The sequence below is a fragment of the Rattus norvegicus genome, chromosome 6 (assembly GCF_021556685.1).
Source record: "Rattus norvegicus strain SHRSP/BbbUtx chromosome 6, alternate assembly SHRSP_T2T, whole genome shotgun sequence".
NCBI lineage: Eukaryota > Metazoa > Chordata > Mammalia > Rodentia > Muridae > Rattus > Rattus norvegicus.
Genome location: NC_141539.1, coordinates 13,698,129 through 13,769,330, shown reverse-complemented (window position 1 = coordinate 13,769,330; position 71,202 = coordinate 13,698,129). Strand labels below are relative to the sequence as shown.

The following is a 71,202-nucleotide window of genomic DNA, read 5'->3' as shown; positions in this document are numbered from 1 at the left end:
TCTCAGCCCCTGTACTTACCAACCTAATTGTAAATAAATAATAAATATGTATTTCAAGAATTTGGGTTTGAAGCAATACCTTATCAGCCTAAGAAGACAGATGTCTTGGTCCAGTCTTGTTTATCTGTGTCTGTTTGCCTATTAAAACAAAACAAAACAAAAATAAAACAAAACAAAAAGCCACTCCCTGGACAGTAGCACAAAGCACAGTAGGACCCGGAAGTCTCAACCCAGTCTCATATCCCACATATTAACGTCACATTGCATCTTGTGTGCCGTGCATCTCGTGTGTTTATTTATTGATGACAGTTGTTTGCATTCCTTAAATACCTTCCTCATCCAAACTTAAGTATCAGGAGGTTAGCGTCAACATTTGCAAGATGGTGTTTCTCCAAAGTGTAGAAAGGATCCAATAAACCAAACGAAGCCCCAAGCCTTCTCGTCAGCTGCTGTGGTTGGTGCAACCATGCGAAATCTTAAATTGTTCCTTTAGCAGACCACTGTGACAAAGGAAGAAGCACCAGGCAGGAGGAAACATTGGCTTTACCAAGTGAAGACAGGCTGGCCAGCTCCAATCTCCCTAACCACTCCCTGGGAATACTTTGGCCTACAGCACTGATTCTGTTTGCCTCTGATACTTGTTGGTATGATGTATTTATAACTCCAAAGCACGGAGCATAACTTAAGGATAAAGTAGAAGGTCTTTGTATGTTCGAAAATCACTTCTTTCAAAGTCCAAGGACTCTTTGGTTTTCACATTGGACAACGTGAAAACCATTCCTGACGGCACAATACGTACGTGTCACCTTTTCACAGAACGTGACTGTTCAGTCTCCCTTCTATGATACCTCATCTTCCATCCCCACATAATTTCTGAGGCTCTTCTGGATCCTTTCTGGGTTTTTATGAACTCCTCGCTACGTTTTGTTGCTAGAAAAGTAGGTAAGTGTGCATGCTGTAGACTGTCGTGATCCTGGTCTTCACATCACTGCTGACATAAATCTCTACCTTCTCTCATCGATCTGAGTCTTAACCCAAATACTCCTGTGTCGCGGGATGCTTCTTATTTCAAAACCAAAACGTAATACTGAACAAACATCCAGCTGGCTCTGTCCTTCGAAAAGCCTCATCTACTGCGTCCTTCTCCTCCTGCATCTGGCCTTCTGTGTATGATACACTTGCAACAAAAACAAATGAGCAAAACAAAACATACCGTTCCTTTCTTGATGTAAAGAGTAAACAACAAAGTCTCCTGATAGCCCTGACGTCGATGTCCCTCTAACCTAGTTCAGCTGCTTCGCTCCATCCTCACTCTTCTACAGCCTGTTAAAGTGTCTCCACCCCTCTACATCATCCACATACGTTTAAATTCGAGAAACACCAACCCCTCCCCAGGTAAAGTGTAACTGCAAGGAGGGATGCCAGGGAGGGATGGATAGGTCTCTTAAGCGATATAAATTTTAGCAATTAACAGTGTCTTCATGGGAAGAACTTAAATACACAATTTTGACATTTCGTACTTCACAAATACCAGTTGTAAGATTTGCATTTAGCAGGAATTAATTACTCTGAAAGCAGGCCCTACATGACTTACCATGGTACCTTGTGCATTGGAAGCACATAATACAGTCCTAGTGGTCTCTACTCTGATAACTACATGAAAAACGTCCCTCTGTCTAGCAGGTTGTACTTTAGTAGATGACTGATGGGGGAAGCTTGGATAATGTTATGGATGTTTTTAACGAATGAATGGAAATCATGCGGTGGACTTAGAGGGAATAAGACAGAGCATATATTCCTAGGTCTTTGGGGACTAGTAGTGATCTAGATGGTCTGTGGACTGGTGTTCTGTAAAAGTCATTTAAACTTACACTGGAATAGACTTAATTACGTTTTTGAATTCTAGAAATAACTACTTTTATGTTCTTTAATGGATCTCTGTAAATACAGAATTTTCATTAAGAAAAAACTTAAGGCTGGGCAGTGGTGGCTCATGCCTTTAATGCCAACACTCAGGAAGTAGAGACAGGCAGATCTCTATGGGTCTGAGGCCAACCTGGTCTACAGTGTGAGTTCCAGGACATCTACATGGTAAAACTCTGTCTCAAAAAGGCATCCCCGCCCCACCACAAAAAAAGAAAGAAAAAATTTAAACAGAAAAGAAAATTGGCAGCAGCAGGTGTGCAGCAGCAGGTGTGCAGCAGCAGGTGTGCAGAAGCAGGTGTGCAGTAGCAGGTGTGCAGCAGCAGGTGTGCAGCAGCAGGTGTGCAGCAGCAGGTGTGCAGCAGCAGGTGTGCAGCAGCAGGTGTGCAGAAGCAGGTGTGCAGCAGCAGGTGTGCAGCAGCAGGTGTGCAGCAGCAGGTGTGCAGCAGCAGGTGTGCAGCAGCAGGTGTGCAGAAGCAGGTGTGCAGCAGCAGGTGTGCAGCAGCAGGTGTGCAGCAGGGTCTTGGAGCTCAGGAGAAAGTGACCAGTTGTACACAACTTTAGTGTAGTCTGCAGCATCATCATTGGTCCAAAACTCATAAAGACAAATTCCCCCTGAGCTTTGTCTTCAGACTCCTAGCGATAGGTACAATGTAAGTAGTGTTGTACGGAGATTCTCAGCTAAGGATCGGGCCTCACACTACACTAAGAGGAAGTTCAGAAGAACAGACATTGACACAAGCATCCGAGGTCTGTTGATTCTAGTATTCTAAAATATGTAACTGGTCACTGACTAGACAAGATTCGCAACCCACTTTGGAAGAATAAGTCAAATATACTGTTCTGTTTTTCTACCTTAAATGTCTGTGCTGGGTGACAAGCTTCTGTATTAATGGCTAATTTCAGAGGCCTTAGGACATATGACCTACACATGAGTAAGCGGGAAGTCCAACATGTCAAAGGCCCCTTACTGCTAACGAGAAACCCATTGAAATGGAGGAATAAATAAAAACAACTGTCCTTCCCACATGATTTGATTTCTTAAGGAATTTGAAGAAACACAGACATGTGACCTGTGGTTTGAGAAATGTGCGAATAAACTCCTCCAACACATTTGGATTCAAACTTGGCCTACAGCAGTGTGCAGTTTCTGTTTCAAGGATGGCTTGTGGAAGGACTCATATGCATCTGTCTCCTGCTGTGCCTCCAAGAGTCAGCCTACTCCCCTGTTCAGCCGCACTGTCTCAGGGCCGCCTGCAGGGAGCCCACTGCCCTCAGTCCCAAGCTCGTGGATGTCTGCTCCCAGACTTTGGTTTAGGACAATTCATACCTTATACAAATTCCTCCAGGGATGCTCAGAGATTTCCCTTTGCTGTTTAGAAACAGGAAGACTTTATTAATTTAAATAAAATGCATACACATCGCATATTGTTTAAACTGAGAAGGCCCCAGTAAGGCTCATGTATTTGAATATTTAGTTCCCAGTTGGTGAAGTGTTTAGGAAGGATGAGGAGGTGTGGCCTAGTTAGAAGAGGTGTATCTCTGAGGGTGGGCTATGAGGTTTCGAAGCCCATGCCAGTCCTCCCCCTCTCTCCCCCTGACTTCCCACCTCTCTCCTTGTGAATGATGTAAGCTCTCAGCTCCTCCTCCGCTACTATGGCTGCTGGCTTGCTGCCGTGTTCTTTGCCATGATGATGATGGACTAACCCTCTGCACTGTAAGCCAGCCCCCGGTTAAATGTTTTCTTCAATAAGTCACCTTGGTCATAATGTGTCTTCACACCAGTGGCACAGTGACTAAGACACATAGTGTCCTCCAAGAGATTTAGAGACATCCATCAACTTTTTAAAGCCAAAGAAGGTTCTGGAAAGACAGCCGAGAAAGAAGCAGAGTTTGACATTCTATTAGCACCCTTCACAAAAAGAGTAATCCGATAAGAAAGCTAACATACTTGGCAATGTTTGTGATAAGGATACAGCTCATAGGACTAGAGAGAGCGCTTAGCAGTCAAGAGAGCTTGCATCTCTTGTAGAGGACCAGTGTCAGTTCCCAGTACTCATATGGGGTTGGGGGATAACCGTCACCTGGAACTCCAGCTCTAGGGGATCTGATGCATTCTGACCTCCATGAGCACCCACGCGTATGTACACACACAGAGATACCCATGAATGCATAATAAAACAAGTCATATATAGTCATGAACACTAGCATAAACTTTAAAATATTAGCAGAAGGGGGGATCAGGGACTTGCATGCTGTCGGTCCTGTGCAGGAAGAAGCAGAGTGGAGCAGGATGAGTCTACTGGCGCTAGACACAGGAAAGGCCCCAAGTAGCCCAGACAGTCACTGGGGAACACAGCAACCAACATGATAGCAGCTCCCAGTCTGGTGAGAATATGAAGCCCACCGTGAGGATGGAGCGGTAAAGCAGTCTATTCCCTGAGAACTCTTGAGACTGAAGGGCCAGTGCTCCTCACTAGGGAAGCGGAAGTAAAGTCAAGCTGGACTGTGTCAGCAGAGGTGAAGGAAGAGAATCCAGGCTGCAGAACTGAGCCAGGAAACCTCGGATGCAGGAACCCAGTGAGGCCAGCTTTTCTGACTGCTGAGCTATGCCTTTCAACTAAAGCACGTCTTCTGAAAAGAGTTCAAGAAAACAAGGTTTACGTAGAAAGAACAGCAGAAGAAAGATCAAGGTCGCGTTGTATAAAAAGCTAATTCATAAAAAGAGAACAAGGGGCTAAAATAAGGCTACGCCCCAACCACGATCTAAACTGTAACCTGCACTGGAGAAGGGAAGCGAAAGGCGCTGGGAATATTACACACACATGAAAAGGAGAGTATAAATCACAACTTTAAAACTTACAAAGGGGGTTGGGGATTTAGCTCAGTGGTAGAGCAAAGGCCCTGGGTTCGGTCCCCAGCTCCGAAAAAAAAAGAAAAAAAAAAAGCAGGCTGGAAAGATAACTTAAGGTTTAAGGGCACTTGCTGTTCTCCTAAAGGACCCAGCCCCAATACCCATGTCGGACAGCTCACAACCACCTGTAACTTCAGCTTTAAGGGACTGGACACCCTCATCTTGCCTCTGCCCACATGTGGAATAACCCCATGCAGACACTCACACATATACACGAATAATAATTAAGTTAGAGGAAGTGTGTCACTGTGGGGGTGGGCTTGGAGACTCTTCTAGCTGCCAAGAAGCTAGTCTTCTGTCTGCCTTTGGATGAAGATGTAGAACTCTCAGCTCATTCAGCCCCATGCCTGCCTGGACGCTGTCATGTTCCCAACTGGATGATACTGGACTGAACCTCTGAACCTGTAAGCCAGCCCCAATTAACTGTTGTTCTTATAAGAGCTGCCTTGGTCATGGTGTCTGTTCACAGAACTAAAAATCGAACTAAGCCAGAAGTTGGTACCAGGAGTGGGGAGTGCTCCCACCAGGGGCCACAACAAACATTCCATTGTACTGGAAGATCAGACTTCCCCCTGGTCCTTTTGGGCTTCTAATGCCCTTAAACTAAGAAAGTAGTAACAGGGGCTGGAGAGATGGTGCAGGGGTTAAGAGCAATGACTGCTCTCCCAGAGGTCCTGAGTTCAATTCCCAGCAACCACATGGTGGCTCACAACCATCTGTAATGGGATCTGATGTCCTCTTCTGGTGTGTCTTAAGACAATGACTGTGTATTTACATAAAAAAACAAAACAAATAAATATTTCTTTAAAAAAAAAAGAAAGGAGTAACAGTGTTAGGAGGGGTGATAGATCCAGATTACTATGGGGAAATTGGATTGCCTTTCCACAATGGAGGTAAGAAGAGTTATGTCGACACAAAGTCTGAGGGCTGAGGGCTAGTGGACGTTTCGACAGCCGCCGACCCGCAGCTTGAGAGCCCTGCACCGACTTTCGTGGAAGTCTGAACCGGCTGTGCAGCTTTCCTTCCTCCTTGTTCCTGCAGCAACCATGTCCACCAATGAGAATGCTAACTCAACAGCTGCCCGGCTTAACAGATTCAAGAACAAGGGGAAAGACAGTACAGAAATGCGGCGCCGCCGAATAGAGGTTAATGTGGAACTTAGGAAAGCTAAAAAAGATGACCAGATGCTGAAAAGGAGGAACGTCAGCTCATTCCCTGATGACGCTACTTCTCCACTACAGGAAAACCGAAACAACCAGGGTACTGTAAATTGGTCTGTTGAGGACATTGTTAAAGGCATAAACAGTAACAATTTGGAAAGCCAGCTCCAAGCTACTCAAGCTGCTCGGAAACTGCTTTCAAGAGAGAAGCAGCCTCCTATAGACAACATCATCCGGGCTGGTTTGATCCCAAAATTTGTGTCCTTCTTGGGCAAAACGGATTGTAGTCCCATTCAGTTTGAATCTGCTTGGGCGCTCACCAACATTGCTTCTGGAACATCCGAACAGACCAAAGCTGTGGTGGATGGAGGTGCTATCCCAGCATTTATTTCTCTCTTGGCGTCGCCCCATGCTCACATCAGCGAGCAAGCTGTGTGGGCTCTTGGAAACATTGCAGGTGATGGCTCAGTTTTCCGAGACTTGGTTATCAAACATGGTGCAATTGACCCACTGTTGGCACTTCTCGCAGTTCCTGATCTGTCATCCTTGGCATGTGGTTACTTGCGGAATCTTACCTGGACACTTTCAAACCTCTGTCGGAACAAGAATCCTGCACCCCCCTTAGATGCTGTTGAGCAGATCCTTCCTACTCTAGTTCGACTCCTACACCACAACGATCCAGAAGTATTAGCAGACTCCTGCTGGGCCATTTCCTATCTGACTGATGGGCCGAATGAGCGCATCGAGATGGTTGTGAAGAAGGGAGTTGTTCCCCAACTTGTGAAGCTTCTAGGAGCTACTGAACTGCCCATTGTGACGCCGGCACTGAGAGCCATAGGGAATATTGTCACCGGAACAGATGAACAGACTCAGAAAGTGATCGATGCAGGGGCACTTGCAGTCTTTCCCAGCCTGCTGACAAACCCCAAAACTAATATTCAGAAGGAGGCCACATGGACAATGTCGAACATTACCGCCGGGCGCCAGGACCAGATACAGCAAGTGGTGAATCACGGCCTCGTCCCATTTCTCATTGGTGTCCTCTCTAAGGCAGACTTTAAGACACAGAAGGAAGCCGCATGGGCTATAACCAACTACACCAGCGGCGGGACTGTTGAACAGATTGTGTATCTGGTTCATTGTGGAATAATAGAACCCTTGATGAACCTCTTGAGTGCAAAAGATACCAAAATTATTCAGGTTATTCTTGATGCTATTTCAAATATCTTTCAGGCTGCAGAGAAACTAGGTGAGACAGAAAAACTCAGTATAATGATTGAAGAGTGTGGAGGCTTGGATAAAATTGAAGCCCTACAGAGCCATGAGAACGAGTCTGTGTACAAGGCCTCGTTGAACCTAATTGAGAAGTACTTCTCAGTGGAGGAAGAGGAAGATCAAAATGTGGTGCCAGAAACTACCTCTGAAGGCTTCGCCTTCCAAGTTCAGGATGGAGCTCCCGGGACCTTTAACTTCTAATGTCCAGCCAAAGCACAAAGTTGTTAGCTATGTGCTGTGCTGTGCTGTGTTCTCATAAATTTGTCTTACTGTTTCTCTACTAAGAACTCTTTTTAAATGTGGTTTGTTATTGTAGCACTTTTTACAAAAGAAACTATACTTGAACAGTTATAAACTGTACATACTCTATGAAGCTGTCCTCTGAGTTTATTTCTATGTGGAATTTCGTACCCTGTCGTGTCCTGTAAATAAAGATTTAAGTTCCATTCTTCTTTAAAAAAAAAAAAAAAAAGAAGAGTTATGTCTGGAGTGCAGGAGATTCCTTAGGGCGTCTCTTAGTACTACCATGTCCTGTGATTAATGTCAATGGGAAACTACAACAGCCTAATCCAGGCAGGATGACAAAGGGCTTAGACCCATCAGGAATGAACGTATGGGTCACTCCTCCAGGAAAAGAACGAAAACGTGCTGAGGTGCTTAAGGCCACATGACCAGTTGTAGAAACGAGGATTATAAAGTGGTATGAATGCCTCTGTTTTGTTTTGTTAAGAACACATTTGTATAGATATTTGTGTTTCTTTCAATTTCAACTTGAGATTCTAAAAGGATGTTCCTAAGGGACATTGACCTATTCTAAATTTATGATGCATTTGCTATTCTACACGGGACAACTATATCACGTTAGGTGTATTTATTACCTGGTTAATGTTTCATTTGGACATAAGATATGATTTGTGTCAAGTTGACAAGGGGTGGATTGTGATGGCTAATCTTGGTTGTCAACCTGACGACATCTGGCATGAACTATAGTCCAGAAATGGAGGGCACTCCTGTGATCTAGATCTTGAGGCTGGAAGACACAGGTTTTTGATCCAGATCTTGAGGAAGGGTGGCTATAAAAAGTTATCCTAGTAATAATGGGCCCAGACATGGTAGTAAATACCTTTAATCCCAGGAGACAAGGGCAAGCAGGTCTCTGAGTTCAAGGCCAGCCTAAGACAGAGCAAGTTTAGGTGAAGAAAAAGCTTAACCACCTTTAATCCCAGCATTCAGGAGACAGAGCCATACAGATCTCTGAGTTCAAGGTCAATCTATAGAGCAAGTTCCAAGACAGCCTCACTTAGGCAGTGAGGGAGTTAGAAAACAGAAAAAGAAAGCTGGTGATGGTGTAATAGAACAAGAGGGCCATATTCCAGCCCCAGCAAGCAGCAGAACTCAGTAGCTTCCACCACATGGCTATGGCTTTAGAGTCCAGAATAGAAGAGGTTACTGGGACAGTTGGTGCTGGTTACCTGGAGCTAAGAAATTAGTGCTGATTAAGAAGAGACAAGCATCACTGAATTGAAATCTGGGAAGTATTTTCTGAGAGGACAAAGAAGCTGTGTCCCAGAGATAGCCAAGGTTGTACCTCGTGCTGCAGCTGTACTTGGTAACCTGTAAGAGTCACCCAGGTGGTACTGGTTTTGAAGGCATGAAGGGGTCATGAAGAGTAGCTGAGGTTGGGCACTGTGAGAGGCCATGGAAGGCCATTGGTGAAGGTGCAGCCTCAGTTGCAATTGATGGCCCAGGACTGAAGGGGTCACGCAAAGGAGTTGAGGCCTGGCACCATGAACATAGCCTGTGAGAGGCTACTGGTGAAGCCTAGATGCAACGGAAGATCCTAGTGGATTGGAGACGCCAGTACCATGGGATGATCACCAAGATTTGCCAGAGCAGTGGGATACCTACCCAAGAAGGCTGCTAACAGGGAGTGGAAACAGCCCAGGAGAAAAAAGCTTGTCACAGTCAACAAAGCTGAAAGGCGCTGGAGATCTGGAGAGCGCTTTGACATCGACATGGAGATGCAGAGTTTGGAGTTTGGCCAGCGGGTTTCGGGTCTTGTTTGTTTCTGTATTTCCTCACTATGACATTTTGGAATGATAATCTATATCCTGTTATGTCTAAGGTATGTGATCTGCTTTTTGATTTTGACTTTATAAGTAATTACAGTTAAGTGATTGGATGAATATCAGAAAAGACTTTGAATTTAGGACTTTTAACATTGTAGAGACTCTTACAGACTATGGAACTTTTGAAGTTGGACTAAATGTATTTTTCATTATGCTTTGGCTATGGCCCCATAGACCCATGTATTGAAACAATCCTATGGGGGTCAGGGAGTAGAATGTGGTGGTTTGAATATGCTTGGCCCAGGGAGTGGCACTATTAGGAGGTGTGAACCTTGTTAGAGGGAGTGAGTCACTGTGGGGGTAGGCTTGGAGACTCTCCTAGCTGCCAGGAAGCCAGTCTTCTCCTAACAGCCTTTGGATAAAGATGTAGAACTCTCAGCTCCCCCAGTCCCACATTTGCCTGGACACTGTCATGTTCCCACCTTGATGATAATGGACTGAACCTCTGAACCTGTAAGGCAGACCCAATGAAATGTTGTACCTTATAAGAGTTGCCTTGGTCATGGTGTCTGTTCACAGCGGTAAAACCCTAACTAAGACAGAAGTCTATTTTAAAAGATATAAAGAAAGTAGCAACTGTTGATGGAAGGAGAAAATCTGACATATATATATGGGGGTCCTTAAAGACTAAAACCTCAGGAAGAGTACAGTACACCCCCTTCTTTCCCTCTCTTTCACCGCTCTTCCTTTCTCATTCTCATGCTTGCCTGATTTCTTTGAGCCATGGTCTCACACTCCAGCCTGGAGTTCACTATGTAGCCCAGGGTGCAACATTCCTGCCTCAGCCTCAAGCATTCCATGATCAGAAATGTGACCCTTCATGCCTGGGTTCAGAATATTACTTTAAAAATATTTAAGAACATTTACTGAACCAAAAATTATTTGGGAGAGGGCTAGAGAAATGGCTCAGTGGTTAAAAGCACTGGCCGTTGTTCCAGAGGGTATCAGATCAACTCCCAGTACCTATGTGGCACTTCACAACTGTCTGTAGCTCCGGGCTTATGGTGTGGCACCATCTTCTGGAGTCCCCGGGTACCAGGCACACACAGGGTGCACAGAGCACACAGACAAAATACCCATACACATAAAATTTAAAAATGAAGACATATATATTTAGGGCCTGGGGATGTAGCCCAGTGGTCATACTGACTTAGCATGTACAAGCCCATGCCCAATCGTTGGCATCAAATTAAATAGGAAATGGGATACCCATATTTAGGAAGAACACTGATAATGTTTCTAGGACACATATTGACTTAGAGTGATGAGGTAAGACATGCTCACATGCCTGGGAACTCTTACAGGATTGATCCTCAGAGCCAAGGAAGGAATATTACCTTAGCTTCAAGTGTTTCAAGATGTCCGAGATAAATGGAGAAACACATTTCAGGGTCTTAAGAAAATACAAGCTGAGAGTTTTATAGGAAGAAAACCTACCAGGCAGAAAGGACAGTGACTCTTATCAACATGTAAGATTCGGGGAGTTGAGTCCCCGTGAGTCTCCCTGTGGGCTTGTCAGAAACAGCACCATAATAGCGAGACAGCAACTGGGAGGCTAGCAGAGGAGATTTAATATAGAACCCGGTGCAGAATAGAGTGCCAGATGATAGGGGAAGGCTTTGTAGACACTGGCCATATACTCTGACAGTGCAGATAGAGTAGGACTTACTTTTGAAAAATAAAGGAAAATACAGATGCAAGTGAAAAGTGTGACACCTTCCCCTCCAACTGATTGCCACCAATCCAAATGGTGGCATTACTCTTCTGAGCCTTCTGTGAAAGCCTAGTAGTAGCCTTAATTTGAACTGAAATATCAGAATGAACTAACAAGTTATTTTATCTTTTCTTGTTGGTTTGTTTGTTTTTTGAGACAGGGTTTCTCTGTAGACCAGGCTGTCTGCGAACTCACAGAGATCCACCTGGCTCTCCCTCTCAATTGCCTGACAGAAAGTGTGTGGTATGACTCCTGGCTGAGTGATTCGATCTTTAAAAATAGATATGATACACCCTTTGTGTTTTGAACTTAGGGTTTGAAGTGCCATTTTCCATATGAGAAGTGGGGCTCATTGAAGGACTGAGTCCAGGTCTGTGGTGCGAGATGTGGAAGGCGATCCAGAAACCAGGTCCTATCAGAGAGCCAGGATGCTGTCGGGCACGCTGGGCCATCTCAAAATGATTCACGTGCCAACCGAAGAGACTCTCAGAGGCTAACCATGAAGCACACCAAACTGCAAAAAGCTAGAAACCCATAAAATATATCAAATACATGTGTGCTGAACACATGCATGTGTGTAAGCCCAAAATAAGTAAACCAAGCTACCTCTGAGTGTTGAAAGAAAACTGTTAGTTTGTAAGTACAGGAAAAAACCGGGCACTTGCTTTGCCTTCCCTGATTAAACAAACAATAGGGGAGGAAAAGCATTTTTAAGCAGAATTCTTTTAGCAAGTAGAGTAAGAGGTAACAGATTAGGACAGCCTATAGAGTCAGACACAACCAGTCATCAGAGGCTTCTTGGCGTTCCACCATTGTAATGCCACGGGACCAAACCTGAGGCTCACCAAACTTTCAATCTAGCTGCCAGGTTGCAGGAGCTGCAGAGATGCATGTGAAGCCACCCCAGGAACAAGTGAGCAGGCCGAGTCAGACGGCAGAAACTGTAGCTCGGACTCTGGTTTCTGAGGCCTTGCGCAGATCAACTGTTTGGAAAAGTTTGTAGGGAAAACTGTGGGCACAGAAAGATTCGGAAGAAATAAGAAATACTCAAGTTAATAAAGAAAAAAAATATTCAGAAGACATACAAGCTTTTTAAAATTGGCAAAACAAAACTCTCCTTTTTAGAAATGTTAATTGGGTAAAATCCACAGAAGGAAGAGATTTCCAACGCCAGTCGGTAGTGACTTTGGGGCCCGAGGGAGACAGCTATGGCCACCACAGACCACAAAGAACACTTGGGATGCAGTTGAGCAGAAGTTGTTTCTTGAGCTGGGAATGCTCCAGAACAATCTATTAACACTGTGTTTATTTTGTTTTTAAACATTTGTATTTCATTTCATTCGCAAAGAGACTTTAAAATATACACGTCTTAGCTGGGAGGTGGTGGCATAAGCCTTTAATCTCAGCACTCAGGAGGCAGAGGCAGGTGGATTTCTCTGAGTTTGAGGCCATCCTGGTCTACAGAGCGAGCTCCAGGACAGCTAGGGCTACACAGAGAAATCCTGTTTTGACAAAAAGAACACACACACACACACACACACACACACACACACACACACACACACCCTTTAGCCTAGCAATTTTGTGACTAAGGATGTCTATAATCTCAGGAGCTGAGGAGATGGTTAAGATACTGGCTGCTCTTCCAGAGGACCAGGGTTTGTTTCCCAGCACCCACGTGGAGACTCGCAACTACAACTCCACGTCTTATGTCCCCTTCTGGACTCCATGGGCATCAGTGACACACATGGTGCACACACATAAAATAGTAAATCAAAAAGTAAGACAAACCTATTCAAATGTGCGGAGGTGAGCGTGTCCGTTACAGCACTTGGGAAGGAGCTGAGAGGGAGTCAGGCAAATGCCTACTATATAAGGACTCCCAATAACTCACGGTGATCCATACAATGGAATATTATGGCACCATGGAAATTGAAACTAAACTATGGTCTATGTGGCTTCCCAAACATAGAGTGTGTGTGTGTGTGTGTGTGTGTGTGTTAACAGAGTGTGAACCGTGGGCTTCACGTGCACTAGGTGAGTGCTCTAACCTTCCCACCCCTCCAAACATAAAGAAACTCATGCTAAAGATGAGAGGAGCGAGTGTCTATGATTACTTTTACCAAATGTGAGAAGAAAAAGGACATATTCACCGGACAGTATTTGAAAGGCTAAGTAAGAAACGGCCAACCTCATTACCTCTGAAGGTGGAGAAGGACTGGGGAGGGGCTCAAAGGCTGTGGATTTTCTCAGCTTTTATATTTTAATGGTGCACCTATGTTCTGATGGTATGTTTTTAAAAGCCAACCGTTCTTTTGTTTCCTTTCGTTTTGTTTTGTTTCTTCACACTTGTGGTCCTGTATCAGCATCCCAGTGAGTGGGTGATAGGTCACAGGAAGTGATATTTATTAAAGGAGAAAAGATAACCCTGCCTGTATGAGAAAGTGGAGTGTGGCAGAATAGAGCTGGCAGGATGAGTATGTGAGGCTGGCTGTCTCCGCTGATCTTCAGTAGACAGCAGGATTCCGGGCACGCGGGATCTGATGCCGGTGAAGGAGTGGATCTGCCAGCAGAAGTACAAGCAAGCTTCCTTCTTCCATGCCATCTGTCTAAGCTGCCGGAGGAAAGGTGGGTCTTCCCAGCTCAAAAGACGCAGATACTAAACGCCAACCTTCCCACTTCAAGTGCTTTAAGAAAAACCCTGCCAGATGTACGTAGCTGCCTTGATTTCGGTTGATTCCTGATAGCCAAGTTGACAAGCGAGAACAGCCATTACATGAGTTGACCCCTGTATTCCTAGCAACCTGGGTTGTTATAGAGCTGGCAACCTCAAGTCTGGGGCTGCGTGTGAAAACTCCAAGTTCTAACAACGTTTTCCTTTTGCTCTTGATACAGAAGCTCATATCTGTGCTGCTCACTTTGTAAAGAAGTGTAGTGAGGAACACAGACAGCACTTGCTGTAGATCTACAGCAAGCATTCTTGAAGTCACTCTCTCGCCAGCTTTCTGCTGAGTGTCTGGTTTGCATCAGAGCCAAGGTAGACACTGGGGTACAACAAAGAACATGACAGATAAGCCCTGTCCTCAGAGACCTGACCACATAACTGAATACGTCCCTTACTGAGTATAGTTTGCTTGCGGGCCAGATGATTTGGACTTCTCAGTAGCATATGGATCATATAAAGTAAAAACGGAACTTGCTGGTGGATATGAAAAATACGAACCACATAAATTTTAAGTCTTAAAATAGCAGCTTATTATGTCTTTCATAAAGTTAAGGTTGGTGTGGTAGGAGTCCTACAGATGGTCCTCAAGGATTCTACTTCCTGGCATCTACACCCTTGGAAGACTCTGTCCTTTGGAGTGTGAGCTGGTCCTAGGGGCTTGATTCTGATAGATAAAACACTGCAAAGGTGATGATGGGGCATCATTCCCAGAGTAGGTTAAAACGAGTGTGACCTCCCGTCTTCTTTTCATGCTGTCTTGGCCTTCTCTCCCACACTTGTTTGGAGAGAGGCCTTCACGGCACACGGTGTGAGTCTGAGGCTATCTTTGGGTCCCATGCTCTATGCATACGTGCATTGGACACAGATCCCTCAGAGCCACCTGAGAATGCCTGTAATTGTAGCAGTCTAGCAAATGCCAGAACTTCGATTTCGAAGAGCCCTCAGTGCATGTGAAGCAAAAGCCTGCCAAGCTGCACCAGGGGAAAGGGATGGTGTTTTAAGCTTTCAGTCTGGGGATGCTTGTTACCAAGCAACAGGCAACCAATATGGTTGACTAGCCCCTTTGGAAGTAGATCACATAGGGCAAGGCAAGGCCTTTGGGAGCATTATTTCTCACATGGGCAAACATGGCACAGCCATGACAGAGTGTATTGTGTCCCTTGTCTTTCTTTCATCTTTCCAATGACCTAATTTTGCTTCAGAAAGCCTAGTTGAAAAGAGACTCGAAAAAAATCTAAAAAAAAAAAAATTCTTGTAACTTTTTCTGGCAATGATTTTTTTCAAATTAAATGGTCTTGAAAAACTTTAATTTGAAAGTAATTCCATTAAGAATCATTCTAGACATAGATGGTATTTTATATAAATTATTCTTCTGTAGTCGCCTGCCTGTCTCTGCTATCTGCATTCCTTTACTTTATGTTGAATTTCTCTCCATCACTCAGCTTTTGGTTGCAGGGTAAGTAAGACCTCTACTCAAGGAAGACTCCACAGCCTTCCATCTTCAACATCTTCAACCCACCCCTCCGGCCTGCATGTGCATGTTCGTGTGTGTGTGTGTGTGTGTGTGTGTGTGTGTGTGTCTGTGTGTGTGTCTGTGTGTGTGTATCAGTGTGTGTGTGTGTCTGTGTGTGTGTCCGTGTGTGTGTATCAGTGTGTGTGTGTGTTTGTGTGTGTGTCTGTGTGTGTGTCTGTGTCTGTGTGTGTCTGTGTATCAGTGTGTGTGTGTCTGTGTGTGTGTGTCTGTGTGTGTGTCCGTGTGTGTGTATCAGTGTGTGTGTGTTTGTGTGTGTGTATCAGTGTGTGTGTATCAGTGTGTATGTGTCTGTGTGTGTGTGCGTGTATCAGTGTGTGTGTGTCTGTGTGTGTGTCCGTGTGTGTGTATCAGTGTGTGTGTGTTTGTGTGTGTGTGGCTAGAAATAAGTGTTACCATATTCAAGTTATTACTCAGAAAGCCTCACATGGCATCCTTGCTTTTCTCACTGAAGGAGGAGAAAAAGGAATGTACTCTGTTTTAGGACATAAATCGTGGAACTATTTTTAGTAGTTTCTATTTGGAAAAGATTTTTTTTTGCATTAATTTTTGTAGACATTTCAGATTATCGGCTCATTGAAAACTATAGACAGTCCATATTTGGAGGCTTAGAGGGGACACCCCAAAATAGTGTGATACAGTGCGAAAGATGACACCTTGAAAAGGAAAGATTTTGTGCACTCGTTTACTTTGCTCTCAAGGTTGGCTTTTCCTAGTTTGAATGAATTAAGAAATGACCCTCAGATTACTTTCCAAAGTACGAAGGAGGGAAGACAACACAGCAAACCTCACATTCCATTTCCTCCTAAAATATTTAAGGAGACAAGCAAGCTGCAGCAGGAAAATGGCCTCAGAAGAACATGGTAATTATTTATGTCATCTCCAAATTAAAAAGGAGCTGATGTCAAATGAACACTCTGGGATGAAGAAGCCAGCCAGGCCTGTGCTAGCCTTTGGATTTGACACGCATTTGTCCCTTCCCATCTGCAGCTTGCATTCTACACAGTACCTCTCCGACAGCAGCGACAACAACAGAATAATCACATGTGTTTACATTTATGTTTTGTTTTATCATCAACCTTAAAAAGATACAAACCTCCAGAGTACAGGAGGACCTAAGACTCTGGCCTCTTATCATGTGGCATGACCTCAATGCTTCTCTGACATCAGATAGGGCTCTGGGAAGGACTAAGTCTCCAGTGGGTGAACTATGGGGTGGGGGAGGTGCTGGACTCATGGTTTGTGCATGTTAGGCAAGCGTTAGTCAACAAGCTACATCCCCAGTCCTGGGAATAGGCATCTCAAGAAGCCCTAGAACCATTTGGTGAGCCATTGCACGGGCAAGTCCCATGTAGATAGTCCCTTTGGGTTCTAGAGAAGAGGGCTTCTGGCAAAGACCCACACTCCTTGAGGCATGCACATGAAGGGAGTACTGCCAAGAGGTCAGGGGAGGTCCATGCTGCATTTGCAATGACAGATTTTTCTACTTTGGGTAAAAAATTCCAACAGACCTTCCCCATAGACATTCAGAACTAAAGCCTGGAAGTCTAGCCATAGGCCTCTCCTGAGGCAAAGACACACAGAGGTAGCCAGAGTGGAGAGGGAAGACAGCACAGAGACAGCACCTGTCTTGGAAGTTTTTTTCAGAGTTGTTTCTGAAATGGAACTGCTTGCATTGTCATTCTCCTATTAGAGTTGATGCAACTGACACAGGCATCAGAACCAAAGACCCCAGCTAGTTACCTCAGAGCTGGCCGTCCCCTCAGCTAGTTACCTCAGAGCTGGCCGTCCCCTCAGCTAGTTACCTCGGAGCTGGCCGTCCCTATTGTATCATAATCCCCCTCCTTTGCAATTCCCAATCTCTGTTCCAGTGTCAATCTGCCTTGCTAATTGAATCATATGCTTCAGAGAGACCCCACACAGAGTCCTGGACACATTTGGAAGGTTTTTATTTTTATTTATATACTGAGATCTTGACTCAAAAAGGAAAATCAATCATTACATTTTTATTCAGAGTGTGTCATAGGTGCCTCTGTGTGTGTGTGTGTGTGTGTGTGTGTGTGTGTGTGTGTGTGTGCAGGCACAAGTGTGTATGTATACACATGTGTGTGTGCCTGAGCACTTTCTTGAGCCTTGGCATGCATGTGGAGATTTAAAGAGCAACGTTCAGGAGTCAGTTCTCCCCTTCCACCATATGGCCCTGGAGAGCTACCTCATACTGCTCGGGTTGGCACCTGTTACACCATCCTGCCAGCCAGGAAGTCTCATTTAAATGCTGTGGATCAATACAGGGCTGACTGATTTGTAGTGGTCAAAAACACCTCATTCCATGGCACTGTACAGCAGGCATTCCAGGGACTCGGGATAAATGATACTGTTCTGTTCTTCCTGCCCTCCATATTCTCACACAGGAGAAGGCAGATTTCTGATGGTCCCCAGGACCTAAAAGGTCACCCTTAGGTGCAAGGTGAAAAATCTCAGAGACACAAGTACCCTCCCCAGACACCACCAAGGAGGGCCTTTGGGGGACCCAGTTCTTCTTATGGACTGTCTGTTTAGGGAGAGGCCAGTGAGTGAACTACTGGGTGTGGGTGAACCTTTGGTCTTTCCAAGCATCATCCAGCCGCCAAGGCGGTGTCTCCCTCCCATAGCCTCCAAAGCAATTGCTCAGTTACACCTAAGCAAGGGGAGGAAGACAGAGAGTACTGAGCATCAGTACCGCATCGGTGTGTGGAGCACAGGTCCCGGGCCAGCCTGGGGGTGCCCTTCTTACATAGCTTGTTTGTATGTTGTAGTCATGGACTCATATGTATTCATTCTCAATCACATAACACTGACTTGTGAGAGAACAGGGTGTACCAGTGTGCTTTACCGTTCAGACAGACAAACAGCAATGCAGATGTGGGCTAACTTGCTGTGACACAATAACCTTACCCCTGAGGCGGGCAGAAAAGAGGTGGACTCTTATTGGAGCCCCAGGAGGCCTTCCAACATGTTGTCATCCATTGTATTAGCAGCAGCAGACTGGCCAAGAGGCCTTGTCACACACAGAGACCTGAGGTCACGAGTGGGAACACGTTCCCAGCATCCCAATTCTGATTGATTCGTACTGAAGTCACTGCTAACTAGTGATTGCCACTGCCCAAAGCTACAGGGCTCAGTGGATGAACAACACCTAAATTAAGCAAACTTGAGCCTGTGGACACACATTGTTCTAGTTGCAATGGGGAGAAAATGGAACCAAAACCAAACATAAATGCAAACCACGAGCTAAGATCAGGCTGAAGGGGCAGAGACTGCCAGAGAGAGGGTCCTGGCAGAACCTGGGTCGCTCTCCTCATCCTGTAGTTGCTTCTGCCCAGTCTCCCTAGAGTCCATCCATGTTGTCCGTTGCTGGTACAGCCTCGGTGTAGCCTCCTGTAGTCCCTTCCTCACAAACTCCACTGCCTTCATCCAGTGAGTGCAACCGCCTTTCTCCAGGCATTCCTGGTCCAGCTCTGCAGCCTCTCTCATCCCCTACCATGTACCTGTTAAAGTCCACACCAGTCTCCCTTCCGTTCTCCACACACGTTCCTTCTTGTAGTTCCTGGGGCCAGGTATGGAGAAAGCATGTTGTTTAGGCTAGGCAACTATTTCAAGGATGTTTAGTTTCTTTCTGCAAATCTCTGACAGAGGCCGGGTAGCCTCTTGGAGTCTCAAGAATATCTGGACGGCATCAGAATTAAATGGTGCTTTTTCTGTTTGTGACTCCTTGAGGACATTCGAGCAGCTAATGGGAAACTTCTCTTTACGCTTTACGTAAGCCCGAGCGGCTCTGCTGTCAATAATATCGAATGGTGCCTCTTGCCAACTTTCCACTTGGTGGAGGATCTTTCCTAAAGATGCACATTGAGAAGCAGCCGCAGAACCAGCAGTGGCTGGGCCAAATCCTGATTAAAATTCTTGCTAGTGACTCCTTTGCCAATGCTGTCCTGTATTTCCACCTGTTGGAAATATAACTGCTTGTCATGCTGGGGAACGTGTCAGCACCTTCCAGATGTCACATACGCACTGTCCCCCTTTTACAATGTCAGCAGTCAAACATGTTAAAACCTCAAACCTCCAAAAATGGAAGTGACTGGATGGATCTGTCTACGTTTTAATGTAGAAGCAGTTACATGTGGTAAGGAGAAAGTTCTAGAAAGTAAAACTGGTAATAAAACTCTTCATGCTTCAAACACAAGGGTCCTTCTAACTCTGCCTATGATCCAACCTCAAGCTGTATTTCTTTTTTTTTTTATTTCAATCTTTTATTATTTTTTTTATTAACTTGAGTATTTCTTATATACATTTCGAGTGTTATTCCCTTTCCCGGTTTCCGGGCAAACATCCCCCTCCCCCCTCCCCTTCCTTATGGGTGTTCCCCTCCCAACCCTCCCCCCATTGCTGCCCTCCCCCCATAGACTAGTTCACTGGGGGTTCAGTCTTAGCAGGACCCAGGGCTTCCCCTTCCACTGGTGCTCTTACTAGGATATTCATTGCTACCTATGAGGTCAGAGTCCAGGGTCAGTCCATGTATAGTCTTTAGGTAGTGGCTTAGTCCCTGGAAGCTCTGGTTCCTTAGCATTGTTGTACATATGGGGTCTCGAGCCCCTTCAAGCTCTTCCAGTTCTTTCTCTGATTCCTTCAACGGGGGTCCTATTCTCAGTTCAGTGGTTTGCTGCTGGAATTCGCCTCTGTATTTGCTGTATTCTGGCTGTGTCTCTCAGGAGCGATCTACATCCGGCTCCTGTCGGTCTGCACTTCTTTGCTTCATCCATCTTGTCTAATTGGGTGACTGTATATGTATGGGCCACATGTGGGGCAGGCTCTGAATGGGTGTTCCTTCTGTGTCTGTTTTAATCTTTGCCTCTCTCTTCCCTGCCAAGGGTATTCTTGTTCCCCTTTTAAAGAAGGAGTGAAGCATTCACATTTTGATCATCCGTCTTGAGTTTCATTTGTTCTAGGCATCTAGGGTAATTCAAGCATTTGGGCTAATAGCCACTTATCAATGAGTGCATACCATGTATGTCTTTCTGTGATTGGGTTAGCTCACTCAGGATGATGTTTTCCAGTTCCAACCATTTGCCTACGAATTTCATAAAGTCGTTGTTTTTGATAGCTGAGTAATATTCCATTGTGTAGATGTACCACATTTTCTGTATCCATTCCTCTGTTGAAGGGCATCTGGGTTCTTTCCAGCTTCTGGCTATTATAAATAAGGCTGCAATGAACATAGTGGAGCACGTGTCTTTTTTATATGTTGGGGCAAGCTGTATTTCTAATAGGCATCTGCAAAAGTCTACAGATGTTTAAATGGAAAGAAAATGTTTCACACCTCAGTAGACACAGGTCATACTTACCATGAGCAGGGAAGAGTCACCATTTTAACAGTTTCTACAAAAAAGTTTTGTATTTCCTAGACATGACTACCACAGATGTTAGAGGGACCATTCCACAAGGAAGGCAGGAGTTTTGGTGAAAACTTCTGTTTTGAAGCTAAACAGAAAAGAGAGGAGAGACTAGACCAATGTCTATGGCATTGACTTACTAGTTTTAATTGATCAGATGTATCTAACGTTTGAAACGCAAACATGCTTGTTATTTGGTTTCTGGCGATGAGTTTTCCTCTTCGATTTTTCTGGTGGTTATTTGTGGAGTCTGTTCTTGTCAGAATGCTGTCTTAACATGGCTGTCAGTAACCTGACCCTGGTAAAGCAGTAGAGAAAGCACTTCAGAGGAAGTGGCCTTGGATTTGTTCTGGCACTACTCCTTCACCGACTGGTGACACTGGCCATGCCTCTCTGGCACTGTGGACTTCGTTATCTCATTTAATCAGTGGACATTAAAGAAAACCCTGATCTCTTGCCTCCTAACATTGTTGTGACGATTAACTAAGGTCCTACTTGTTAAACCATTCTTCAGCTCTGAAGTGCTATAGAATATACGATATTCTGCCCATCATTACCTCAGAATTCCTCTCCCATTGCACAGCCTCGAATGCATTATTTAGGAAAAGTGTGGACTTGAATGCCATATGGAGTCCTGTTGACACTGCAGATGTTGGCTAATTTTAGATTCTAAAAGAACAAAAGAACAGAAGTACTACCAGGCAAATCGGCCCCTCTTCAGCTTTTTCTTCGAAGTCTCCTATTATCCGAACACTGAACTAAAAATGGCAGGCTAAATATTATAGAAAATTACATCATTTGAGGCATTGAAATTCTGTATAGCCAAGCCCTTTTGCAGAACACATGTTTATTCCCTGCAAAGCACATGGCCAATGAATTTAATGTTATAAAATTAATTACAGTTAGGGTGTTTTGCAGACCTAAGTAAAAGAATTTCAGCCTTTAACTTTGAATGCCAGTTGGGAAAAACAGGACGAACTCAGAAGAACCCATAAAACTTTGCAAGGCATCTGGGCGGCTATCCACTCTCTTGAACTTAGGGAGGACTGAACTGAGTTCAATGAATTTCTTCGCAGATGTCTGATCTTATGGCCCACTCATTTTGACAGCTCTGTCCTGCTCAGGTGTTCTGCCTGTATAAGATATGCCTTTTCCAGATCCATCAGACTCTGGTTGCACATGTCCAAGCAACAGGTGTTTTAGTAAAACACAGGTGGCATCTGTCGCTCTCTCTTTTGTTTGCATGCCACTATTCACAGAAATGTAACCTAGAGCATGGTAAGCATTTTGCATGCTGATATTTTTAAATGGAGACAATGAAGCAAAGGCTAGTTCATACCAGAGCCTATCCAGTCAACTAGTCAGTAGGTTTGAAATGATCCAATTGATGTTCTGAGCCTACAATTTAAAGATCATTTTCTAAGTACTAATTTTGTCCTAACTCTAGTCATTTATATCATAATGCCTAAAGACACTGACAGAAAAGCACTGTAGATAGAAATAAACTCTTTCCTTTCTTGCTTTTTCTTTCTTCCTTTCTTCCCTCCTCTCCTTTTTTTATTCATTCTTCATTCATTTACTTGAGGCAGAGTCTTGATATGTAGCTCTGGTGCCTTGGAATTCACTCTGCAGTTCTGGCTGTCCTGGAACTCACAGAGATCTGCCTGCCTCTGCCTCTCAAGTGCTGGGATTAAAAGTCTGCACCACTATGCCTGGCGAATTTTTAAATAGAGGCTTTAAGTGTTTTATCTCTGAAAAACTAGCAGAGGCAAAATCCCAGGCTTGGTGGCGCTCACCTATATTCTTAGCACTAGGAAGGCCATGACAAAGCCAGCTAGGCTATGACAGAGTTCTGAGTCAGCTTGAGAAGTATATTGAAATATTGCCTCAAAAATTGCAGAAGAGAGGATGTGGAGATGGCCCAGTGATCAAGAGAACTTGTTGCTCTTGTGGAGAACCCCAGTTGGACTCCCAGCACCCACATGGGTGTTTCTCGTCCACCCATAACTCTAATTCCAGGAGATCTGGTACCTTCTTCTGACTTCCACAGACACCAGACATGCACATGATACACATATATACACGCATACTCATATACATAGAATTCAGTAAATCTAAATAATTTTTAATCGTAGAAGATATATCAACTTGTGTTTTACAAACTCTGTAATTTCGAACCACACTGCCTTCTGGATTGAGAATATTGAGACTAAGTTCAAAAAGTAAGCTTTTGGCACTACCTAATTTAGACTAACTTTTTCATATTAAGATTATTGTGGGCCTGGAGAGATGGCTTAGTGATTAAGAGCACTTGTTGCCCTCGCAGAGGTCCTGAGTTTGGTTCCCAGCACCCGTGTCAGGTGGTTCACACTGCCTGTAACCCTGGTTCTGAGGATACAACGTCCTCTTCTGTCATCCGTGGATACCTACACTCATGTGCACATACATACATAAATGCAGATACACACTGACCAAAAAGAATAATGTCAACCAGCCCTCCCTCTGCCCAGTGCAGACGATGGCTTTTCTAGTACAAATGGCCTAGTAAGACAGACTCGACTTGATTCTATGTTACACAGTTCTCTACAACTGAAACAGAACTGTAACCCTCCTAGTGTCCTTCCCATGTGAACGTTGAACCAGTCCTAATGATTATAGGCTTGAGCCAGAAATGGAGCCAAACAGTTTCATTCACTACTGAAGGTGAATTAGAACTGATCCCTCAACAGGGTAACTCGCTCAGGTCATTGTTTGTTTCCTTCATTTATTAGCTTTCCCGGTGAGTTGGATCTATACCTAGGCTTCTGGGGGGAAAAGAAAGAGAACTCTGGTTTGGTGTCAGTCCCTGGGTATATGGCCCAATGGTAGCATTACTCTTACCAAGAGTAGAGGACTCTGGGAATTCATTGGGGGAATTATTGGCAACAACAGGAGTCTAATTCACCTAATTCTGTTTGAAATATTGTATTTACTAAACAATATTTGATTATCAAAGAGAAAAGTGTGTTAGACAAACGAGCCAGGTCAAGAAGGTAGATTTAGGGCTCAGGAGATGACTCAGTGAGTGAAGCACCTGCTCCATAAATGCAAGGCTGAATTTGGGTCCCCAGTGTCTACACAAAAGCTAGGCGTAGGGGGACACATCCATTATGCTAGTCCTGGGAAGGCAGAGATGAGCAGACTCCTGAGCCTGCTGTCCAGTTAGTCTAGCCAATCAGTGAGCTGAGAGGTTGGTGAGAGACGCTGTTTAAAAAAAAAAAATCAGGTGGAGAGCTGTCAAGGAAGGGTAGACATCTGCCTTCCACATACATATTCACACATATGTACACTACACTACACACACACACGCACGCACGCACGCATGCTCACACGCATGCACTGAAGTAAATTAAAAGAGTAATTTGTTGGCCACTGTGTGTGTCACTGCAGGGGTAGGGATGGAGGGAACTTTAAGATTAAAGCTTCACTTGGTTTTTGCTCTCTGCTTCATGCTTGCAGTTAGCTCTCAGCATCCCGCTCCTGCTGCCATGCCTGCCTCTGGCTGTCATGATATCCCACCATGGTGGACTCCAATCCTCTGAAACCATAATCCCAAATAAACTCTTCCTTCTACAAACTGCCTGGGTCATGGTGTTTTAGAACAGCAACAGAAGAGTAACTAACAGAGCCGACATGAGCTCTCTAGAGCACCTAGTCCAAATGAAGCTCAATCCAGTGCTGATAAACTGTACCCAGGACCTACCCAACCCTCTTTATGCACTCTGAAATTCAACATCTTTAGTATTGCTCTTACTTTTAAGCATTTTCGATTAAGCTTCTTTACTATTGGTCGCACTCCTGGGCTAGCTTTCTTTGTATGTGTTGGAGTTGCTCCAATTCAAAGGGGTCTCATTTCAGAATGTCTAGAAGTGCTCACTGAAGCCAAAGGAATGGTGCATATTGTATGGCTTAGGCCATATGCTCACTCTTGCTGCAAAGAGATAGGAACTACGTTTGGGATGCTACTGTTCTCAAGGCTGAGAAAAGGGACCATGGTCCCACAAATAAAGTAAGAGTAGTCAGTACAGCAATGCTCTCTACAGATACTCAGAGACCAGGAAGACAATTAGCATCATCAGTTGTTGTCTTTCACTTAAGAACTGATTCTGAATGTAGCCTGGGGTTAGCATCCAAGCCTTGCCAGATGGAGGAGGCTGTGTGCTAGCCAAAGGTGAGTAGAATGTTAAAGTGAATCATTCCATCATGAAAAGATAGTCTCTGCTGTGAGGAATGAGACGCATTGGTAATAAAGCACCACCATAAGCTATGTCTCCAGGCGAGGGTGGGACCAAGGTTGATGGGGTCAGGATTCATTTAAGTCTTCAGTTCCAAACCTAGCATCCCTAACTGACACCTCATTTCAGAGAGGCATTGCACAGGGAATTAAAAGTTTACAACCCACTCACTAATGGTGTGTGCTCCACCCTGCTACAGGGCACAGCTACTCAGGAGGTAAACAGGGAATTGGATTGTGCTTATTCCACACTAATAGACAAGTGCTGGGCTTCAGGGAAGCTCGAAGACACCCTTCTGGGACTTCTGGGCCCCAGTCGCTGCTGGAGAGCTGCATAGAGAAGTCAGGAGCCAAGTGTCCAGGATCCACGGGTCCACAATAGGACCAGGTCCAGGAGCTCCCACACTCCTGGACGTCCTGCTGAGTTGCGAGAAGTTGAAAGCAGAGTCGGGACCCTCAGGCTGAGCATGGCATCTAGCTCGGGGGTGGGGAGGAGCTCCACCTTAACTCAGCAGTGATTGTCCTTAGCTTGGTGGCAGCTGTGGCTGGAAGCACAGAGAGGCTTTCTACAGAACACGCTCCCCGAGGTGGATCTTGATGGAAGAGACAGTCCATGGTTCTGAACTGTTTATTGACTCTTCATCATGGAAAATGGATGCATACCACACCGTACCAACTTCTCAGGGTGGATCCGAGATTCCTTATGGTCTGGTAAGGGAAGTGTATTGGCTAAACCTTCATGAGCGGGGAGAACTCTGTTCTGCATCTACACGACCACAGGCCATACACAGTTCCTTATGTGGAGAGTGTGGCACGTGGAGAATTGGGCAGGGAGTGGGAACTCACCTGTCTCAGGTGCGTACCTACCAAGTCTCCGGTCTCAGACCCGCTCTACCTTACCAAGCTTCCTACCACGGTTTACTGTCCCACATCACTCCAACTATTCTTTACTGAAGGAAAGGCAGTTTAAATGTTTTTTAATTTCTTTGTTGGAGAAAATACAAAGATGTCATTTCCAGGCCAAGAGTGAGGAAGCACTCTTAATGGAGCATCAGAGTTAATCCTTGGAAAGCCGAGATTCTAATTTGGTAATCTGGTCACACCATCTCAGAACATTCTTTCAGAAATTTTTATTGAAGTCTATTACAGCCTGGGAGACTTCTGGGAATTCATCTGGAGACTATTCTTGCTTATATACATACCAGGTTATTTATTGCAGGATTGTTTGTAATAAACAGAAAAGACTGGAAACAATCCAAGTGGTCATCAATAGGGGGATGGCTAAATAAACTACGGCATATCCTGTAGGGTAATACCATATAGCTGTCGAAAGAATGAGGAAGTTCTGTTCCAACGGACAGGAGATAGCTCAGATACAATGCTAGAGGAGGAAGCAGGGTATAGACACAGGAGTGCAACCCGCCACTTCTCATGTAGGAAGAGAAGAGAAAATATACACAAGAAGACATGGAAAATGCACAAAGGAGCAACGTCAATGGTGATCTCTGCCCATAAGGGTGAAGGAGAACTGAGGAAGAGGAAGGGAGGACAGAGACTACCTTTTTTGTTTTGATTCCTGACACCTGAGAATATTGGTTGATGAGTCATGAATCCACACCAAAAAGAAAGAAAAAAGCTTAAGAGAAATCATTCAGAGGTGTAAGGTAATTCCGTAAAAGTTATAGATGCTTTTAATTAAAAACTCAAATCAACGATCCAGGTATTTTGTTGGTGGGAGTCAAGCAGCAGCTGCTGGAGATGTGTGTACCACACTGGCCCTCCCTCCTTCTCCACAGATGTACACTCCGTTCTTCCCAACACCTTCAGTCTCCTGGGTGTCGCCCTCCCCGCCATTTCAAGTCAACCACTGAGTCAGAGATTTCGGAAGGCACTGTTTCCAACGACCATGTATACTGGAGGACTGATTGCAGCGCTCAGGGGGCTGAGGAAGGACTGTGGGTTAAGGCAGCTTGGGCCACACAGGGAAAGCTGTTTTGTAAAAGACCAAAGCAAACACATAAGTGAAGACAACATTTCTGCTCACCGGTGGCTTGCCGCATACAATTACAAACGCTGACAGTTGGGTGCCTCGTCCAGCAGTGGTGACTCTTGGCCACCTCAGTGTCTATACCAGGGGTCCCAATGTGACACAGCAACCCGTGCACAACTTATGATTGAACAGCCCACAGGTGGGACTAGACTACGGTGTTTTCTTTCCCATCGTGTATTTCCTTTAGGGCAATGGTTGTGTCTTGCTTATAACGTTTTATAATCTCAGAGCCTGCCGTGGAATTGGTACTCAGTAGACTGAAGTTTCACCAAATTACTTATATTTGGTGGTTTTTCCTTGCCAATCACTGAATCCATCAGTGAGAAGGCTCAGTTCCACCTGAAAAGTTATCTTGACATTGTCTTTTCACCGCCGTCTTCATCACTGCTGCCCAGATCCAGATTTTCATCATTTGTAGCCTGGACCAAAGCAATCGGCCTGCTCTCTGATCCTTTGCCCCAAGAATGCATTCCCTAAAATCTCTTAAAAGCAATGCAGAAGACAAGCAATCGCATCCTATCATCTAGGTCCTAGATGATATTATATCATATTATATGATATTATATCATAACCCTGAAGAGCTCAAAACTCTTCAAAGGATTGTGGGTGCACTTAGAATAAGATTTAAAGTCTTCACTCAGACTCTCACAGTTTCACAATGGCCTCATCCATTGCTTTGTAATTCTACCAACGTTCTGGTTTCTTCCTTGGGTTCCTGCCTTGGGTCTCGTCAGCATCTTCACCTTCGCCTGGATGCCCTGGCACCTGTATGTTGGTGCTTCCTTCTGACCAAACATCTCCTCAGGGAGGCACACCCTCGCCACTCCACCGTTTAACTGTGTGGATCAGATCTTCGCTGCCTTGGATGTGTTACCCTACTCACGCCTGTGATGCCCGAGTTCTCTTGTTCATCTTTTGTGTGTTCAGGTTCCTAGAACAGGGCTGCAGAACAGGGCTTTGAAACATTGAGTAAATAAAGGTTTCTAAAACAAACCATGAATATTCATTTCCTTTGTTCTGTGAACTTTGTGTGACTAATTATAAAACTAAGAACTAATTATAAAAAGGGCAGAGCCTATCAAAGTGGCTTCTGAAGAAACAGATCAGAAACCACGTGAAGGGAGTTAACTGAGGTAACAATTGGGAAAATATGTCTCTAAAAAATGAGTAAGTGAATGCTCCCACAAACCAGTATACAGAGCAGGTAATAAGTTAGGGGGAGGGTCAGAAAATGTCCAGATACTGGGTTTTCACTTGCACTGCTCTAAGTCCATCAGGAGACAGAGCTTTCTAGCTACAGTTGTTTTAGTGGCCACTCTCCAAGTGAAAGAACCCAGACCTGGAGATGTCTCTGGCTTGGACTGGAGAGTACAGCAAAAGAGCACCGAGGTTTTCCACCAAGGACTTCTGCTGCAGCTTCCTGCTCTCTTTTAGCTGCAGCATGATACACACAGGTGCAGCATTCTGGGAAAGAACACACGTTAGAGGGGACCGTCTCCAGGGCACAGGTCCACAAAGGCCTCACCAAGGGAAGGTCTTTTAATTGGAGCTGTAAGAAAACCGTTTTCAAGCAAAGGAGGCACAACTGGGGTAAAAATGTAATGACAAACAAAAAAATGGGGAAAAAACAAACAAACCAACCCATGTCTATAGAGAGGAGCAGGGATGCCCAGAGGGGAGATTGCCCAGAAGGGACAATACTGAAAAAAAAAGTCAGTGCTCTTTCACAGACAGCTGGGCACCCATGAAAACAGGAGATTGAAATAGACAGATCTGGGTTTTCTAAAGAAAATGACAGTGGCAGATTGGTGGGTGAATTGGAGCATGAAGAAAGGAGTTGGTTAGCAGCTTCACGCAATCGTGCAAATGAGCTAGCTCAGGAGAGGCAGGAAGACGGAACATTTGCGTGCACCGAACTCGCATATGGTCTCTGGTGGTAGAAGACAGACAGGAGAAAGAGTGTTGAAACACACACACTCACATACATAAACACGCACACATGCACACTCACACAATTACACACAAATGTAAAATGCACACACACATTCACATAATACACACTCTCTCACATACACACATGTGTACACATACGCACTTACTCACCCACATACACACTCATATGTGCATACACACATTCTACATACATAATACACTCACATACATACACACACATATACACTCACACACACTTGCACGCCCACATACATATGCATACACACTCCACAAACATACATATGGTCACACACACACGCGCACACACACTCACAGAGCGATGGGGAGAATATGACTTGGTAGATGACAAAGTATTAAGGGAGGGAAACAGAAGCAGGAAGGGGAGTCTAGTCGTACCTAAGATAAGGTGTTTGCAATGGTTTGGTTTGGTTTGGTTTGTTTGTAACTTCCAGGAAGACGGCTAAAACAGATATGAAAATGGAATCTGGGTTTTGAAATAAGGTAGAGACTGAATGGAGATCTAGATTTTTGGAGCCACTTAAATACACGTTTGGGGAGGAAAGGGTGTAGCATCTGCAGTCCATACCTAGCATAGGCGGGACTGTGGGTTTGATCCAAGAACCTATATGTATTCCACATTAAATATGATGCTGAATTAAAATTCTTGCTGCCAGTGACATAGAGCCTTTCCTGAGAGCGACGAAGATGCTTGGTTTCTTTGTAATAATGGTGCTCACAGAGCAATGTATAGATCTCAAAACAGAACAAACTAGTACATTTAAAATGAGTGTTTTACAGAATTTTAAATCTTCCCCAAAAGCACTAAAATTAGTCGAAGCAGAATTCCTCCTAAGACATAGCAAGTACTAAATAAATTATTTTACTAGTGATCAATTGATTTAGGAAAAAAACCAGAAAGCTGCTGTGGGTTTGCACACCAGCTAAACATCTTTTGCAACAGTCTGCCATAGTTCTTGTTGCTTCAGAAGCCTAGGCTGGATGTGCCACTTCCCTGGCCGTTCTGGGAATTCTGCACTGGGAGGGGGCACTCATTCCCTCCGTCAGCCTCCATCCTTGACCCACCCTTCCTCAGCCCACGCCTCTCTTCTCGCCCATGTCTTACTGTTGACTTTCCCTCTGGAGCGGCAGAGACAAGGAAGGTATTTGAAGAACACAGCATGACTCATCTCTGAATAACAACAGAAATCTCTTCTTATTGATTGATTTTAGGCTGGTGGCCAGCGCACCGTCCTCATTTGGCACTGGTCCCCCAACAGCACTTCCGAAGCGTCCTTCCAGTGCTCGGCTTAAAATCCACTTTGTACAGGAAACCATTTCTAGGTTGACAGAGAGAGGTGAAATCTGATACTCCCATTCAGCTGCCCGTGTGGACAAGTCGCTTTGAGTAATCACCAACTTTGTGTGTTTCTTTTGGGATCTCAGCTCTGTCATTCACTAAGTCTTTGTGACCTTGAAGGAAGTAGGACTGTGAGCCCTGTGCCAGCGGATGCTGTAGATGGAGTAAGTAGTGCGAGTGGAGTACCGAGGATGGCAATAAGGAGGAGCTCACTGAATTCATGGCTGTGCTTTCCGGGCATCCCTTCTTTGTGTCCCTTGCAAGCACCCTCACAAGTCCCATATGTTCTCAGGAGACATTGTAGAACGATGTTTAGGAAGTGTGTGGATCAAGGACAAAGTTGGAAAAGATTTATGCAATAAATATGCAGATGAGAAGAAATTGTTCTCGGGAGATGGAGAAAAATGAATTTGATTTGGAGGTGGTGGCAAAGGTCTGCCTTTGCATTTCCTTTCTCCATTCATTTAAAATTGGGTCTCTCGCCAAAAGGAGGGGACAGAAGGTCTCATCTCGATGAGTGTGGAGCTGCAGAGCCCTGTGCCAATACACCTGGTATTTATCCCTGCCAGCTGGGAGAGGCGCTGGGTTCTCAGTGTTTTACTACTGTGGTTTCCTGGGCTGGGAAGCTGGGTGCCTAATGATGATAGAAACCATAATATACTTCATAATTGCGCACTGCCCTCTGCCAGCCTTGGATTTAATTACAAAGACTAGGATGGAACTGGCAACAGCTTGTTCCCTGTTGGGGTGCAATACCCAGGCCCTGGAAACACGAAGTGAAGTGGCCACTGAGACCTCCTGCAGGGCCTGTCCTGGCAATGTACCCAGAGTCCTTTGGTTTGGAGGCTCATCCTGTGAAACAAAGGGGACTTTTAAATTGTCCACGTGTACTTGGCACTGCCAAGGAAAGAGTATGCATGAAACAAATGCTGTCATGCACGGAGTACAGCATCATGGGATTGCAGGCCCAGAAAGAACTGAACCAGGTGAGACCATTCATCATCCTGTCTTCTACCTCCAAACATCATGCTAGCACACTCGGGTAGGTGAGTTCCAGGACCTCGCCTTCTGCTTTGGGGGTGGGGCTGCTCTTGTGTCTAGCTCAAGTGTCAGGGGACTCACATTCACTTAACACTCTGGTGAGCACCTCTTCTGAGCCAAGGCACTGTGCAGGCACAGAGGTGGATAGCATTATTCCTGCTGGACATGGTGGCTCACAGCTGTAATCTCAGTGCTCAGGAGGATGAGACAGGAGGACCATCATGAGTTTTAGGACTACAGAGTAGATAACAAAACCATTAAGTGCCCCCTGTGATTCTGATCTGAGGCAAGAACAGCTTGTCATCTACGTGGAGGACTCTCACTTAGGCAGCAGCAATAGAAAACAGGACACACTCTGAGCAGATGAAAAAGAACGACCCAAGACCAGGAGAGAACCATGGCAGTGCCCTCTGAGGAGAAGAGGAGAAGCAGGAGAGAGGCAGGGCACCTGCGGTCAAGAGCTCATGGATAATCCTGCTGGCCTCTCTGGTTTTAGTTTTTGGAATGCATGTCACTCCCGGCTTACCTAGTTGTTAATCTACTTGTATACTGCTTGTCTTGCCCCATCAGCCACCTCGTCAGTTTTGTTGACCATTACATCTTGAGCTAATACTAAAATGCTCAATAAATATTGGCCTAATGATTAAATAGCACAAAGGAGGAAGTGACGGCGGCAGTGGATCGAGGGTGTTTAGTTCACACCATGTCGGTCCGGTTACGGCGCTGCGATGACCAACGTATGAAGGGAACAAGTTCGGTTTGGAGGCTCCAGTCCTGATCTGGTAGGCTTATTCTCTGTCTCTCACGGGGTGAAGGGCACACTGGGGCATGTTCTTTCTGTTGCTGGGGAAAACATTATGACTAAAAGCAACTCAGGGAGGAAAGGGTTTATTTAATCGTTCAGTGTACAGCTCAGCATCAGGGGGAAGTCGGGTTAGAAACTCAAGAAGGAACCAACGCAAACACCACAAATGACTGGCTTGCTCCTAGGCCCACACTTGGCCTTTCTTATACAGACAGCCAAGGCCACTGCCAGGGAGTGCATGGCCAATAGTGCCTGGGCCTCCTACAACAATGAGCAATCAAGAAAATGCTGACAGACACATCCCAGAACCAAGCCGATTGAGGTGGGCCTCCATGTGCGCTTTCCCTCAGATAATGCTGAGGTGAGTCAGGTGAACAGCTGTAGCTAATGAGAGGAGGGCAGGGGTGCACTGCAGAACAAAACTGCTCACATCCTGGATAGGAGGTGAAGCAGTGATGAGGATCTCACAACCCACTCTAATCCCCCCAACACACACACACACTCACATACACACACTCACATACTCTGACCTAAAGTTTCTCTGTCCACTAGCCTCTCTGTCTTTTAAAGGTCCCACCACCTTCATGCCAAGGACCAAGAGTAATTCATAGGCCTGTGAAGAACATCCCAGATCCAAACTATAGCAAAGAGAGAGAGAGAGATGCTGGAGCAGTAAGAAAGTGGACAGAGGCTTGCTCTCTGGTCCCAGGAGCTCCTGGGAGAGAGTTAATGTGAAGTGGTACGAGGAACAGAGGAGGAGCAGGCTTGGTGAAGTTCAGGTGTGTGTTCCAATGGGGAACTTACTCCAGTAGACAAGTGAAGCGGCTAGAAGCTGCTTAGAAATTCAGATCTGGCCTTCAATGACCGGACGTTCATCTGTGATTCTATCTGAATGGCTAGATCAGCCCATATACAGAACCAGAGAAAAGGGCTGAGGGCCAGACCCCGAGCCTCTCAAGGAGCCAATAAAGAACAAACACTTAAAAACAACTGAAAAAGCAATCCGAGGGTGTACAATGTTAAGGTGGGGGCCGAGAAGAGTCTAAGAAAAGCCTTCAAGAAAAATGTAGTCTGCAGTTCCCACTGCAAGGCATTAAAGACTAAAAGTGGTAAAAAAAAAAAAAAATCTTACTATTCAGCAGGCTGAAGTAGGAGCACCACTATCTTGTGGCCAGCTTGGGCTCCACATTGAGCTCCAGAGCATCCTAGGCTATACAGTCAGGCTGTTTCAAACAATCATGACTAAAAAGTGACCCTATATGGATATCGCTGATAAAAGGACCACTTTCCGTAGATTCCCTGGGGGAGCAGACTGTATTCGAACCATGAAGTAAACGGGAAGAGCAAGTCTTTTTGTCTAAGCACTGGAAAGCAATATGTCAGTAGCTTATGAGTGGTAACCACGGTTCTAAAGGGCCAGCTGAGGTGTCTCGCCGGTATCACAATCCCCCGATATACTTCTCTGTCCTTGCAGCCATCGAAATGGCGGGGCCATCCACATAAAATGCAAGCGAAGAGAGGGAGCGACAACACCCCTCCCCTCGTGTATGAGTCATCTTCGTGGCAGCTGAGAGCCTGGATGGGAAGAGTTGAATTCAATGAGATGCCCGGTTTGCCGTGAATATTGGAATTCAGTGACTTGGATGGCTCCATGCAAAAGGGAGCTAGAGAAACTCATTCACATTTTCCTACCCGGCACTCGCAACCTCCATTCAGCATTTTCGCCTCGGTCTCCCTAACAGAGCCCAAACGAACAAAGCTACTACTCCCTACCCGCACCTCTGGTTGACCTTCCACCTTAGCGCCCACTCCTAGCGGGCTCCACGGCCCCGTGACCCACTCCAGCCTCCTAGACTCCCAGTCCTCGCCCCCTCCCCTCCAGCCCTAGCCGGCTCTGCCCCGCCCACCCCGGCCACGTGTCAGCCTCTCTCCCACCTGACTGGCTCCTCCCTCTTCGGCCGAACCCGGCCGCTGTCGCAGCTGCCCGACTCCAAAATGGCAGCCGCGCACAGCACGCACCAGCGCGGCTGGACCTCCTTAACTCGCCGGCCTCCCCTCTGGAGCTCCCAGCCTCCCTCCTCCGGCCTTCACCTACCCGCCTCTGGATTGGCCTCCGGGAGTCCCGCCCATCTACAGCCCCGCCTGCCATTGGTCACGGTAGGCTGCCCTTCAGAGAGGTGTGGCCCCGCCCGCCCCCCCACCCCGGGAGGTATTTTCCATTCCGGTGGGGGGTTGGGGGGCGGGGGGAGGGGAGAGGGTGACGAGGGGGAGGCGGCCGGGAAGGGGTGGGGGCTGGCGGGGGCATCCGGCCGAGCTGGGGTCCCCGGGCTCCGTCCAGAGGAAGCGAGGCTGCGCCGGCCGGGCAGGAGCGGAGGACGGGACGCGCGGGCGGTCGCCCTCGCCCTGTCGCTGACTGCGCCGCCCCGGCCCATCCTGCCTGGCCGCAGGTGCCCTGGATGAGGCCGCCGCGCGTGTCCCGGCCGCTGAGTGTCCCCGCGGTCGCCCGGCGCTGGTCCGCAAGCCGCCGCCTCTCCACGCCCCGGTCCCTGTGCCCGGCGCAGTCTTCCTCGGGCGGGCGCCTCCGCACCTCGGCGCAGGCGGCACGGCCCTTGGGCCGGGATGGATCCGCCGGGAAGAGGAAGACCAGCCGGGGCGTTGAGCCCCTGCGCCCGGTGCCGCGCGTAGTGGGAGCTTACGCGCAGTAGGCTCTCGGTACGTCTCGGAGGAATTGCTTTTCGGTTGGAGTCAGGGCACCTAAGGGGAAGAAGGGGTCGTCTGGGGCTGATAGGAGGGCATTCGTCATCGGGGTCGTGGTGGGTCGAGACTGGATGGGGGAGGTCGTCGGTGCCCACTGCAAGGGTAGAGGGGACCAGTCAATTCACCTGGAGCCCCAGCGCTCCGACCTGAGGGTCCTCAAGGTCGACGGTAAAAGGTCTACCTAAAAGGTCTACCGGGAGATGAAGGAAGGAGCTGGGGAGCGTGGATGCGGGAAAAGACTGGAGCATCTCCGGGGGTTTAACCTGAGATGGTTAGTTTAGTACAGGATGCGGAGGCGGCCGCAAGGAAGACCCCGCTCCAAGTCCTTGAGCTTTTAATAAATGGCTCTTTGGTGCTGGGGTTTGGGCATTCGAGTAGCTGAAGCCGAGTGACTTTGTGGCAGCGAGGGAGTTGCATTGACAGAAGGATGCTAAGGAACAGCAGAAATACACTTGGTGTGGTTCTCAACTTTGAAGGCTATGGGGGTCAGTCACGAGCTTTTAACATTTTTATTTTGGCGTTCCAAGCAAACGGTGGCTCGCTGCTGGACTTCGGTCAGTGATCCTTTATTTTAAACTGTATGTATGGATTTGATGGGTTTGGGCAGTTATCAGTTTTCCTGGACATTCTTCCAACTACATCTTGACTTCTTACAGCAGCTTCTCCATCTACACCGGAGGCTTGCTCCTTTCAAAGTTAACACTAGGCTGGACTGTACTATTCCGATTTACTGACATTTATCCTGGAAGACTTGTAAGTCATGCTTGCTTTTAACTGTTTCTTTACAAGGCCATGTAAGATTGAACTACATGTTCTAAAGAAGTTTAAAAATGGTTTCTCTTTAAGTATTGAAATGAAAAAGATGCTGGTATTGGAGGACAGTGCTAAAATGAGCTTGAGTGTTCTAACAGTTGGGAATTTAGTCAAATACATACTTTAATCTTAATAGTCTCGTATTCACAGTCCTCTTGTGAGACTGGCTTAGCAACTGAAGAAAGACACACACATGGGCAATGGCTGTTGTCCGGAGTTCACCCTTGTGGCTGTCCTGTAGGGATATTACCTTTTTTATTCCCGGGTAGTAGAGTAAGCTAAGAAGTGCACTGCTGGTCCTTAGTCTCTTTTTAAAGTCACATCTGTATTACTAATTTCATACATTTCTTGAGTTCTCTACCGCTTACAAAATGAAGACTCACTTGATTAGGGAGTACTTAAAATTTAGGGGAAAAATCTGAAGGATACTTTGCTGGCTAATTCAAACATTTCTGCAAAAAGGTGCTAATGTTTTTAATTGGTCTCCAGAGTTCTTGAAAAAGTAATGGGTAATTATGTATTTTTCTCCTTATTGTCCTTGAATTTTACCATTTGTCCTTAGGGAGAATGTACTGGCATACAAAACAGCAGCTTAAAATATTGAAACCTAACACCTTTTGACATTATAATGGCTTCTTCATGATTCACCTTGAGATTCCTCTCTTAGGAGCCAGCAGCGGTGGGCTTTCCCTTCCTCCTGGTTGGGAGTGGGCTGGCGCTCTCTACTGCTGTGGGCCTGAAGCAAAACAGTTTACTGGCTGTGAAGTAATGGTGATAACTTTCACAAAAGGAGAGTGAGAGGCTGATGAGTCATTTCTTTCCGGGCTGGAAGAGCAGAAGGTGGAGATGATCATTCTGTAGATTGGGAATCAAGGCCCAGAGCTTTTGAAGGGACTAAATTGCTAGTTGGTTTGGAGCAGGATTGCAGGGTCTGGCCCTGTCACATCCATAGTTTGTTTCTGAGGACTTCTAGTGCCAGCAATAAATAAGTTTCGGGTTATTTGTGATACTGTCCCTTTGTAACCATGGAGAACTTCGAATGCTTTATCCGTGAAGTGATGCAAAACTGCATAAGCTTTTATTTAAAGTTAAGAACAATTATTAGCATTGTTAGCGAAAATGCTAATGGTTTCCTCTCATTGCAAAGAGACAAAGCTGTCATCTAGATTAAAATATTACATGAGCATCTCAGATTAAGCAAGTGTTCTATTTTTGTGCTAAAATTAATTGAGGCTTTTAGATTGCAAAAGGGTTTTTGTATTTTTAAGTGGATTGTGTGAAAATTATTTTCTAACTTGCCGGGTTTTCTTAGGTCGAAGTGGATTTCGGCTCCTTTAAAAGGAAGTAGACTTACATAATTATGAAAATCTAATTTATGCCGTAGTTGTAACAGAGACAGGGGTTGTATTTGAGCCACTTACCGTACAGCTGCCCTGGCTGGGTGTGGTGCACAAGTAATCAATAATCACAGCACTCGGGAGGCAGGGGCAGGGTAGGTGCTGGGTAAGGGCCAGCCAAGGGCTGCAGATGTGTAGTTCAAGGACAGCCAAGGGCTGCATATAAAATCCTGTCTCAAAGAAAAGAAAGAAAAGGGAGCACCTATCTCATGGCATATTGGTGCGGACTAACTGTGCCTAGCATATAGAAAGGGCACACAGTAAATATTAGACATTATTTTCTGTGTTTCATTAGGCTTAATTAGGATGTATGTCCTTTTCCCCCTTTTCCCCCTTGGTGTTAATTCATTCTTTCAGGCAAAAAAAAAAAAAAAAAAAAAAAAACCTAGAGGAAGACACGGATCCAGCAGACCTTAATGGACGTTTAGTGTCAGTGGCATGCGTAGGGTTTTTGTTCTGCCTCTGCTTACTTTAATTGGACCTACATATTAAGTTAATGTATACATGTCTCTAAATGGTGTGGGACAGTTAAGTAGTGCTACCCCAGGGTGCTCCTTTGGCATGTCTCCAGATGGCTCTTCCAAGTGTCGGCACATAGAGAGTAGCTGTGAAAAGCTGTCCTTGTATGTAGGAGAAATGTGTCTCTTTGTAAAGACATCTATTGGTGAAATAAACAGTTGATACAGCTTCCTTAAGGCTCCATTATGTCATATCTGGATCTACGAGAGAATGGCTAAATCCCAGTTACTCCAGAGTGTCACATACTCTGAAGATGTCACATTTACATAGCTTTGGGGGCTCCTCTTTGAGGTTCTTTTTATCCATATGAGTCAACAGTTATGTTCTGAAGTGCATCTCCTCCAGGCACCCTCCCAGCACCTACTACCCTCAGCCCCAGTTTCTCCAGCCCCCCCTTCACTGTGCCATTCAAAACTGTAGACTCCACCATGACCCGGTCCCCAGTGCTGACTGGAATCTAGAGCCTCAGGTGTGCCAAGCCAGCACTCCAGACTTTCCTCCTGGCCCTTTTTTGAGCCTCATCTTTTATGTGGCACCCACACATGCAAGTTCCAAATGTGTGCCTTGCCTTTATTTATTGATTTTTAAATAGACTCCAATACCAGCCCTCGAGTTTGGGAGGAGAATTTCCTTTCTCCAATGTCTCTGAGAAATCCTCATTTCAGTTTCATTATTCTAGATTGAAAAAGTATTGACGCTTCTTTGTAGGTATTCTGGAGAAAGTACAGAGTTCTAGAGCTTTCTGAGTGAGCTTAGATAAGAAGAGTTTATAAGGTCTGTTGACTGCTGAGTGAACCATGTAGAAGAATCATTGGACCCCGTTTTCTGTAAGTTAACCTCTCATCAACATTTTACATATTTACTGTATGTGTGTGAGCATGGGCATTGAGTAGAGGACAACTTAGGACACAGGACTTGTCACCTACCGTGTAGGTTCTGGGAGTGGAACCCAAATTGTCAGGCTTGGCACCACAAGTGCCATTAACTGCTGAGCCCTCTATCCTCTGGTCCTATTGAGTTCCTTTCTTTATTCATTAAACTGCTAGGTTTTAGCAATTTGTGTAGCTCCAACTTTAAAAAGTAACTCTTTTAATTTGTGGTAATTCAGGTCGGGCTAGCATTATGAACTGTGGTTTGGAGGATGTGGCAGGTGGGGAGTTAATAGCTTTTGTTAGCACGGCCAGAGTCGCTGGAGTCACCTGAGAGGCGGTCACCTGGAACCGTCAGACGTTTCTCGGGTTATAATTGTCTTTCACTTTTTTAGAATCTTAATGTTTGAAAAGTGACCGACTCCTAGTCTTTTGATTATTGTAAAGATAATGACTTTATCACAGTCCATAGGACAGTTGTTGGATTCCTGACTTACTGGGATTCTGTAGAAACATACCAGGTTTTCTTTGGGTTTATCATATGTTCACATATTCTAATTATGTGAATTCATTATTTAGTTAAATATGATTTTGCAGGCATCAGAAATACATTAAAGTAGAATGGGCATCAGGTCCGCCCCCCCCCCTTAGATCGGAGAGGGTGTGTGTTGGCAGATATTGAAATGGTGTGTCACTGAGAATGGGAGCGTGGGCGGAGTAGACAGTCCATGCTGCTTCCTTAGCCTTGGCGTGGTTGTTCGAGAGCACAAGGGACAGATACAGCATGTAAGTTCTTCAGCTGTATTGGTCAGGGTTTTTATTTTTGAGGAGAAAGGGGTCTTTGGATCTGGTTGGAGCAGAACGAACCTTGGAAGGGTAATCAGGCTACACTGTTGCTCATGTTAATGGTGGGTAAATTTTACTTGGGTCATTTAAGTGAAAATTAGTTGCCTGCCTTGGTATGTAGGTGAACAATTCAAATAAATGATTGGAACGAGACCATAATGACACTGTTCCATTTCTACACATTCATATATGCGTTTAACACTGTGGGGAACCAAAATATGCCGCCCTAAAATATACCTCTTTGGAATATTTAGAAAAACTGTCGACACTGGAATAGTTTTAAAGAGCTGTCTTTTTTTCTAGAAGAAATTTCCATCTATAAAAGAAATCTGCACTAGTAAACAGTGATGTACTCTAGGCTTCCGTGAGCCTCCCTCGTCTCCTTAAGGAGGAGGAAGGGAGATTAGAGGACGACAGCCCTCCCAGACAGATTGCCACAGGCTGTCACCTATTCTTCTGAGGGCAGCACCTTGGAGGCTTTATCTGACTAACAGCACAACCTGTTGTCAGTTGTACAAGCACACTGCTCTGCTGCAGCCACACAGGGTTTGTTGCCACCACGTCCCCACTGTACGTCAGGAGACAGTGTAACCCAGTCAAGGGGCCTTCTCTGCTGCATTCTGTCTTAGGCGTGTAGTCTGCCCCTTTAAGCCACAGGTCCCCCATCTGTGGATTCAGCCTTGCATTGAAAACACTGTGGGGAAAGCGTGCCCTGTAATGAGTGTGTACGGATGGTTCTTCTATTGTTTACTCTGGCAGTGAGGAGTAACAGCTATTTGCATGCTTTTACCTTTATTAGTATTACTCAGGTACTGTAGAATACTCGCTTAGAATGCTACAAAACGGCGGGTCCCCAGCACGGCATAGGGACAGGGTGTGATAATACGTCTGTAATCCTGACAGGAATAAGAAGATAATAAATTGAAGGTCATCTTCACTATGTGAAGGTCAAAGCCAGTCTGAGCTATATGAGACCCTGCCTTAAAAGAACCCAGGAGAATACATACAGATTACATGCAGATGCCATGCCATTTCACATAAGGGGGCTTGAACATCTACGTACTCTGTGTGGTGGCGGAGGTAGGTCCTGGGGACTGATCTCTTCGGCTGTGGTCGATCTAAAGGATCTCTAAGCATTAAATGGAACATCAGGCTGTTTGCATGAGACTGCAGTCGATTGCCCTTCATTTAGAGCAATGGCTGATGAGCTTCATTTACATTTCTAGGTGGTGCAGTAGAGTAGCAGTGACAGTTGCCAGCTGTAGCTGGTGCCGTGTGCTGCTGCAGGCGGTTAGGTCGGGCCAGCAAGAGGGGCCGAGGAGCACACCTTGATGAGGTTCCATGGCGCATAGGGATCATACATTCGGATGAAGATACTCCAAATTCTATTTATAGGACCTGACTTGTACCCAGGAAGGGGATCCAGAAGCTCCATACATGGATGGCTTCCTTGAAGGCATTTATTATGGTTGCTGTTGGGCCAGAAAGCCCAGTAACAGCAAGGGTTGTTGGGCACGGTTCTGGAAACAGGTGGCATTGTGCATACAGTAATTATCAAAAGGCTCCCATCTCTAGCTGTTATTCTACTGCTCTTCGTTCCCTTCATTTGTCAACAGTCGGAAGGGTGGGTGGCGTTATCCAATTTATACAAAGGGATTGACTCAAGGACATTAAGTGACTTTCCCAAGACAACTATTATGTGGAGGATTTGGGACCAAGTCTCAAGTCTTTTGATCACTAATCCTGCACATATCTTAGGATATTAAAACCATCTTTTAATAGGTTAATTTAAGGCTTATGAGGTACTGTTAACTCCTTGCCTAGAGAGTATATATAGATATTTTGAAAGGAGTTGTAGACTGTTTAAATTATTTCTCTCTCTCTCTCTCTCTCTCTCTCTCTCTCTCTCTCTCTCTCTCTGTGTGTGTGTGTGTGTGTGTGTGTGTGTGTGTGTACTTCAGGTTGCTCAGGCTCTGTAACCTAGTCTGGCCTTGAACTCAAGAGATCTTACTGCCTCAAGCCTTTCTACTTTTGTGTTTTTAAGAACGTGGTAGGATAGGCCTGAAACCCTAACATTCAGAAATTGAAGCAAGACCATCACAAATTTGACTCCAGCCTGAGTGCTGTGTAGCCACAGAACAACTTTGAACAGAAAGAAAGGGAGCTGGAAAGATGGCCCAGTGGTTAAGGTCACTGGCTGTTTTTTTAGAGGACCTAGGTTCAATTCCCAGCACCCACATAACAGCTCACAACCATTTGTAATTCTAGTCCTAGGAATCTGATGCCCTCTTCTGGCTTCCATGGGTACTGGGGATATACATAGTGCAAAGACATATGTGCAGGCAAAACAATTTTTAAAATTAAAAATTTTTAAAACGAAAAAATCCTTTTCAAGAGAAACTAGAGATGTCTTGCTATGTCGTTTCGCCCTTTGAAATTGGCAGTTCAGTCTTGGCCACCCATAAAATGCTTCTTTGGTTGACTTTATGAAATTGTGAATCATGAATGATTGTTAACAAGAAAAATGTCATTTAGTAGGAAAGAGACGGAATGGGAGTGCAGTCTCTGGGTCACTAGAGTCCTGAGTAGTGAGGGGCAAGTGTTAGGGTTGTGCTGGACAGGAGACGCTGCCCTGACTGAAGCGGGGGCCTAAGCAGAGCAGGTGGAGACGGAGGGAGGGAGGCCAAGGGTTAATTCAGCATGTTAGCTGAAGCACTGAGCCTCAGAACCGGCTCAGAGCTGAGAGCAAACACAGGAAAGGACCAGGGCGGCCCTCACTGTGCACATGCATACTGTATGTGCTAATGGTGACCGACTAAGTGTGTATGAAAATGTCGTGTGAGCGTCAAATACCACACCTGGGAGAGTGTAGGTAAGAAACCCTGATGCTCCTGTGAAGGAGAGACAGCCCAAGGGAGTGAACGCACAGGCATGGAGAAGCACTGAGGACCAAAGCCCAGGAGGCAGGCGGGAATAGGTGCATGAGGTGCTCAGAGAGAGCCACACGTCTGTAGCCTAACAGTGGAAAGGAGGTGGGAGGAGGGAACAGTGAGGCGTCCAGACAGACTTTCTCCACTCTTCTCTTTAGTTGGTGCAGATGGTACAGCGTGAGAATGGCTAATTGCAAGCTGGCTGCATTGTCTGATTGTTTCTTCACTCGTTTTTTCTGCACAGGGTTAGCTAATGGCTTTAAATAGTAGAAGGGAGCTCGTAAAAATAAAACAAGCCAGCCTGAGTTACTATTTATTCTGTATTATTACAAATAAAAGGGCACAGTGTGTTTAAGGAGATGGGTAAAATGTGCGCTTCCTGCATGAGTGTAAGAGGAAATGAAGGCGCTCCACTCGATCCAGCAGGGGCAGGATAGAGGACGGAAGCCTTAGGCGCCGTATTAGAGTTGGATCTTCATTTGGCTATGTACACTGGAAAGTAGGACTGTTGGGCATATTTTTAAAATAATGGCCATAGAGGTGATGAATAGAATATTCTGGAGGGAAGGCTTGTGGAGACCTTACTTACTAGTGACTGCATATGACAAGACGCGTGAGGGGATTTGGAGACCCTGTCTGACCTCTCACCAGGACATTACCATTGAGGACACCATTGAAGGCTGCCTTTGCATAAGAAGGATTATCTGATAGTCCGAATCAAGGAATTTGTGATGGAATGGAGATGACACCTGGGTTCAGAGAAACACAAGAAATATTCTCTAGACCTGGGTTTGCTGGGGGTGGTGGGGATGGAGCATAAGCTAGCTAGCTTGGCAGGGTGGGGAGGGTTGGGTTTGCACGTCCACAGGTAATTTTTAAGTAAGTCATGATGTGAGCAGGATATCAGTTAGCACACAAGTCTAGATCACCAGCCTGGTCTCGTTTGCAGATACAATTGGGAAGTGTACGTTGGTTGTTGAAAATCAGGAAGAGCGGCAGATGCTAATCATGGTTTCTAGATGACAATACATCCAGAACAAAAAACTCCTAACACTTGAACTGTAAAATGTAAAAACATTTAGAAAATTTTGCCATCCAAAACTCTTCACTGTATAGAGCATCCTGGCCTCAAGTTCACAGAGGTCCCCCCACATCTGTGTGGCACTGGCTGTGACTCTGCTTGCTTTTAGGGTCTTTGTTTGTTCTGGGCAGTCTGGGATTCTGAGCAGACAAGGGCTTTCTTCAGCTCTAACCCAGAGGATCCCTGAGCCACCAGCTTTGCCCCTTCCTCCCGAGCCCTCCAGCCTGTGAGTGCCTCAGGCTCTGGAAGGGTAGGAAAGAGTACTGTAAATTTGCAGCTCTTCCTCAGTGGAACTAGGGCAGTGTCTCAACCTTCCTAATGCAACTCTCACAGTTCCTCACGTTGTCATGACTCCCAACCATAAAATTATTTTTTGATACTTCATAACTAATTTTGCTACTGTTTTGAATCATAAAGTATCTGATATGTAGGATATTGGATCTGTAACCCCACTGGGGTCATGACCCACAGGTTGAGAAATACTAAACTAGGAGGCATTGTTGAATCAGTAAGTAAAATGTAAGTACATCTGGTTGGAGCAAGATGTTCAAGCCCTGAGAGGAATGTGGGAAGAATCTGGTAGGTGATTGAGTTTCATGGAAACAGTGCATGTAGGTTCAGCTCTAAAGAAAGTGGAGGAGATTGTGGAGTGAGAGGAGCAATCTGCTTTGGAGAAGGGAACACAGTGCCAAGAACCAAGAGCGGGAAGTGGTGAGTGGGTGAGGACAGCTTCCTGTCACTAACAGGCCTAAGTTACCCAGTGAGGAAGAGCAGAGGTCCAGTCTGACCCTTAGCCTCATCGCTCTGAGCCTGTAGTGATGTAACACATCAGGGTGGGAGTGAGTGGCCGAGGGAAATGGCCCATCTTTTGACTAAGAAGCAAAAGGAGAGCCTGGAATCCCAGCATCTCCTTTGAGGGTGTACCCTCGATGACCTGAGGACCTTTCCCTGGGCCCATCTCGAAGGCCCTACCACCTCCTGTCAGTGCCATCTGCAGGTGAGAGCCTCTGAGGACATTCAGAATCCAGATTAAAGCAGTCTGAACTGGGGTCTGAGAAACCAGAACAGGTAGACAGCTGCTGGGAACTAAAACTTGGATTTGAGGCTCTCTGGAGCAACTTAGAAAACGGGACACAAGCACGATGATGAGGAACAGCAGTTGGGCACTGGAATGACAGTTTGTTTCTTCTGTCTGTGATAACCTGTTTACGGTCTAGACAGCGCTGATGATCTGTGTGCAGTTTAAAGCCCATGCATTTTTTTCATCTTGTTACCATGTCTCTCTACAGTAGAAAGACAAAAAATTTAAAATTTCATGGACCTGCGAGTTTTACGGGTCTCAAAACTCTGGTTTAGTAAATTATAAGAGGACCAGTACATGCAAGAAAATTCAAACATGCTAAGTATACTTTTTAATTTTTAATTTTTTTTTTTACCTGTTTCAGGTATCTAAGGCTGGCTTTGAACTTTGACCCTCTTGCCTCCACTTCCCACAGCCCGGCATCAGAAGTCTGAGCCACAGTGCCAACCTCAGTTCCGTACTCTTTGGACGCTTTTTATATCCATATAATTCACAATTTCCATCAATCCCAAAAGAGTCCTTGTACCCCTTCCATTCTCGTTTGCTCTTTTGTACATACCTACAACCAATGTTCTGGGTTTTCCCCCAATATAAGATGATTTTCAAAGCTGCAGAGGGTAGCTCAGGGTAAAGATCTTGCTGTACACGTATGTGGGCTGAGTTTGGATTCCTAACATCTGTGTAGAAAGCCAGGCATGACTGCATGACCAGCCAATCTAGATGAGAGGGCAGGCAAGCATCGGGGTCAACCAGAGACCCTGTCTCAGACAAGACGGTGAAGAGCAGTAGAGAGGCCTGATCATATGTCTGACTGCACACGTGGTGTGCACACACAGGCGCCTGTGACGCACAGCACATACACACCACATGTACACTATTAAGACTAATTGTACTGTTGTAGAGTTTAGTGAAGGGAGTAAGCTTTAGTGAACACTCGATATATTTTCTTAGGGCAGGTTCTCTTTTTCTCTTTAGGAAATACTTAGGGGTACAATTGCTCAAAATAGAGTTTCCAAGGTGGATTTACCATTTTACAGTCTGATTGTTAACTCCTCAGCTTGATTGAATCAAGAAAGGCCCAAGAGAATAGAAAGCTCATCTCAGAGAACTGTTTGAGGGTAGCAGTATGCCCTAGGTTCTGGATGTTCGAAGAGGAGGGTGTGGGTTACCACCCCTTTTTCTCTCTGCTGGGTGACTTGAGATGGCATTGGCCGTATGTCCTATTCCCCATATCCTGGTCAAGGTAGTGTGAAACCTAGAAAACCATGATCTAAAGTAAATGTGTCCCCTAAGGCCTGGTGCTCAGCCCTCCTGATGCTGCGGCCCTTTAATAGAATTCCTGATCCCCAGTCAGAAAATCATTTATTTCTGTTGCTACCTCATAACTGCTATTTCGCTACTGTTGTGAATCATAATGTAAACCTCTGTGTTCCCCATGGTCTTAGGGGACCCCTGTGCAAGGATTGCTCCACAGGGATTGACCAGTTCCTGAGAACCACTGCCTCAAGGCGTTTTCCCTGGGTATGTCATTCAGGGGACATAGAACTGACTGACACACCCTCTCCCTCAGACACACCCTCTCTCTCAGCGTCTCCTTCCCTGCTGGGCTAGCTGCCATGTTGGGGTAGCTCACTGTGGTTTGAACCTCACTTTCCTGGCAGTTGTTGATAATTAAGTACGCTGTCATGTGCTTTGGGGGCCGTTGCATGTTATCCTTTATGAAACACTTGTTCAGAACAGCCACTGTCCGTCTACTGAGTCTTAGTGTTTTCTCCCGGTCTGTGGTCTCACTATTCATGGTGGTGCCTTCCATTTCATTCGTATTTTCGTTTATGCTAGAGTTTGCTGGGTCCCCAGTAGCAGTGGAGAATATAGATCTCTCTTTGTTTAGATCTAATTTCTAGAGCAGTGCTGTATACTTTTCTGGGAAAGTTTCCACAAGGTTTTACTTTCATGTTCGTATTTCTCAACTCTTCCACAGGTCTCTGGTGCTCTGCCCTGCACTTGTGCCCAGATGTCACCAGCCTTGAGCCTTAGATGGAGCCAGTTCAGGCAGACTGCTGACTGCCTGGTCCCTCCTACACCCAGACGAAAGGCAGTCCGAGGCCCACCTACTCATCGTCCTGTTCTCAGGCTTCCAGCCCCGTGCCACCTTGATTTCTACTTGTTCCTAGCAGCAGACAATTCATAATTAGTGAGCCAAGGCTTTTCCTTCCCTTCTGACGTGGGAGAGCATTGTGCATGCCGCTAGCTCAGGAGCAGGCCAGACTTGCGAGTATAGATTCTGCTGAGTGGAAAACCCTATTCTGATGCGTTGAAGTCAGAAAACCGTAAAACAAGCCATCGGAAGTTGGGGCCATCTGTAGAGCCTGCATGTGCTTCTGTGGTCCTGCAGGAGGTCTAGCCAGTGCCATTCACTCCAGTGCTGCCTGGGAATGGGAATACAGGTTGGCCCAGACGGACCTTGCCTTGCATTCACCCTGCTCCAGCCTTCCTGAGTTTTCCTTTGTCTTTCTTTGTTTTGTATTCTGGATGGAGCTTCCGCCTAGGGCCCTTTGCGTGAGGTCACTGCAAGCCCTTTCTCTCTAAGCCTTGGTTACTCTTTGGTTTCTAACTGGATGGTACTTCCTGTGTCTGTCCCTAGCATCTAAAGCATATGGACCTGGAAACTCTTCAGAAAGTCGTTTTAGTGCCTCGGATTCATGTACGTGCTATGTACAGACCATCTTAGACGTCTAGAGAATGTTAACATTAAGAGATTAAAGAATGTAGTTGACAGACAAGTAAATAGACCCTAGGGTGGCACCATTCATCCACCCATTCAAAAATGGCTTTAATGTCAATGTTCTAGAATGCATTTTCTATGGCAGCTGCAGACCTAGAAACTTACCGTGCCTGGGAAAATAGGTTTTAGTTTAAACAAACAGAGAGGACTAACATGGCAGACAGCTGTTGTACACTTTGTTAGATCAGACAGTGAAAGAGTGGCAGTTACACAACACCTTTATCAGTTGTGTCTGCCAGCGACCACGGCTCTTCTTGTCCTCAAGATCGGAGACAGTCGTGTATTTTCCTTTATTTTTTGTAGCCTTTGTGAAGGACTTTGTCGCTGTAAGCCAGGTGTTTAGTATCTTGAGCCTCAGTTTTTATCACAACACTGATGAGAACCAGCTACTGTGGAAACTCTACCTACTTGTGTGGCTGGTGACATCCCAGGTGTGACGTGTGTTCCTGCAGAGCCGCCCTGCCCCAGTCTTACTCACGCTGAATGGGACTTCACTTAATTGCCTAGGCTGGGCTTGAACCCATGCTATAGCTTAGGCAGGCCTTGAGCTTGTGATCCTCCTGCCTCAGTTTCCCAAGTAACTAGTCCTGTATCATTAGACTGCTTATCTCAAATGAGGTGAGTGCACGCTTTGCCCTGGGCGGCTCCTGAGTAATTGTTAAGATTGTTTAAGTGGGAAGGGACGTGTTAGGTGTCTAGGGAAGTGAGAGGTGGGGAGCTGGGAGGTGGTGTGACCACGATATATTGTATATATATATAAGAAATTCTTGATTTTACCAAGAAGATTGTTTTCTTCTACTTAGAAGGCTCAGGTCTGAAACTAAAGCTGTTGTGGCTTGATCTGTATTACAGATATTGCTGGCCACTGCCGATGTTAGAGAATGCTCAGACTGCTTGATTTTGTGACTGTTTTCTAGGGCGGAGTAAAGAGCTATAACCCTCTTTAACATAGGCTGAGAAACAAACAGCTCTATTAATATTTATCAAGAATCTTTGTTTTAAAGTTTTGTTACCTCAAACATAGACCGTCTCCTTAGGATACTTTTTCAAAAGGAAATGTTTAAAGTACACTGAAGAAAAAGAGCAGTAGAGGTAAACCCATCCTCTGCATTAACAACGTGCTAGAAGTTTCTACAGCGTCTCCCAATTGACGTCATAATGACAGTTACCCCGTGTCCCACCTGCGAGGTGATGGATGGAGGGGTGAGGATACAGCGTGCATCTTGCAGGACAGATTCGGTTGTAAGAAGCTGAGCAATTACGTCCTGAAGGCTCAGGACGCAGTGTGTGTTCATTTCCGTACGGTTCACCCCGGCATTGAGAAGGAGAACAGCAGCTGCACCTTTAATGGTTTTGCTTTTATAGAAATGTCTCTGACATTAGAGAGCAGTTTTTATATGGCAGGCAAGTAAATTAACCTCGTTCCTTTCAGACGGAAGAGTATTGACAGTGATTATTGGAAATTTGATTATCAGTGGTTTGCCTCCTACCCAAGAAAATTCCAGTTTGGGGTGCTTTCTCGTAGGCACATAGAGCAAAAGAGCATTCAGTTATTCTTCCTAAAGAGTCTTGTCAAGCTTTCAAAGAACTCTTCGGACCTAACACATTCGCCTCAGTGTAGGTAGGAAGCTTCCCTATTGGTGGGTGAGCCAGAGGTCAGTAGCCACCCACACGGCAGCCCGAGCCGGGACTAGAGCAGACGCCCTGGGCTCCGATGCCCTTCCTGTGTTTGCCATTTAGAAGCTGCATGTAAATTTCTATACCTCACCTAGTGTTGTAGGTTATTAGAAACAGTATAGGATTGCAGTTCCTCTCTGGAATATCTTTTCTGTAGAGATGAATTTGAAGTCTCCAAAATGAACTGAAAAGAAAAGAATGAATTGTGATATTAATTGTAAGAGACTAGAGCATGGTGTAGGTGTGAAAATAAAGTTGAATGGCAGAGGGCAGGGTTGGGGGGAGGTTCAGCTGGAGTGAGGTGAGCCCTAAGGATAGACGAAAGGTGCTGTACCGTTAAACATTCTCAGAGAAGATGGCCTGGTCTGGGATACTGAGGGCACTCGCTCGGGTGCTGCAGAAATCTAAGAAAGTGGCAGACACCACAAGGAGCAAAAGTGGAGAGAGACAGACATAGGGGTGGGGGTAGGGATGGGGGTGAGGGACCAGTTGGATAAGGTCATATAAGTGGTGTTGAGTGGAGGAAAAGTAAAAATTTACAGTTTGTTTAGTTGGGGTTTTTTGGTTTTGTTTTTTATTTGTTTACAAAATTCAGTAGAAACAGGGTGGTGGCATCTGCTTTAGGGATTATTAACTCAGACCTGTGAACTTGCTGTGCAGTGAAGAACAGCCATGTTGGGACAGACTTAGCAGTTGCTAGACAGTAAAGGGTGTAACTGTGACCTTGAATGCCTTTCCATCCACACCAGCTTCTCAGCTGATGAGAATCAGTCCTAGAAAATACTTGAGTAGACACACTGAGCGCAAGGCCTCACGGGTGGAGGGGCGGGGCATGTGTAAAACACCTACACCAAAGTTTACAGTTTCCCTGGGGGGTTGGGGGGTGGTAGACAGCTCAGTCAATAAACTGAGTGATTCGTTTGTGGTGCAGGCATGAGGATCTGAGTCCGGTTCCCTAGTACCCATATAAAAAGTGGGGAGTAGGACCATGTGCCTGTGACTGCCATCAGTACTGGGGAGGCAGAGACAGGAGGATTCCCAAGACTTGACGGCCACACACGCACACAGTCACATGGGGGACGGATAATCTCTGTTAACTTGAGGAGCTAGGTGGATTTTATTAAATGAAATTCATCATTCCCAGAAAACTAATGTTTTCTGTCCTCCATGTAAATAAATAAAGGAGTGGAATTCTGATTTTTCCACGTAGCTAGGAGTATGCAGGATGGGGACAGCGTTCACCTGTTGATTACCGAGTAGCGTCTTAAGCGTGCGCGGTGTAGGATCAGATGTCCAGAGCTAGAGACCTGCTGCTTGCTTTGTTTAGGGCAGCGTCTTCGAACTTGTACTCCCGGCCCCTGGCTATACTGGCAGTTGGTATTCCACACTGTCACCTCTGTTTCTGTTTGCTTGTAAGTAGCTTATCAGGCTGGTCTGTATACAGGGCGATGCACCTTGCTGCCACTGGCCAATTCCTGTAACAAACCGCCGGCCCCCAGGGCTTCCTGAGAGTCCGTGGAGGGAACCTGCACCTGTCATTCTCTTGCTACTGATCGTCCTCTGCCTCTGACCTGTCTTGTGTCATGTAACTCACACATCACACATTTTCTCCTTGAAAAGTGTTAATGCTTTTATTTATTCTGCATTTTACCCATAACTATGGGTTTATAATATAAAGTTAAGTTGGTATTTTTTAAGATCTTCTTTAAATAGCACATTTTTCCAACTTGAAAATTAATACTCATCAAATCCAGTGTTTAGAAATTTTAAAAAGATAAAATTACAATAATCAAAAACTATGCAGAGATCTTCTCAGGGTGTTCCTTATCTATGTTTTTAAATATTTTAAATCTATTTCTTTCATGTACATAAATGTTCTTTCTGCTGCATGTTTGTCTGTACACCTCGTGTCCCTGGTGTCTGGAGGTCTTGGATTTCCTAGAACTGGGATTATTGGTACAGTGAGCTGCAGATGGCGCTGGGAACGGAATGTGGGGAAGGGCAAGCCCTGCTAGAGCCACGTGTGCCACAACCATGGGTGCCCTGTGCCCGTGCTCGGGTTGGCTAGAGTGTTTGCCTATCACTGGCTATCCGTGCTGGTCTCAAACTTTAAATTCCTCCGGTGTTGGCCAACAGCACTCACGGCGTCATTAAGTCTTCTGACCATCACGGTCTTTCTTTCTAATGCATTTTGGGTAGATTCCCCGTCTCTCAGAGACGGCTCCCATCTCTGATGCTTACAACCATAGTTCTAATTCATTTATTTTTTATTAAGCAAGATGTGACCATGTGTTCGGTTGAGCGGATGCCTTGCCTGCCGACTGCCGGAAGCACAGGGGAGCGGCTGCGCTCGTTCCCACTTCCTTTAGGTGGCAGATTTTTGTATGTTTGGTTGGTTAGTTTGCTTGTTTTGTTTTCTCTGTGTAGCCCTGGCTATCCTTGAACTTGCTCTGTAGACCAGGCTAGCCCGCCTCGGTCTCCCTAGTGCTGGGATTATCTGGCAGGTTCATCTGATTTCTCACAAGTTCTCCACAACAACTGGATACTACTCGGGTTTTGACAGAACTTGTCTCTTGACTTTCTATGTCCATCTACTTAGAAAGAGTGCTAGGGGGACGGACAGACAGTATTTGATAGTTACTATGAGTGGTCAAAGTTCTAAGTATTTCAGAAATTTAAGGAACAATGGGAGAGGAGAATTTCTTAAACTTAGGACTTTTATTTAGACTTTCTGTTGATAATTGAACCTTTTTACAAAGGAGGAACTTGATGAATTTTGCTTTTTCCTTTTTAAATTTCCGTGTGTGAATGTTTTGCTAGCGTGAGTCTGATTACTACAAGCTTCCCTAATCCTAGTTCTCTTCCTCCCCTGTGCCCTCTCATAAAAATAACTTCCATTTGAATAACTAGATAGTCTTCTGAATTAGCTCTGTCAAGATAATTGGAATTTTTAAAGTTATTGTATGTTTCTTTGTGGTTTCCCATATGTGGTTGGGGAATACACTTACGGAAATAGTCCATCTCCATTAGATCCAAGTATTTAACTGGGAAGTCAGACTCTTTTTAAAATTAGGGTATGTGATGTTATAACAAAAATGGAGAAACACGTTATGGAGTTACAGAATCAGTAAGAAACACGATGGCTGCCTCTACCTGCTTCCCCCAAATGCTTGTTTGGTAACTTCTGTCTGCTTCCTTATTCCTTCACGTATTTATAAAATACCTTGAAATTCTGGCAGGCAAGTGCTCCACTTTTGCACATGTCAAAAAGCAACTTTGTGAGCCTGGGTCCAAAACTACACAGTAAGATTGGAGAGGAAGCAGAACTAAGATTCGTCGGGGACAATTATGAGCGATATAAACATACACATTTACACATTAAAGAGCTGGAAGGAAGACCCAGGTTTGAAAACACCGTCATCGGAAGTGACTCAGAGCTGCATGGCGGTGCACGGTTTTAGCCCCAGGGCTGGCGGGTAGAGGCTGCTGGGCCTCTGATTTCATCCCATTCTCATCTGCACGGCAAGGTCTACGTAGTCTTGAAAAACAGTTTTTAGTTGCTTCTCAGTATTTGATGGGTCAGGTTTTATTTCTGTTAACAGACTAAAGGTTTTTGATTGTCCTGTTTCAAACTAAAAGTGTTGTGTGGTGATGCGTTCACTGTTTGCATCTGCAGTTCTAGCGCGAATGCTCTGTATATTCTGATTAGGGGAATCTAAAGCGCCTGACTCTGTTTTACCCTCTCCAGTTCCTCTCTCCATCAGCTCTTTGCTCTTGTGGTGGGAGACTGTGGGATCCCCAGTGAAGACGTAAGAAAGGAACTGACCCGAGTGCTGTCTTTCTGTGATTTATTGCAAGCTGCCGAGATATTAGAATTGTCTGGTCTAGAAGAGTGTTATCCCTAAGTCTGTAAATGAGCGGTAAATGTGTCCTCAGCATTTTTAGATAAAGAGGAAGAAGGGAGGCGTTGTCGTCCGAAGCTGTTGAGCTCTTAGATGTGCCTTTTGTGGTCAGATGTCACACTTGTTTGCTCCCTTATGAAGGAGGGAGACAGTGGAGAGCAAGGACTCACAGTATTCCTGTAGGTTCTCAGTCAGGCACAGTTCCCCACCAGGCGCTCCTCTGGACATAGGATGCCCACTGAGTTCTTTAACAGTTACTTGCTTTGCTGTTCAGCTGGTTTGTTTCTTAATTGTCTTTTGGTGATGTGCAGGGGGTGGGGGTGGTGTCTTATGCCCTAGGATAAGTGACCTGATTACATCAGCCGATGGCACTGCTGACTACACTGAGATCCGGTGCTGGGTGAAAGCACTTGCGTTACCTCCCTGAGTCTGGAGGACAAAGGCCAGGGTAAGTCAGCAGCCGTCTCTTCAGATAGCCAGCAGCCTTTGCCTCTGTGACCAACACAGCCTCTCCTCTTGCACTGGCGTGTGCATTAGAACAACTGCCTTAGAACCCCACGCTGCACTCGCCTTGTCTCGTGCCATCCTGGTAACAGGCCCCACGCTGCACTCGCCTTGTCTCGTACCATCCTGGTAACAGGCCCCACGCTGCACTCGCCTTGTCTCGTGCCATCCTGGTAACAGGAGGTGGTGATTGTCCCTATTTTTAGATGGCAAGGCTGAGACATCTCACCAGCTAATGGCTGCTTGGCTATGACACCGGACCCAGGTAATCTAACGCATGTGTTCCCTGTGTTAGAGCCTAGAGTCTGCAGGGAGGCTGGCCAGAGAAAGAAACATTTCAGTGACTGGCATGCTTACTAGAATATTCCACTAGATGCTGTCCCGCAGGGAACGAAACATAACCTGTTAGGATTTTATGTTTCTAGATGTCCAGCATCACAGCATGCAGTTTAAACTGTAGCAGTGTTTATAGACTAAGAAGGAATTTTGAAGCACAGAGCGAGGGGAGGGAGAGGGAGAGAGAAAGGGTTGTGCTGTGGAGCTTGTCCAGGTCTGCACAGATTAGCCATCCAGTTATGCTGTAGATGAGCTGTACCTGCTAAGGGACACTGGGCTCGCCACACTCTTTCCTGGGAAGCACCGTGGAAGCTTGAGTGATTGATGGGAATTTCAGTCGGGCAGGTATTCTACATAAGAAGATATTGATGTTTATGGTGTGGCCAGGAGAATCAAGAGGGAAAAAACAAAGCCCCAAAGATGGGAGGCAGCTAAGCAGCGAGGCTGAGCCTCCACTGTGTGTCGGAGCCCTGGACTCTGTGCTTTCTAATCGCTCTGTGATGCTGGGCTCCTCCTCCTCATGCAAGACGCACCTCCCAGCCCCTCGGGCTGAACTATTTCTAGCCTGTGCTGTTTTATCCTCTTGCCCGAATCAAGAAGCCAAGTGCTGGCTTAGCCTCAGAGTAGTAAGTGTAGTGGGCCTGAAGCCTCCTGTCTCATGACTCTGTACATTCGAGTTAAGAGTAAATTTAAGAAAGGAAAAATATAAAATTACTTATTTTTTAAATTAGAAGAAAATAGACCTTAAATTGTCCTTCTGTTGCTGAGGGATGTTATTATGAAGTCCATGTGACACTGTGACTCTTTCTTTCTTCTTTTTTTATTTAACTGTTATTTCTCTGGACCAGCATAGAAAACACAAGAGCATTTTAAGTTGAGCATATGCTAGCAAACACATTCTTAGCGTCAGTGAACTCTGTGTAGATGATTCGTTACAGCACTGGCACATTATAGGTATCTTGCAGGCTTCTTCAAAAGATTTCATAGTAGATAAAGAATAGAAACCAGAATATTCAGGGCTGGGAAAGTATCTCACTGAACAATGCTTTTCTACTGTGCACAAGGACTGGGTCCAACATCCCATCCCAGCATTACCAGGAAAATAAAGTAAAGTGAAGCCAGAACATTGTAATAGGGAACCCCTGATCCATAGGAGGAAGGGCCGGGAACCCCTGATCCATAGGAGGAAGGGCCGGGAACCCCTGATCCTTAGGAGGAAGGGCCGGGAGCACCTGAGTTTGCTGGATCCACTTTATCAGGTTGTCCGCTCATTTCACCCACGGTCGAGCAGGCCAGGAGTTTTAGGTGTGCATCTGTGGCTTTTGTCAGTTCACGGTTAAGGCTTTGGCCGGGTAGGTAGGATAATCTTAAGACAGGTAGAGGCCAGAAGTCCACGTTCATGTTTTCTTATTACCCACATTTTTCTTTAATATAGAGTCTCTTGCTGGACCTGAGCTCACCATTTTACTAGACTCGCTGGCCAGTTGCATATGCATATTTAAACAATGTATTTCAGAGGTTACATGAAAGATAAATTCATAATGTGTATATTAATGTGTTACTCTTAAACCGGTTTTGAGAATTTTTTGTATTTTGATAGAAATACTCTCACTCCTTCCTAATGAGTTCACTTAACATGTTCCTGGGTCACCTCAGGATTCATTACAGCAGTTCAAAAGTTAGATTTATTATTTTCTCCAAACCCTAACTTGTGACACTGTTCTGCCTTGCCCGTCCTGTCTCTTTAAAAGTACCTTGATCGGGGCTGGGGATTTAGCTCAGTGGTAGAGCGCTTGCCTAGGAAGCGCAAGGCCCTGGGTTCGGTCCCCAGCTCCGGTCCCCAGCTCCGAAAAAAAGAACAAAAAAAAAAAAAAACCTGACAGAAAAGTACTTTGATCACACATTTGTCCAAGCTAGAGACCTGCCCACGTTATCCTGACACTCTCCCTTCTCCAACTCTCTGTTCTCAGTCATCAGCCTGCAGGTTTGACTTCTAAACATCTCATTTTCATCTCTGAGGTCAGGAATTGAGCTCTTTGTTCCCAAGATATGGCTGCTGTGTGCAGCCCTGGCTGTCCTGGAACCTGCTCTGTAGATCAGTCTGGACAGATCCAGTCTCCACCTCCCTAGTGCTGGGACTACAGGTGCTGGCTCTCACTTGCTCTCATGGGGCTCGCCCTTGCCTTCACTGTGGTCCAGCTTAGCCTTGCAGCTCAGCACAGACTACGAAGCCCGATTCTCTGCAGCTTCCTCCCAGTGCTCCCGGTCTTCCCTGCTAGGCCGTGCTGACTTCAGCAGTGTTCATGCTCTGCACTTTGCTCTGTCAAAACGCTTACATATTCCTCTCTCTGTCCCAGTTCATTCCTTCCCTGTCCTCTTCAGGACAACATTCTGAATATCGCCTCCCCAAAGATTGCCTGTTCATCAGCCCCAAAGATCGGCTCTCTTCCTGTGGCCTTAAGACTTTGTAGTACTTAATCATGCTATCACTGGGGACCTGATGCTTGCTGTCCCAGTCTGGAACAGTGGCCACAGCTTAGTAAAATGATTCACACATTAAAAACGCAATTGCACTGTCCTCAGCCTTCGATTAGGGGACCAGCTCCTGTGTTGAGATGAGGTCACTGGTTTGCAGGCCCTGCCTGACTTTCTCTCTCATACAACTCTGTCCAAGCATACCAGCTCTGAAGCCAGTTGGGGGATTTTTAAGTAGATGTTCTTGATGTACTCTACATTTAGAATCTTTATAGATCTTTGCTACAGGATTTTTCAATTCACTGAACTATTTTCATTGAGTTTTCCAAAGCCTTCACTTTGACTTCAGTCCTCCCACACGCCATCGTGGTAGTCGGCATTCACTGCGTTGCTGTGATTCAGTCTAAAGTGGCAGGAGCAGGTTCGGGAGCCATCTTAGCTAACTCGGTGTAGCTCAGCTAGGGCCCCACAGTTTGTGAGTGCACATCCAGTCCACTTATTGATAGATTGTGTGCATTGTAGCAGTGTGACTCGGGTGCTGAATGGTGAGATCATTTAAGCTTTTTAGAGCCTATTTCGTGTGTTTGAGCCGGTGCTGGACAGCAGGGTCAGCAGGAAGCAGCCATCTAGTTGGATAACACGGACCGATCGCAACATAGTATTGAGATAATGAGAAGTAAGTATTTTGAAATAGTTCAGGGTCTTCTAAGTTGTGTATAAGTATGACAGGTCACATATCCCTAGGTCTGCGGGTCTCCTTTCATGGTAGTATTAATATCGCCTTATTTCCCAACGCTAAAATGCCTACAGAACAGCAAGTGAGAGCCCCATCTACGCTGAGGAAGGAGAAATACTGTGGTCACTGTACCAAGCCCCCAGTGTCTCCTGCTGTCACTGAAGTGCTTCGTGTCTGGGAGGGTTCACTGAGCTGAGTCTGCTGCTCTAGGCAGTGGAGGGAGATTTGAGTGGGGCTGTACTCTGTGATGCACAGTGTTTTAAAACTGAGTCTTTCTCATAAAACCTGGGACAGCCCCATTGCAATGACTGGAAACAGTTTGAAGTAGTTTGTTTTTATAGAAAACATGTAATACATGCTACTTGATATAAAGAGAATCTTTTTTACTATTTAGGCTTTTTAATGTAATTTTTTTAGTACTGGAATTTGCCCTGATTTTACTTAAATCTGACTTATTGCTTATTCTATTAAACACAAGTTTTCAATACATGCCATTTAATTTACAAAAACATTATAAAACCAATTTCAAATTATAGTTCCTTGAGGAAAGGAGTAACTGTTAAGAAAATAGTTTTGGTAGAGTTGAGCGTGTGTGGAAATGTGAAAGACTGGAATAGGTCTGCACTTCCATTATGACACTTCATAGTTTCTTTTCGTCCTCTGTAACTTTGCATAAAACCACAAAGTAAGAGAGGTACAGGGTTGGGGATTTAGCTCAGCGGTAGAGCGCTTGCCTAGGAAGCGGAAGGCCCTGGGTTCAGTCCCCAGCTCTGAAAAAAAGAAAAAAAAAAGAGGTGTACTATAGATCCAAAAGATTTCTGCTCTAAACTAAGTAAATTTACAGAACTTTAGCAGCAGAAACTCAAATGTGACTTTAAGATATTTGGAACTCTTTGTATTTTCGCCTCAGCTCTTAATCACTATCAGCACTTTCAGGTTTCCCGCTGTTAGTCCCACCCCAGTAGCATTTCCACATTAAAAACAGAAGCAAAGCAGCCACAGGTTCCACTGTCTTCCCCAAGACAGTCTGTAAGAAAAAGAAAACTTGAGTATTTTGTCAGGATGCAGTCTGGGGGGGTCTCTGCCTCGCACTGACAAACTTCCTAGAACCAGAGCTGGCTGGGCTGCCTGGAGGAGGTTGAGGGCGGCAGAGGCTCCTGGAAAGGACACGCTCTGGTCTGCTGAGCAGCCTGCAGGCCGTGCAGTGTGCCCCAGGTTCCGCCACCCGTGCTGGGGTGGGCTTTGGTGATGCAGCTGTCTCTGACTCATTTCCACCTCTGTGAGTGACCCCTCACCCATAGGACAAATAGTCCGAGCTCACTGGGGCTTTGAAAATCCGCCAGTCCCTGGGCTCGAAATCCCACCAGTCACTGAGTTCTCCCACGCTGCTTGGACTGGGAATCTCACCAGTCTCCCTAGCAAACACCCCGTTTGCCCTCCACCACCCCCAAGAGACCCTGTGTAGGCCCGCCTCCTGCGCACTTCTCAGCTGCATCTCGCCTGAGCAGAGTCAGCCACCTTCTTGCTTGCTTTCCTAATGAATCACATGTGTGAGGTTTGCTCCTGGCTGTCAGGATACCTCTCCCTTCAGATCCACAACACTTGTATAGAGGAAATCTCCCCCTCAGAGCTGCAGCATCACCCATATTCCTGTAAGGGACCCCAGTACTCATGCTTCACCAGGCTAGATGTGGGTGGTATCTGTCTTTGTTCTGTCATGGACTTCCTGTCTGAGGTCAGTAGACATGTGAGTCTCCAGGAAAAGGTTTGTCAAGCAGTACTTGTGTCCTCTGGCAAGTGTCCATGTGTGTGCTCCGCATGTCCTAATTGCTCATGTGGCTTACGAACACTGTATGGGACGAGTAGGCCTAGGTTTGGTCATCTCGTAAAACAGTTCTTCATGTGTAATCTGCTTGATATGGAAATACCTTTAAAGAGCAAAAGAAGAACGGCTGTAAACACAGAAAAACATTCAACCGTGCAGTTTCTTGAGTGCCACTCCTTTTGTGGTAAGGGTGGTACATGATTTGTTCCCTGACTACCCTAGACCCCTAGTGTCTAGCTAGGGGTCGGTCAACTTTCTGAAAAGGACAGAGAGAGGGAGAGAGGGATGGATCCTGGGTTTGTATATTGCATGTAGGTCCTGTGAAAAGCGTTCTGGGGTTTTTGCTTTGGTCCATGTCTTGGCTCCACCCAAACCCTCTCAAGGTCTTAGGATGTAGGTCCTGACTGGCTTTGAACTCACGGAGACCCACCTGCCTGCCTCTGAGAGCTGGGAATAAAGAGATCCATTGTTACATCCAAGCTGTTCTGGGTTTTAAAAATCTCTTTAAAAGTTTAAAACTGGGCACTGGGGAGTTGGCTCAGTGATTATAAGCACTGTGTGTTTTTCCAAAGGAGCCAGCTTTGATTTCCAGCACCTCCATTACAACACCAGTTGCAGGGTATCAAACACGTCTTCTGGCCTTTGTGGGCTCTGGGGTGCACACACTATTCTATTGAAAAGGAAAGAGGAGGAGCATGGTCATCAAAAGGCTTAGCAGCACAGTGAATGCTAACCTTCAACACTAGGGAAAGACATGAAGTTATTTCATTTTCAGAAAACACAGGTCCCAGAGAAGACGAGAAGTTAGTATAGTGCTGGTTTTCAGGAGCTCCACCTAAAGCTAGAGAACTGTGGGGCAACACCTCAGACCCACCAGGGAAAGTGATTTCCTACCCGGGATTTTATTCTGAAAGGATTAACAAAAGAATGGAGTAGAATAGTTCATTGCTGGTCTTCACTGGGGTTGGTGGGCTGTTGAAAGCCCAGTAGATACCAGGAAGTCCGAGCAAATAAGAGACGACAGTTATTCTAGGGGACAGAAACATTGGCATGAGAAAAAGACATGACCTAAACATTCATTTGCTCATAGTGAAAACTGTTAATTTAACTAGAAAATGGGCTTTGTTTTGTGGAAAGAAAATGTTAAGGGAAAATTGATACTATGGCCTAAAAATCTCAAAACCCATTATCTTCGTATTACACAGTCATCAGGTAATCTCTAATACTAGAAGACCAAAGTACACCTACCTACAATGACAACAGAATCACCAAGAAAGTGCCAGGATTGTCTGCGATTAACGACACTTGTGAGCAGAGAGCTGAGATCTTAGTTTAACAAGACGATTGAACGATAAGATATTGGAGGCAGAGTTAATGTTGAGGGTTAGGAATTCTATCTGGTAGACATTAACTGTGCTGCGCGCCTCCTGCACCAAAAAAACTACATACTTCCAGTGTTAAAGCCTCCGAAACCACCAGATAGGCACATATTTTTCTTGCTGGTGTTGCTATTAGATAAGACCATTGTTGATCCGGCAGCTTTTCCTATGAAAAATGGGCTTGAAGATACTTAATTAGTTTTAAGAAAGGAATATTCTCTATTGTTCTTTTAACTCTGGAAAAGACAATCTAGTAAGACAGTAGGTGGCTGACAGTCGAGGTTTAAGTAGGTTTCCCCATCTAACAACTCGCTGGCACTGAAGCAGGATAGTGTGCTTGTAGCCCTAGGTGCTTTCTGTGAAGAAACATAGCCCTTCTTAGGGGTTGGGAGTAGAGAGCAGGTGCATGGTTTGTACCTCTTTTGCTAATTGCTACAATGTCACAGCCCTTTGCCTTACCAGGAATCCTACTCTTCCAGCGTGAATCCTTGAAGGATACCCTTGCCTTTAAGCCAAAATATTCTAGTCTCTTTTTCACCCCTTCCTTCCTAGTCAAACTGCTTCTTCAGAATCAGGATGAAATCTGATACGTTGTGGAGTGGGGAGGGATGGAAAGATGGGACTTTAGGGAGATAAACGTGATGTGCAGAATGTCGGGGAGGGGTTGGTAAGTAGTACTTAGATTACAATGTCGTGTGCACATTGTATGTGTGCCCACGTGTACACACACGTTTAAAGACGACCGGGAGGACTCTTCCTTCATCACTTGGGAAGGACGATTGAACTCACATCATCGGAGTAGGCAGCAAGCACCTTGGTTCACTGAGCCATCTCACCAAACCTGGTTCTTACAACTTTTGAAGTATATATTTCCCCTTTAAATGACTGAAACCATTCTGTTACTGGAAATAAGGAGACACAATTCAGTATCCTGATGAAGTTCAATTATTGCTTGGAAAAAGGAAAGCGGAGTTTGAGATGGCTTATTTCCTTTCATTTAAAGGAAGTGGGAGGCTAGAGTGGGCCTGAGTGGTACTAAGGCTCGTGTGCCCACATGCCCACCGCCTGTGTAAGGCCAGTTCTCTACTGAGTTGTGCCTGCCCCAGTGGAGACTGCACTTTCCAGCTGCATGAGCCTCTCAAAGTAACTAATTTTTTTCCATTTTTTCCTTTAGCTCTTCTAATCAATGGATAAAGTGGGGAAAATGTGGAACAACTTCAAATACAGGTGCCAGAATCTCTTCAGCCATGAAGGAGGAAGCCGAAGTGAGAATGTGGACATGAACGCCAACAGATGTCTGTCTGTCAAAGAGAAAAGCGTCAGTCTGGGCGAGGCAGCTCCTCGGCAGCAGAGCAGTCCGTTAAGAGAAAATATTGCCTTACAGCTGGGACTGAGCCCTTCAAAGACCTTTTCAAGACGGAACCAAAACTGTGCCGCAGAGATTCCTCAGGTTGTTGAAATAAGCATTGAGAAGGACAGCGACTCGAGCGCTACCCCAGGAACGAGGCTTGCGCGAAGAGACTCCTATTCCCGACACGCCCCGTGGGGAGGCAAGAAGAAGCATTCCTGTTCCACAAAGACCCAGAGTTCACTGGATACTGAGAAAAAGTTCGGTAGAACTCGCAGCGGCCTTCAGAGGCGGGAGCGGCGCTATGGAGTCAGCTCCATGCACGACATGGACAGTGTATCCAGCCGCGCGGTCGGGAGCCGCTCTCTGAGGCAGAGGCTCCAGGACACTGTTGGTTTGTGCTTCCCCATGAGAACTTACAGCAAGCAGTCAAAGCCTCTCTTTTCCAATAAAAGAAAAATACATCTTTCTGAATTAATGCTGGAGAAATGCCCTTTTCCTGCTGGCTCAGATTTAGCACAAAAGTGGCATTTGATTAAACAGCATACCGCTCCCGTGAGCCCACATTCAACATTTTTTGATACATTTGATCCATCACTGGTGTCTACAGAGGATGAAGAAGATAGACTTCGTGAGAGAAGACGGCTTAGTATCGAAGAAGGCGTGGATCCCCCTCCCAACGCACAAATCCACACCTTTGAAGCTACTGCACAGGTCAATCCATTGTATAAACTGGGACCAAAGTTAGCCCCTGGGATGACGGAAATAAGCGGAGATGGTTCTGCAATTCCACAGACGAATTGTGACTCAGAAGAGGATTCAACCACCCTGTGTCTGCAGTCACGGAGGCAGAAGCAGCGCCAGGTGTCCGGGGACAGCCACTCACACATTAGCAGACAGGGAGCTTGGAAAGTTCATACGCAGATCGATTACATACACTGCCTTGTACCAGATTTGCTTCAGATCACAGGGAATCCCTGTTACTGGGGCGTGATGGACCGCTACGAAGCAGAAGCCCTCCTAGAAGGGAAACCGGAAGGCACGTTTTTGCTCAGGGACTCTGCGCAGGAGGACTACCTCTTCTCTGTGAGCTTCCGCCGCTACAACAGGTCCCTGCACGCCCGGATCGAGCAGTGGAACCACAACTTCAGCTTCGATGCCCACGACCCTTGCGTGTTTCACTCCTCCACTGTCACGGGACTCCTCGAACATTATAAAGACCCTAGCTCTTGCATGTTCTTTGAACCGTTGCTTACGATATCGCTGAATAGGACTTTCCCTTTCAGCCTGCAGTACATCTGCCGCGCAGTGATCTGCAGGTGCACTACATACGACGGGATTGATGGGCTCCCTCTACCGTCCATGTTACAGGATTTTTTAAAAGAGTATCATTATAAGCAAAAAGTTAGGGTTCGCTGGTTAGAACGAGAGCCAGTCAAGGCAAAGTAACCCCTGTTCCCAAAGGGCACTAACTAGGTCTGCTCTCATGCATCAGACAGCACCCATAGGAGGCAGAGTCAGCTGCTGGGGTTTTCCACCCAGAATGGGAGCTTAGTCATTAGCTTCTGCCCGATGGGGTCAGCTGTTACTCTGACAAAGGTGCCTAGGGACAGCAGGGTGGTTTGCAGGCGTTCGGTGGGCTGTAACAACTGAGGGAAACAACTCTGGGGCATTTGCTACGAAGAATTCTATTTCTTACTGAAGAACAAATTATTAATATTGGATGGGTATTTCAACAGTGTGACTAATGTTTGAAATTATTTTTTCTAAGAATTTTTCTATAACCTTCCAAAAAATAGTGGTTTGTAGTTACTATAATTCAAGCTTTGAAAGTCCAAAACAAGTAAATAAAAGACTGCCTTCCTTTTAGAGAAAAACAAATGCAGTTTTTCTGGCCACAGGGCATTGTGCAGTGTCAGTGTGGTTTAGAGTCAGTCTCTTTTCTCCTCAGAGAAGGAGGCTCTAAAATAAACCAGGCTTTTCTAAGATAGTTCTTAAACCTCGAGATTCAAGCTTAGCGTGGCGTTCTGTACAAAACCCCCAGCGTCCACTTGGGATGAGCTCGGAGCATGCAGTCGGAGTCTCTGGTGGGGCGTTTTCCTAGCCTGACACATGCAGTCCACACACTGTCTCATTACACTTGGAATCTTTTCCTGTGCCCTGGACTTTGTGAACCCAGAGGAAAGCGAGACTGGGAGATGCCCAGACACATCAGACAGTAGTAACTCCACTGGCTGACGAAGCTGAGCTGTGTTAAACTCTAACTAATCATTTGGATGGCAGTATTTATCTGTTGTAAGCTCATAGCTGACTTACTTAAGTACAGTTTATATTATACAATTTTAGTGCAGTTAATTCTGAACAGAAAACCTGAAGTCTACATTGCAGATTTAAAAGGTACTGTACACCCATGATGCCTGTAGATAATTTACTTGGCACCTTTTGTCACTTAGAGTAGTACGTAATACAACTTGAGTGAGCGCTTTGGGACGTGTCCTTGAGTTCTAGTGTTGCTTCTTAGTGTTGGACTGTGTTCTCAGTTTTGTCCTAGACCTTTGCACTACAGTAGCCAAATCCATTCTCGTGTCTGTTACCGTGCTCTGTGACTGCTGCCGAGAACCCCTCACTCGGTCTTCACGCCGGCGGCTGCAGGAGGTTACTTTATGTCCCTATGGCCATTGCCAGGGCTTCCGGAAAGAAATGCTACATCTGTATGCAGCACTAACCCTTTGACCGCTAACGTATGTTTCTGCTTGCTGTGCCTTGTTCTGGCTGCTTTTTCGTGCTAATAAAGTCTGTTTGGTGTTCTCCCTGTATATCTGCTGTTTTCTACATTTGCCACAGTTTCTCTTGTACGTGGAATGGTTTGGGGTTTTAAAATGAGCATTAACCTGACAACTTTCTGCAGCTAACGCAGACTCACCTGCAGCCTAATCCTGTCAGAGTAAGCCGAGTGCTCTTTAGCTTTCTAACCCCTCTCACGTCCTTCGAATCAGTGTCTCAGAGAAGCGATTGCTCTGCTCTGTAGTGAGGCTGAAACCAGCGGCAGTGTTAGCAGATGAGCGTTAGAGCGTCGGGCTGCACCAGAAACAGGTGACTCGGAGTCTGCGCCCAGAACCGTCAGCTCCGCTTAGTGGTTTGGGGACCATTTTAATTGAAGATAAATGCCTGAAATGTGGACCTTTAACCAAAGACTTGTTCATTTTAATGCAGAATGGGGATGAAAGGAACTTAGATCTTTCTGTTACTGTAGTAGACGTCCCTGAGGAACATATACCAAAGTGTTTGAGAACTTCATCCAAACCTACTTTCAAAGCATAATGTGCAATTAAGTTGTTGTGACGTAATTATATTGCATAATTGTTGGGTCTGTTTTCTTGAGCTTACAATGTACCTGGGAAATGAGCGTCGTCAGGAAGGAGGAGTCCACGCTGAGGACTGGAGGAAGACTGAGCAGGAGATGCTGTGACAAGAACTTGAAACACGGAGAGAGCATTGGTGTTTTATACGCTTATAGCAAATTGGTGTTCTCACTATAGTTTTATGAAGATATTAATGCTTTTATGTATTTCAGAACTTTTCCTGTGTTAATGCAAATTGTTTTAAGTGTAACTATTGAGTTTATGTGAGCATGTGTCCACTGTGCTAAAGGCACCTTGTTTCAGTTTGTGTACAATATAAATATGCAACTTTGGGGGTTATTTTTTTGTTAAAATATTAGTAGCTTACATTTAAAAAAAAAAAGAAAGAAAGAAAAATCACCAGCATGGGAGTGCACCGAAGTCTTTTTTTCGCTGTGTATTTTTCTGAATCCAAGCCTTTTGACTAAATTGCCCTTTTTATGTTTTGGGGGTGGCCACTTTCATTCCAAACCGAGGAGTGCTGCAGCAGGTGCGGGGCGTTCTGTTTTGTTTTTACACTAAGCAGGTGACTACACGGAGAGGGGGCGCTGTGCTTTCTGTCCTCATTCTCTCACATCTCCCTCCTCACCCTCCCTCCCCTCTGCCCCTCACTTTGTCCACATACGCAGCATACATATTTATAGTCACTATAGTGTACATGTATGTGCACCTATGCGTGTTTGCACACTTCCGGTGTAATACTTTAAACAATGATAGTGCCATTTGGTTTCGTGTCATAGATACTGAGGACTGTTGTGTCATTCCACCCTGGCACTGTTGTCTTTTTACAGAGGGAATTTATCAGTATTTTATTTTCTGGCTTGAAGTAGTAAAGAAAAAAAGTTGCTTTAAATACAACTGTAATATGATCAAAATCAAGTTTACATTCTTAGATAAAATATTGAGCCCAAACCCCATTCTCTACAAAGCAGTCTGTGTTCTTCTGTCCTTGGACATTTTTATAAGACTTTTAATGACTGGGACCCTAACAACTGATACTTAAATTCCAAGCTTTCTTTTGACAAAACTCAAAGCTCATCATGAACTTTGTGACATTTGATCTGGTTGCTATTCATTCTCGCCCCAAAGCTGCTCCACTTCTGGGTGCTGTCACTGGCCTGGCGGTGTTCTTTATTAAGGCAGGCCCTGCACCTTATTTTTAGAGTAAAATAGATGAATGAATACATAAATGCCTTTCTGGTAAGCCTGAGAGAGTGAGAGTCCTAACCTGTCAGTCACAGGCTTGCTGGCTTACTCCCTGCTCCTGTGTGACATTTGCCTTACAGACTTGAGCAGGAAAGAGGAGGAAGTTTCCAAAGAGAAATGGTAATGGGGAGAGGGTGGGGAAGGTGCCCATGTGAGAGGCTTGGGTTTGGGAGGGTCAGGAATGGTGCCATGTGAGAGGCTTGGGTTTGGAGAGAGTGGAAATGGTGCCATGTGAGAGGCTTGGGTTTTGCTCCCACTTCTTGTACCAGCTGCCATGGCACATAGAATAAGTGATTGTCCCAGGAGTCCCGAGTGAGATCTTTCAGAAGACAGCGGATTGTGGGCAAGGCAGAGAGCTTACCGTTACAAGGTCTGTTCTTTTTTTTTTTTTTTTTTTTTTTTTTTTTTTTGGTCTTTTTTTTTTTTTTTGGTCTTTTTTTCGGAGCTGGGGACCGAACCCAGGGCCTTGTGCTTCCTAGGCAAGCGCTCTACCACTGAGCTAAATCCCCAGCCCCCCGTTACAAGGTCTGTATGAGTTGAGGCATTTGTTTTCACGCCTGGGAATATTTCATTCATTCATCGGTGTTCACTATAATGGACAGACATCAGAGTACGAGATGAAACCCTGTCTTCTGGAGTTAGACAGGTAAGAAGGTAAAGAATACACAATCTCAGAAACCAAGAGGAGAGAGCACACGCTGAGTGCTGGTGTCTACAGGTTCACTGGGGAATGGTAACCTTGAGCAATGGAGAAACACCAAAATTTAAACATGCACAAGCACACACACACACACACACACACACACACACACACACACACCATTCAGGTTGGTGCATGCTTTTAGTCCCAGCACTTGGGTGACAGAGGTAGGCAGATCTCTTGATTTCAAGGCCAGCCTGGGCTACACAGAGAAACCCTGTTGTGAAAAGCCAAGAAACAAAACATTCCAGGTGAAGTAAAAACAAAGCCTAGGTCCCCAAAGCAGGAGCAAGTTCAGATGCTGAGAAAACACTCATGTAGTGGAGGGGATTTGTAAGATACTGAGATTGGCAAGCGCTTGTCCACTTAGGGATATAGGAAGAGGCTAGGTTTCCTCCAGGTGTGACAGTGTGGTCTGTGTTCTCTTGCCTTGGTGTGTGGAGAACTGGTTTCGGGTGGGGGAAAGATGAGGAGGATTTGCTATTAGGAGAGTTTGGGAGCCTGGGCAGGGTTGGTGCCTGTGGCTGGAAGTCAGGATCAGGGAGTGGTTTGGTGGCAAGAGTGACAGATTTTGGTGAGGACACGTGCAGAAGAAACAGCGGGATGTGATAGCAGGTTCCTGTCAACCTAGTACTTGGGAAGTGGAGGAAGGAGGCTTTTGATGAGTTCGAGGCCAGCTGATGGTGTACAGTAAGGAAGTCAGCAGATAAGCTGTCCGAAAAGGAAAATGACTGAGTTTTGGTAGGAGCAAGAATGGGGGCACCATTGGCCGAGATTTCTAGGAAAACAGGAACAAATTGGGCAGTGAATTGTATCTTGCCTCGGATGTGTACAATTTTGAGATTCCTAGGATCCCAGTTGGATACTCGGATATAGTTTAGGGAAGAATATTTAACATGGGGGAGCTAATATCTAGCACCACAGGGCAGGTGCAACGGGATTTTCCCTGAGATGAAGTGTTTGTCTGAGGGAATTACAGAGACATCTTAATTTTTTGATACAAGGTATTGTTTCTTTTTTCCTTTAAAACCATATACCTTTAAGAGAAGCCTTGCTTTAAAAAAAAAAAAGATGTTAGGACACCGCAGTCAAACCTCGCATTGAATGTTAGCTCTCTATGTCAGGTTCGCTGTGCGTCTACTTTAACACGATTATTTACAGCATAACTAGAAGCCTGTGTTATGCCAGAAGCCTGCGTGCACACGCCTTTTCAGTCCCAGCACTTGGGAGGCAGAGGCAGGAGGTCTGTGTGAGTGTTTAAAACAAAACCTGACTTCATTCAGATGCAATCACAATAGCCATTTCTTCCCACCATTTCCCAGTGCTTAACGACCGGAACACTACATGATGAAGAGATGAAACGTCAGCCTTAAGAGTACCTGTGCCGAGCTACACACCAAGTCAGAGTCTTACCTGAGTCTAAGGATTAAGTGTTTTGTTATTTCGGTTTTGGTTGTTTTTACTGTAAATGCATGGGCCTTCATTCTGTATGTATTTCTGTGTAGACTGTGTGTACCTAGTACTTTTGAAAACCAGAGGAGAGCATGGGATTCCCCAGGACTGGAGTTAGAGTTGGTCATGAGCCACCATGTGGATGCTGGGAATTGAACTCGAGTCCTCTGGAAGAGCAGCCAGTGCACTTAGCCACTGAGCCACCTCTCCAGCTCCAAGCCTTAGGTTTTCTTATGGCGCTGTGAGGTCATGGGCAAGCCATTCAATTACTGTGATGTCTGGCCATAGAGGGGCTATGGAGAGGGTGAGGGATGTTCCCACACTGAGAGTCTACCCTGGGGCATGGGCAAATGAGTAAGTATGAAGAGGGCTGAGGGAATGGCTGAGGTGAAATGTAATCACAAACTGATACCGAACTCCAGTCCCGGTTCTTCCTCCCATCCTCCTGGTCCCAGAAATAAGCCTCAGGCTCAAAATTATTCACAAATACTTTGGCCGTATACTAGGCTCTTCTCTGACTAGTTTTAACTTAAAATATCCCATCTATTCTAGTCTACATTCTGCCATGTAACTGGTTGGTTACCTGGGCTCAGGTACCCATGTGTCTGTCTCCTCACATCTTCCTGGGCCAATCTCCCACACCTGGCTCTATCCCAGAATTCTTTCTGCCTCCCAGATCCTGCCTTTTATCCTACACTTTCCTATAGGCCATAGGTATTCTTAATTGACAAGTAATGCACCCATACAGTACACAGATATTCTCTCTACAAACTGAGCATTTGTGACGAGGGGAGACAAAACTGCCTTGGCTGGAGTAGATAATGCCAGTATTACGGACTGGTCACTACTGGAGGCACCGGGTCTTGGCTTGTTCATTTTGGTTTTGTTTCTGAACTTCAACTTTCGAATCTAGAGTAGTTAATTGGTTGAACAACTCTCGTTTTGTTCAAATTACCTTTCTTCTTTCAGCAGGGACATTTACAATGTTCAGGAAAGGACTAGGTCTTAGTGTCCTTTTTCCCCTGTGAGGCTGGTGCAGGAACTTCCCTGGGGGCATAGGTACCCCAGAGCCCCACCTGCTACAGGAGGCTGTGTTGGTTGGGCCCCTGGAGCAGAATTCCTGGAATTTTCACACAAGCTTGGAGCAGGAAGCTGTGCTTGGTGGCCTTGTATAGTTCCAGGCAAGCTCTTTTTGTTGCATAACAATGTAAATTTGTCAAACACTAAGTGGTTTTGTGTTTTCCCATCTTTGTAAAATGGGAGCAGTTATGCACTTAAACCTAACTTTTACCCTGATTCTCTTTTAATACAGGATAAATAATTTTATTTGTGCTTGTCTTAAAAATAAGTCATTTTTAAAATGGTAGAATTGTAATACGTTTAAGGTTTCATTATCTTATAAATATTTTATGCCCTTAAGTATAATTGAGACACTGTTGAGTTTTAATACACAAAAAAGTGAAACATTTTTTAGCTTAGTAATTCTAACTTTGAGAATTCATAAGTTGTGCCACAAAAATACTGTCTCCACTTTTTACCAATTTCTTTCCTGATAAAAGAGCCCAAAGTCTCAAATTGTTTTCCAGAATTCGGCTATCCTAGTCCTCTCAATCTTTTGAACAATCGAATAATACCTGAGGATTAAGATCTGAGAATACCATTTATTGGCAATGTGATCAAAATGAATCTGAGGGCCTACGTTTGGTCTAGGACCAACTCCGTTGGACGCTAGGCAATGGGTGAGGCCTAACCAAGCAGGGAGGCTACCACACCAGTTTCCTGGCTCAGCAAACCGTATCAAACCCGACAGAGAGGCAGTCCTTAGGTAATGCAGAAGGCTCATCTGAAGGCTAATCCTAGTCTCTCTTACCTGGTTTAAAGGGGCGGAGTACCTTGTTCAAGGTCACTGAGGGAACACTGGAGCCAGGCTTCAGACACCGGTCTAGGCCAGCCTCTCACTTGTTATACTTCTGGAATTCTTTCTTTTTCCCTCTAAATTTATCATCTTTCCCTTTATTCTCTTACTGTATCCCAAGATGACAGGTTTTTAAGAAACAGATAAAAGTAGATTTTAAACACCCATCAAAAGTTTCAAAAGGACAAGCCATGACAGTCTTTACCCTCTACTGCTCCAACTTCATCCTGAACCTTTTTTTTATGACTTACCAATGTCCTGTCACCCAGTCATCTTCCAAGTGGGGTGGCGCTCCTGTCTCCAGGGCCTTTCCCACCTCAACAATCTGCCCCTCTGCCCACTCCTGAAACCGACTGTCCCCACCCTTTCTCACAGCAAGGTAGAGCCTTTCACCCTTTCACCCTCAGAGCCTGATGGACCCTCACTGAAGGGGACCCTCTCCCTACACTGTTCATCTCTGCCGTGGCTTCTCCACAGTACTTATTACAAAAGCTTGCCCACAGCTTGCTTATCTGGGCTTTGGAGTAGTGATATTTCTCTCCTGAGAAGCAAGACTATGACCATCTTGTTTGCTCTTTTTAATCCTCAGTGCCTTGGATGATGCCACTACAGAACAGGTATTCAATATTCTAAATAAATTAATTAAAACCCACTTGTATTGATGTTGCCACCCCACTTTAAAAAAAATCATGAAACATTTATTATATTGTTTTTAAAATATATTTTGTTTTACTTATATTTTGTTTTAAAAAATATTGTTTTATTCTTCTATATGCCTCCGTAATTTTTTTCATTTAGGATTTTTGTTTGTCTTGGTTTTTATCTCTGAATCAAAGTCAGGTTAACCTGGTATAAATGGCTCCCAGCGGCCCCAGGCTTGTCCATGAGGATTCCAGCTTTCCAAGTCCATGCCTCTCCTTTGCCGGTCCATCCCGAGTGTTGTTGGGAGGCCTATTCTCTGGGCACGGTCCCTAGACATACAGTGACTT

The 71,202-nt window shown here is 45.5% G+C and overlaps 2 protein-coding genes and 2 long non-coding RNA genes across 5 annotated transcripts; 2 read left to right on the top strand and 2 right to left on the bottom strand.

Annotated features, from left to right (window-relative positions):
* The first annotated feature begins 5,750 nt into the window (after positions 1-5,750).
* Kpna2l1 (karyopherin subunit alpha 2 like 1) lies at positions 5,751-7,588 on the top strand. Its single transcript, XM_087555029.1, has one exon. It carries the CDS (start codon positions 5,884-5,886, stop codon positions 7,471-7,473), a length of 1,590 nt encoding a protein of 529 aa, XP_087411155.1. The 5' UTR covers positions 5,751-5,883; the 3' UTR covers positions 7,474-7,588.
* A 19,150-nt stretch (positions 7,589-26,738) lies between these two features.
* On the bottom strand, positions 26,739-31,047 carry LOC148005042 (uncharacterized). Its single transcript, XR_015622667.1, has 2 exons — positions 28,463-31,047; positions 26,739-28,065 (listed from the first exon to the last, which is right to left on the bottom strand). It is a non-coding gene; the product is annotated as an uncharacterized LOC148005042 (long non-coding RNA).
* Positions 31,048-32,346: 1,299 nt separating this feature from the next.
* Positions 32,347-34,338, bottom strand: LOC148005041 (uncharacterized). The gene is made up of 2 exons (XR_015622666.1): positions 34,215-34,338; positions 32,347-33,854 (listed from the first exon to the last, which is right to left on the bottom strand). It is a non-coding gene; the product is annotated as an uncharacterized LOC148005041 (long non-coding RNA).
* Positions 34,262-65,871, top strand: Socs5 (suppressor of cytokine signaling 5). Of its 2 annotated transcripts, none has more exons than XM_087554247.1 (2): positions 34,262-34,436; positions 61,366-65,871. In XM_087554247.1, the coding sequence occupies exon 2, from the start codon at positions 61,378-61,380 to the stop codon at positions 62,986-62,988; it is 1,611 nt and encodes a 536-aa protein (XP_087410373.1). In that variant the 5' UTR covers positions 34,262-34,436; positions 61,366-61,377; the 3' UTR covers positions 62,989-65,871. The 2 variants fall into 2 exon arrangements, with proteins under 2 accessions (XP_087410373.1, NP_001102744.1); NM_001109274.1 differs by lacking the exon at positions 34,262-34,436 and adding an exon at positions 34,632-34,991 and having other exon boundaries at positions 61,366-65,238.
* The last annotated feature ends 5,331 nt before the right edge of the window (positions 65,872-71,202 follow it).

Bases quoted from the DNA above. Each gene is read 5' to 3' on its own strand.
- Kpna2l1 (XM_087555029.1), top strand. From the start codon at position 5,884: ATGTCCACCAATGAGAATGCTAACTCAACAGCTGCCCGGCTTAACAGA.
- Socs5 (XM_087554247.1), top strand. From the start codon at position 61,378: ATGGATAAAGTGGGGAAAATGTGGAACAACTTCAAATACAGGTGCCAG.